At 35.2% G+C, this 72,089-nt stretch overlaps 2 protein-coding genes across 2 annotated transcripts; one reads left to right on the top strand and one right to left on the bottom strand.

Moving 5' to 3' along the window:
* Positions 1–47,845: 47,845 nt before the first annotated feature.
* LOC111197190 (urokinase plasminogen activator surface receptor-like) lies at positions 47,846–50,320 on the top strand. Its single transcript, XM_049462945.1, has 4 exons — positions 47,846–47,894; positions 48,366–48,509; positions 49,694–49,804; positions 50,021–50,320. The coding sequence occupies exons 1-4, from the start codon at positions 47,846–47,848 to the stop codon at positions 50,251–50,253; spliced, it is 537 nt and encodes a 178-aa protein (XP_049318902.1). The 3' UTR covers positions 50,254–50,320.
* An 8,308-nt stretch (positions 50,321–58,628) lies between these two features.
* LOC103028583 (testis-specific serine/threonine-protein kinase 6) lies at positions 58,629–62,704 on the bottom strand. Its single transcript, XM_022686630.2, has 6 exons — positions 62,579–62,704; positions 60,942–61,726; positions 60,645–60,819; positions 59,984–60,249; positions 59,784–59,843; positions 58,629–59,466 (listed from the first exon to the last, which is right to left on the bottom strand). Exons 2-4 carry the CDS (start codon positions 61,718–61,720, stop codon positions 60,214–60,216), a joined length of 990 nt encoding a protein of 329 aa, XP_022542351.2. The 5' UTR covers positions 61,721–61,726; positions 62,579–62,704; the 3' UTR covers positions 58,629–59,466; positions 59,784–59,843; positions 59,984–60,213.
* Positions 62,705–72,089: the final 9,385 nt, after the last annotated feature.

The following is a 72,089-nucleotide window of genomic DNA, read 5'->3' as shown; positions in this document are numbered from 1 at the left end:
GTATATAATATAATGAAATCATGTAGTACATATTCAATTGAAATTGAATAATAAACTTTGATTGCTGAAAATGAACAGAATTTGGATAACTTTCATTTAGTTGCTCAATAGTACCATTTTGACTACCCCAAAGAGAAGCACTTACTCCTTGTATTAAATAATCCATGCTTCACTTTGTGATGGTCACCATAGATATTCAAACAATTTTGTACTGATAAAATTTATTATGCAACTTAACACTGTTCAAAAACTTACACCAAATTGATAGAACCTTTTTAACACTGTGTTTGCAATAAATGCTAAAGTTGTAACAGACGGACTTGGTCCTCACTGTTGATGGTGTACTTCAAGTGATGCCCCAACTTGTTAGCACTTACATTTCAATTTAGGTAAGATGGCTACAGTTAGAGTGACACTCAGAGATATGAGAAATAGAAATGTGCGCAGGTTTATCAGCAAAATGTATTTCGCTGTTAGAGTCACTTCAAACTACCCCAACAAATAGCACTTACTAATTACTATGGAAAGGTCAGTGCAGTTGTTAGAGTACCAATTGTGACATTGATTCCAGTAGACACTGTTTTTTAATCTAAATGTCATTTAAAATATTAAGATTACATTTTCTTTGTATTTACCTTCTTGATGTTCTGCAGATTCTAGAAAAGGTGATCGTCCTGCAGCAGATCTTGTTTGTTGCTCACCTGGTCTAAAGTCTTACTATTTATGTATTCTGAAATCGTTCCACATATTGAGATCATTCACAGCTCCTCCCTGTAAAATCACTCTCTGGCTTAACAATAGACCATCCTGATTTCTGTAAAGATGGATACTTCACACTTAGGACCGCGGGGCAGGTGCGGCAAAAATGTGTATGTGGCGGGCTGGCACGCGATTAAAAGAAGCGATTTTTTGCGGAGCAGTAACGGGACAAAAACACGCGTGAGCGGGCAGGAGTTGGTTTAAAAAAGCAGTCCCGTGCAGACCTTTATTATACATGATAAAATCTTGCAAGCACTTCGAAACGGATTTATATGATAAAATGTAAGGGATAATGTGGCAACAGTAGGGGCTAAATCAGTTACAAAACGCCCAGCCTACAAGAATGATGTCTGAATGATTGTCCTGTAATCTAAAATAATTTAACTTGGTTTAAGAATATAAAATAATTTCTAAACAAACGAACTATTTTATATTGAGCTTATAGCCCAAGTGCAAAAATACAAAATCAGTAATACGGCTGTGCACTGCAAAATCATTAAACCGAAATAGCCGTAAAGCAGCGGCGTTTTTGCCTTGTGAACGCAGCGGATAAGCTGTGGAGTGGGCCAGCAGAAATTCCTTGTTGAAAACCTAAAAAAAATCTGAGGTAAAAAGACAAAAAAATCCGCGGTGAAAACTCTAATCGCTCAGCACGCAGTGCAGTCGAGCACGCAGCACAACATAAGGAGACATAATGCACTCCAAATATTCAGGACTGAAGTGAAATAATTGATACTGTACAGATATAATCTGTATCTAGTAGACATTTAACGAGAAATAAGAACAGTGTGAATTAAAAAAAACAGACGCATATCACAGACCATTGCCTTGAGCCCGTCCCGGTCGAGGAAATGGGTGGGAAGTTTTCTTTTTCGAGGCCGGGGGTTCGTGGACAATTTTGCTGTGCATTACTTCGTTTTTAATCTGTCTTTTTTAAACGAATATTCGAATATTTGATTTCAGTCAATGCCGAATATCCGGAGCTCCAAAAACGCTATTCGGGCCAGTCCTAGACATCACATTAGACCGTCCTGATTTCTGTATAGATGGGTACTTCACACTTGTTAAATCATTTGAAAATTCATATGCAAATATCAGTTCATAACTACTAATTGTAAAACAAAAATGATTTGTTTAAGAGTTTATTTGTTAATAGGATGGTAAAAACTTTTTAAATTTTTCCAAAATGAGTCCAGAAAGCATTCTTATTCTACTACAAAATATTAGCCAATTTTGACAGAATTTTTTGTACATATTAAAGGAAGAAGTTACTGATGTTGGAGACTAATTTCGTCACATTATATCAGGTTCTGTGTAGAAATATAAGACAAACACCCCTGGTTGCTTGTGCCACTTAAAACTACCCCAACAAATAGCACTTACCAACTTTTACTAAAAGGTCAGCACTATTGTTAAAGTAGCAATTGTGACATTTCTTTTCAACGCTTTCTTTGATACAACGATCCATAAGAAATAATAAATATTCAGGATTCTTTTAATATATAAGAGTGCTTTGCACCAAAAAACCCTATGTTAAGAAACTATTTTATATGCTTACTTCTATTGGTATATAATATAATATAATGAAATCATGTAGTTCATACATACATTTAAATTGAATAATAAACTTTGATTGCTGAAAATTAACAGAATATGGATAACTTTAATTTAATTGCTCAATAGTACCATTTTGACTACCCCAAAGAGAAGCACTTACTCCTTGTATTAAATAATCAATGCTTCACTTTGTGATGGTCACCATAGATATTCAAACAATTTTGTACTGATAAGATTTACCATGCAAGTTAACACTGTTCAAAAACTTACACCAAACTGATAGAACCTTTTTAACACTGTGTTCGTAATAAATGCTAACATTGTACCAGATGGACTTGGTCCTCACTGTTGATGGTGTACTTCAAGTGATGCCCCAACTTGTTAGCACTTACATTTCAATTTAGGTAAGATGGCTACAGTTAGAGTGACACTCAGAGATATGAGAGATAGAAATGTGCGCAGGTTTATCAGCAAAATGTATTTTGCTGTTAGAGTCACTTCAAACTACCCCAACAAATAGCACTTACTAATTACTATGGAAAGGTCAGTGCCGTTGTTAGAGTACCAATTGTGACATTGATTCCAGTAGACACTGTTTTTTAATCTAAATGTCATTTAAAATATTAAGATTACATTTTCTTTGTATTTACCTTCTTGATGTCCTGCAGATTCTAGAAAAGGTGATCGTCCTGCAGCAGATCTTGTTTGTTGCTCACCTTGTCTAAAGTCTTACTATTTATGTATTCTGAAATCTTTCCATAAATTGAGGTCATTCACAGCTCCTCCCTGTATAATCACTCTCTGACATCACAATACACCATCCTGATTTCTGTGAAGATGGATACTTCACACTTGAAAATGCATTTGAAAATTCATATGCAAATATCAGTTCATAAATGCTAATTGTAAAACAAAAAGGATTTGTTTAAGAATTTATTTGTTAATAGGTTGGTAAAAAATTTTTAACTTTTCCAGAATGAGTCTAGCTAGCATTCTCATTCTACTACAAAATATTAGCCAATTTTTACAGATTTTTTTGTACATATGAAAGGAAGAAGTTACTGATGTTGGAGACTAATTTAGTAACATTACATCAGGTTCTGTGTAGAAATATAAGACAAACACCCCTGGTTGCTTGTGCCACTTAAAACTACCCCAACAAATAGCACTTACCAACTTTTACTAAAAGGTCAGCACTATTGTTAAAGTAGCAATTATGGCATTTCTTTTTAACACTTTCTTCGATACAACAATCCATGAGAACTAAGAAATCTTCAGGGTTCTTTCAATATATAAGAGTGATTTACACCAAGAAACCCTAGGTTCAGAAACGTTTTTTGTATATGCTTACTTCTATTGGTATATAATATAATGAAATCATGTAGTTCATATTCAATTGAAATTGAATAATAAACTTTGATTGCTGAAAATTAACAGAATATGGATAACTTTAATTTAATTGCTCAATAGTACCATTTTGACTACCCCAAAGAGAAGCACTTACTCCTTGTATTAAATAATCAATGCTTCACTTTGTGATGGTCACCATAGATATTCAAACAATTTTGTACTGATAAAATTTACCATGCAAGTTAACACTGTTCAAAAACTTACACCAAACTGATAGAACCTTTTTAACACTGTGTTTGTAATAAATGCTAACATTGTACCTGATGGACTTGGTCCTCACTGTTGATGGTGTACTTCAAGTGATGCCCCAACTTGTTAGCACTTACATTTCAATTTAGGTAAGATGGCTACAGTTAGAGTGACACTCAGAGATATGAGAGATAGAAATGTGCGCAGGTTTATCAGCAAAATGTATTTCGCTGTTAGAGTCACTTCAAACTACCCCAACAAATAGCACTTATTAATTACTATGGAAAGGTCAGTGCCGTTGTTAGAGTACCAATTGTGACATTGATTCCAGTAGACACTGTTTTTTAATCTAAATGTCATTTAAAATATTAAGATTACATTTTCTTTGTATTTACCTTCTTGATGTCCTGCAGATTCTAGAAAAGGTGATCGTCCTGCAGCAGATCTTGTTTGTTGCTCACCTTGTCTAAAGTCTTACTATTTATGTATTCTGAAATCTTTCCATAAATTGAGGTCATTCACAGCTCCTCCCTGTATAATCACTCTCTGACATCACAATAGACCATCCTGATTTCTGTGAAGATGGATACTTCACACTTGAAAATGCATTTGAAAATTCATATGCAAATATCAGTTCATAAATGCTAATTGTAAAACAAAAAGGATTTGTTTAAGAATTTATTTGTTAATAGGTTGGTAAAAACTTTTTTAACTTTTCCAGAATGAGTCTAGCTAGCATTCTCATTCTACTACAAAATATTAGCCAATTTTTACAGATTTTTTTGTACATATGAAAGGAAGAAGTTACTGGTGTTGGAGACTAATTTAGTAACATTACATCAGGTTCTGTATAGAAATATAAGACAAACACCCCTGGTTGCTTGTGCCACTTAAAACTACCCCAACAAATAGCACTTACCAACTTTTACTAAAAGGTCAGCACTATTGTTAAAGTAGCAATTATGGCATTTCTTTTTAACACTTTCTTCGATACAACAATCCATGAGAACTAAGAAATCTTCAGGGTTCTTTCAATATATAAGAGTGATTTACACCAAGAAACCCTAGGTTCAGAAACGTTTTTTGTATATGCTTACTTCTATTGGTATATAATATAATGAAATCATGTAGTTCATATTCAATTGAAATTGAATAATAAACTTTGATTGCTGAAAATGAACAGAATTTGGATAACTTTCATTTAGTTGCTCAATAGTACCATTTTGACTACCCCAAAGAGAAGCACTTACTCCTTGTATTAAATAATCCATGCTTCACTTTGTGATGGTCACCATAGATATTCAAACAATTTTGTACTGATAAAATTTATTATGCAACTTAACACTGTTCAAAAACTTACACCAAATTGATAGAACCTTTTTAACACTGTGTTTGCAATAAATGCTAAAGTTGTAACAGACGGACTTGGTCCTCACTGTTGATGGTGTACTTCAAGTGATGCCCCAACTTGTTTGCACTTACATTTCAATTTAGGTAAGATGGCTACAGTTAGAGTGACACTCAGAGATATGAGAGATAGAAATGTGCGCAGGTTTATCAGCAAAATGTATTTCGCTGTTAGAGTCACTTCAAACTACCCCAACAAATAGCACTTACTAATTACTATGGAAAGGTCAGTGCAGTTGTTAGAGTACCAATTGTGACATTGATTCCAGTAGACACTGTTTTTTAATCTAAATGTCATTTAAAATATTAAGATTACATTTTCTTTGTATTTACCTTCTTGATGTTCTGCAGATTCTAGAAAAGGTGATCGTCCTGCAGCAGATCTTGTTTGTTGCTCACCTGGTCTAAAGTCTTACTATTTATGTATTCTGAAATCGTTCCACATATTGAGATCATTCACAGCTCCTCCCTGTAAAATCACTCTCTGGCTTAACAATAGACCATCCTGATTTCTGTAAAGATGGATACTTCACACTTAGGACCGCGGGGCAGGTGCGGCAAAAATGTGTATGTGGCGGGCTGGCACGCGATTAAAAGAAGCGATTTTTTGCGGAGCAGTAACGGGACAAAAACACGCGTGAGCGGGCAGGAGTTGGTTTAAAAAAGCAGTCCCGTGCAGACCTTTATTATACATGATAAAATCTTGCAAGCACTTCGAAACGGATTTATATGATAAAATGTAAGGGATAATGTGGCAACAGTAGGGGCTAAATCAGTTACAAAACGCCCAGCCTACAAGAATGATGTCTGAATGATTGTCCTGTAATCTAAAATAATTTAACTTGGTTTAAGAATATAAAATAATTTCTAAACAAACGAACTATTTTATATTGAGCTTATAGCCCAAGTGCAAAAATACAAAATCAGTAATACGGCTGTGCACTGCAAAATCATTAAACCGAAATAGCCGTAAAGCAGCGGCGTTTTTGCCTTGTGAACGCAGCGGATAAGCTGTGGAGTGGGCCAGCAGAAATTCCTTGTTGAAAACCTAAAAAAAATCTGAGGTAAAAAGACAAAAAAATCCGCGGTGAAAACTCTAATCGCTCAGCACGCAGTGCAGTCGAGCACGCAGCACAACATAAGGAGACATAATGCACTCCAAATATTCAGGACTGAAGTGAAATAATTGATACTGTACAGATATAATCTGTATCTAGTAGACATTTAACGAGAAATAAGAACAGTGTGAATTAAAAAAAAACAGACGCATATCACAGACCATTGCCTTGAGCCCGTCCCGGTCGAGGAAATGGGTGGGAAGTTTTCTTTTTCGAGGCCGGGGGTTCGTGGACAATTTTGCTGTGCATTACTTCGTTTTTAATCTGTCTTTTTTAAACGAATATTCGAATATTTGATTTCAGTCAATGCCGAATATCCGGAGCTCCAAAAACGCTATTCGGGCCAGTCCTAGACATCACATTAGACCGTCCTGATTTCTGTATAGATGGGTACTTCACAATTGTTAAATCATTTGAAAATTCATATGCAAATATCAGTTCATAACTACTAATTGTAAAACAAAAATGATTTGTTTAAGAGTTTATTTGTTAATAGGATGGTAAAAACTTTTTAAACTTTTCCAAAATGAGTCCAGAAAGCATTCTTATTCTACTACAAAATATTAGCCAATTTTGACAGAATTTTTTGTACATATTAAAGGAAGAAGTTACTGATGTTGGAGACTAATTTCGTCACATTATATCAGGTTCTGTTTAGAAATATAAGACAAACACCCCTGGTTGCTTGTGCCAGTTAAAACTACCCCAACAAATAGCACTTACCAACTTTTACTAAAAGGTCAGCACTATTGTTAAAGTAGCAATTGTGACATTTCTTTTCAACGCTTTCTTTGATACAACGATCCATAAGAAATAATAAATATTCAGGATTCTTTTAATATATAAGAGTGCTTTGCACCAAAAAACCCTATGTTAAGAAACTATTTTATATGCTTACTTCTATTGGTATATAATATAATATAATGAAATCATGTAGTTCATACATACATTTAAATTGAATAATAAACTTTGATTGCTGAAAATTAACAGAATATGGATAACTTTAATTTAATTGCTCAATAGTACCATTTTGACTACCCCAAAGAGAAGCACTTACTCCTTGTATTAAATAATCAATGCTTCACTTTGTGATGGTCACCATAGATATTCAAACAATTTTGTACTGATAAAATTTACCATGCAAGTTAACACTGTTCAAAAACTTACACCAAACTGATAGAACCTTTTTAACACTGTGTTTGTAATAAATGCTAACATTGTACCAGATGGACTTGGTCCTCACTGTTGATGGTGTACTTCAAGTGATGCCCCAACTTGTTAGCACTTACATTTCAATTTAGGTAAGATGGCTACAGTTAGAGTGACACTCAGAGATATGAGAGATAGAAATGTGCGCAGGTTTATCAGCAAAATGTATTTCGCTGTTAGAGTCACTTCAAACTACCCCAACAAATAGCACTTACTAATTACTATGGAAAGGTCAGTGCCGTTGTTAGAGTACCAATTGTGACATTGATTCCAGTAGACACTGTTTTTTAATCTAAATGTCATTTAAAATATTAAGATTACATTTTCTTTGTATTTACCTTCTTGATGTCCTGCAGATTCTAGAAAAGGTGATCGTCCTGCAGCAGATCTTGTTTGTTGCTCACCTTGTCTAAAGTCTTACTATTTATGTATTCTGAAATCTTTCCATAAATTGAGGTCATTCACAGCTCCTCCCTGTATAATCACTCTCTGACATCACAATAGACCATCCTGATTTCTGTGAAGATGGATACTTCACACTTGAAAATGCATTTGAAAATTCATATGCAAATATCAGTTCATAAATGCTAATTGTAAAACAAAAAGGATTTGTTTAAGAATTTATTTGTTAATAGGTTGGTAAAAACTTTTTTAACTTTTCCAGAATGAGTCTAGCTAGCATTCTCATTCTACTACAAAATATTAGCCAATTTTTACAGATTTTTTTGTACATATGAAAGGAAGAAGTTACTGATGTTGGAGACTAATTTAGTAACATTACATCAGGTTCTGTGTAGAAATATAAGACAAACACCCCTGGTTGCTTGTGCCACTTAAAACTACCCCAACAAATAGCACTTACCAACTTTTACTAAAAGGTCAGCACTATTGTTAAAGTAGCAATTGTGACATTTCTTTTCAACGCTTTCTTTGATACAACGATCCATAAGAAATAATAAATATTCAGGATTCTTTTAATATATAAGAGTGCTTTGCACCAAAAAACCCTATGTTAAGAAACTATTTTATATGCTTACTTCTATTGGTATATAATATAATATAATGAAATCATGTAGTTCATACATACATTTAAATTGAATAATAAACTTTGATTGCTGAAAATTAACAGAATATGGATAACTTTAATTTAATTGCTCAATAGTACCATTTTGACTACCCCAAAGAGAAGCACTTACTCCTTGTATTAAATAATCAATGCTTCACTTTGTGATGGTCACCATAGATATTCAAACAATTTTGTACTGATAAAATTTACCATGCAAGTTAACACTGTTCAAAAACTTACACCAAACTGATAGAACCTTTTTAACACTGTGTTTGTAATAAATGCTAACATTGTACCAGATGGACTTGGTCCTCACTGTTGATGGTGTACTTCAAGTGATGCCCCAACTTGTTAGCACTTACATTTCAATTTAGGTAAGATGGCTACAGTTAGAGTGACACTCAGAGATATGAGAGATAGAAATGTGCGCAGGTTTATCAGCAAAATGTATTTCGCTGTTAGAGTCACTTCAAACTACCCCAACAAATAGCACTTACTAATTACTATGGAAAGGTCAGTGCCGTTGTTAGAGTACCAATTGTGACATTGATTCCAGTAGACACTGTTTTTTAATCTAAATGTCATTTAAAATATTAAGATTACATTTTCTTTGTATTTACCTTCTTGATGTCCTGCAGATTCTAGAAAAGGTGATCGTCCTGCAGCAGATCTTGTTTGTTGCTCACCTTGTCTAAAGACTTACTATTTATGTATTCTGAAATCTTTCCATAAATTGAGGTCATTCACAGCTCCTCCCTGTATAATCACTCTCTGACATCACAATAGACCATCCTGATTTCTGTAAAGATGGATACTTCACACTTGAAAATGCATTTGAAAATTCATATGCAAATATCAGTTCATAAATGCTAATTGTAAAACAAAAAGGATTTGTTTAAGAATTTATTTGTTAATAGGTTGGTAAAAACTTTTTTAACTTTTCCAGAATGAGTCTAGCTAGCATTCTCATTCTACTACAAAATATTAGCCAATTTTTACAGATTTTTTTGTACATATGAAAGGAAGAAGTTACTGGTGTTGGAGACTAATTTAGTAACATTACATCAGGTTCTGTATAGAAATATAAGACAAACACCCCTGGTTGCTTGTGCCACTTAAAACTACCCCAACAAATAGCACTTACCAACTTTTACTAAAAGGTCAGCACTATTGTTAAAGTAGCAATTATGGCATTTCTTTTTAACACTTTCTTCGATACAACAATCCATGAGAACTAAGAAATCTTCAGGGTTCTTTCAATATATAAGAGTGATTTACACCAAGAAACCCTAGGTTCAGAAACGTTTTTTGTATATGCTTGGTATATAATATAATGAAATCATGTAGTTCATATTCAATTGAAATTGAATAATAAACTTTGATTGCTGAAAATGAACAGAATTTGGATAACTTTCATTTAGTTGCTCAATAGTACCATTTTGACTACCCCAAAGAGAAGCACTTACTCCTTGTATTAAATAATCCATGCTTCACTTTGTGATGGTCACCATAGATATTCAAACAATTTTGTACTGATAAAATTTATTATGCAACTTAACACTGTTCAAAAACTTACACCAAATTGATAGAACCTTTTTAACACTGTGTTTGCAATAAATGCTAAAGTTGTAACAGACGGACTTGCTCCTCACTGTTGATGGTGTACTTCAAGTGATGCCCCAACTTGTTAGCACTTACATTTCAATTTAGGTAAGATGGCTACAGTTAGAGTGACACTCAGAGATATGAGAAATAGAAATGTGCGCAGGTTTATCAGCAAAATGTATTTCGCTGTTAGAGTCACTTCAAACTACCCCAACAAATAGCACTTACTAATTACAATGGAAAGGTCAGTGCCGTTGTTAGAGTACCAATTGTGCCATTGATTTCAGTAGACACTGTTTTTTAATCTAAATGTCATTTGAAATATTAAGATTACATTTTCTTTGTATTAACCTTCTTGATGTCCTGCAGATTCTAGAAAAGGTGATCGTCCTGCAGCAGATCTTGTTTGTTGCTCACCTGGTCTAAAGTCTTACTATTTATGTATTCTGAAATCGTTCCACATATTGAGATCATTCACAGCTCCTCCCTGTTAAATCACTCTCTGACTTAACAATAGACCATCCTGATTTCTGTAAAGATGGATACTTCACACTTAGGACCGCGGGGCAGGTGCGGCAAAAATGTGTATGTGGCGGGCTGGCACGCGATTAAAAGAAGCGATTTTTTGCGGAGCAGTAACGGGACAAAAACACGCGTGAGCGGGCAGGAGTTGGTTTAAAAAAGCAGTCCCGTGCAGACCTTTATTATACATGATAAAATCTTGCAAGCACTTCGAAACGGATTTATATGATAAAATGTAAGGGATAATGTGGCAACAGTAGGGGCTAAATCAGTTACAAAACGCCCAGCCTACAAGAATGATGTCTGAATGATTGTCCTGTAATCTAAAATAATTTAACTTGGTTTAAGAATATAAAAAAATTTCTAAACAAACGAACTATTTTATATTGAGCTTATAGCCCAAGTGCAAAAATACAAAATCAGTAATACGGCTGTGCACTGCAAAATCATTAAACCGAAATAGCCGTAAAGCAGCGGCGTTTTTGCCTTGTGAACGCAGCGGATAAGCTGTGGAGTGGGCCAGCAGAAATTCCTTGTTGAAAACCTAAAAAAAATCTGAGGTAAAAAGACAAAAAAATCCGCGGTGAAAACTCTAATCGCTCAGCACGCAGTGCAGTCGAGCACGCAGCACAACATAAGGAGACATAATGCACTCCAAATATTCAGGACTGAAGTGAAATAATTGATACTGTACAGATATAATCTGTATCTAGTAGACATTTAACGAGAAATAAGAACAGTGTGAATTAAAAAAAACAGACGCATATCACAGACCATTGCCTTGAGCCCGTCCCGGTCGAGGAAATGGGTGGGAAGTTTTCTTTTTCGAGGCCGGGGGTTCGTGGACAATTTTGCTGTGCATTACTTCGTTTTTAATCTGTCTTTTTTAAACGAATATTCGAATATTTGATTTCAGTCAATGCCGAATATCCGGAGCTCCAAAAACGCTATTCGGGCCAGTCCTAGACATCACATTAGACCGTCCTGATTTCTGTATAGATGGGTACTTCACACTTGTTAAATCATTTGAAAATTCATATGCAAATATCAGTTCATAACTACTAATTGTAAAACAAAAATGATTTGTTTAAGAGTTTATTTGTTAATAGGATGGTAAAAACTTTTTAAACTTTTCCAAAATGAGTACAGAAAGCATTCTTATTCTACTACAAAATATTAGCCAATTTTGACAGAATTTTTTGTACATATTAAAGGAAGAAGTTACTGATGTTGGAGACTAATTTCGTCACATTATATCAGGTTCTGTTTAGAAATATAAGACAAACACCCCTGGTTGCTTGTGCCAGTTAAAACTACCCCAACAAATAGCACTTACCAACTTTTACTAAAAGGTCAGCACTATTGTTAAAGTAGCAATTGTGACATTTCTTTTCAATGCTTTCTTTGATACAACGATCCATAAGAAATAATAAATATTCAGGATTCTTTTAATATATAAGAGTGCTTTGCACCAAAAAACCCTATGTTAAGAAACTATTTTATATGCTTACTTCTATTGGTATATAATATAATATAATGAAATCATGTAGTTCATACATACATTTAAATTGAATAATAAACTTTGATTGCTGAAAATTAACAGAATATGGATAACTTTAATTTAATTGCTCAATAGTACCATTTTGACTACCCCAAAGAGAAGCACTTACTCCTTGTATTAAATAATCAATGCTTCACTTTGTGATGGTCACCATAGATATTCAAACAATTTTGTACTGATAAAATTTACCATGCAAGTTAACACTGTTCAAAAACTTACACCAAACTGATAGAACCTTTTTAACACTGTGTTTGTAATAAATGCTAACATTGTACCAGATGGACTTGGTCCTCACTGTTGATGGTGTACTTCAAGTGATGCCCCAACTTGTTAGCACTTACATTTCAATTTAGGTAAGATGGCTACAGTTAGAGTGACACTCAGAGATATGAGAGATAGAAATGTGCGCAGGTTTATCAGCAAAATGTATTTCGCTGTTAGAGTCACTTCAAACTACCCCAACAAATAGCACTTACTAATTACTATGGAAAGGTCAGTGCCGTTGTTAGAGTACCAATTGTGACATTGATTCCAGTAGACACTGTTTTTAATCTAAATGTCATTTAAAATATTAAGATTACATTTTCTTTGTATTTACCTTCTTGATGTCCTGCAGATTCTAGAAAAGGTGATCGTCCTGCAGCAGATCTTGTTTGTTGCTCACCTTGTCTAAAGTCTTACTATTTATGTATTCTGAAATCTTTCCATAAATTGAGGTCATTCACAGCTCCTCCCTGTATAATCACTCTCTGACATAACAATAGACCATCCTGATTTCTGTGAAGATGGATACTTCACACTTGAAAATGCATTTGAAAATTCATATGCAAATATCAGTTCATAACTGCTAATTGTAAAACAAAAAGGATTTGTTTAAGAATTTATTTGTTAATAGGTTGGTAAAAACTTTTTTAACTTTTCCAGAATGAGTCTAGCTAGCATTCTCATTCTACTACAAAATATTAGCCAATTTTTACAGATTTTTTTGTACGTATGAAAGGAAGAAGTTACTGATGTTGGAGACTAATTTAGTAACATTACATCAGGTTCTGTGTAGAAATATAAGACAAACACCCCTGGTTGCTTGTGCCACTTAAAACTACCCCAACAAATAGCACTTACTAACTTTTACTAAAAGGTCAGCACTATTGTTAAAGTAGCAATTATGGCATTTCTTTTTAACACTTTCTTCGATACAACAATCCATGAGAACTAAGAAATCTTCAGGATTCTTTCAATATATAAGAGTGATTTACACCAAGAAACCCTAGGTTCAGAAACGGTTTTTGTATATTCTTACTTCTATTGGTATATAATATAATGAAATCATGTAGTTCATATTCAATTGAAATTGAATAATAAACTTTGATTGCTGAAAATGAACAGAATTTGGATAACTTTCATTTAGTTGCTCAATAGTACCATTTTGACTACCCCAAAGAGAAGCACTTACTCCTTGTATTAAATAATCAATGCTTCACTTTGTGATGGTCACCATAGATATTCAAACAATTTTGTACTGATAAAATTTATTATGCAACTTAACACTGTTCAAAAACTTACACCAAATTGATAGAACCTTTTTAACACTGTGTTTGCAATAAATGCTAAAGTTGTAACAGACGGACTTGGTCCTCACTGTTGATGGTGTACTTCAAGTGATGCCCCAACTTGTTAGCACTTACATTTCAATTTAGGTAAGATGGCTACAGTTAGAGTGACACTCAGAGATAGAAGAGATAGAAATGTGCGCAGGTTTATCAGCAAAATGTATTTCGCTGTTAGAGTCACTTCAAACTACCCCAACAAATAGCACTTACTAATTACAATGGAAAGGTCAGTGCCGTTGTTAGAGTACCAATTGTGACATTGATTTCAGTAGACACTGTTTTTTAATCTAAATGTCATTTGAAATATTAAGATTACATTTTCTTTGTATTAACCTTCTTGATGTCCTGCAGATTCTAGAAAAGGTGATCGTCCTGCAGCAGATCTTGTTTGTTGCTCACCTGGTCTAAAGTCTTACTATTTATGTATTCTGAAATCGTTCCACATATTGAGATCATTCACAGCTCCTCCCTGTAAAATCACTCTCTGACTTAACAATAGACCGTCCTGATTTCTGTAAAGATGGATACTTCACACTTAGGACCGCGGGGCAGGTGCGGCAAAAATGTGTATGTGGCGGGCTGGCACGCGATTAAAAGAAGCGATTTTTTGCGGAGCGGTAACGGGACAAAAACACGCGTGAGCGGGCAGGAGTTGGTTTAAAAAAGCAGTCCCTTGCAGACCTTTATTATACATGATAAAATCTTGCAAGCACTTCGAAACGGATTTATATGATAAAATGTAAGGGATAATGTGGCAACAGTAGGGGCTAAATCAGTTACAAAACGCCCAGCCTACAAGAATGATGTCTGAATGATTGTCCTGTAATCTAAAATAATTTAACTTGGTTTAAGAATATAAAATAATTTCTAAACAAACGAACTATTTTATATTGAGCTTATAGCCCAAGTGCAAAAATACAAAATCAGTAATACGGCTGTGCACTGCAAAATCATTAAACCGAAATAGCCGTAAAGCAGCGGCGCTTTTGCCTTGTGAACGCAGCGGATGAGCTGTGGAGTGGGCCAGCAGAAATTCCTTGTTGAAAACCTAAAAAAAATCTGGGGTAAAAAGACAAAAAAATCCGCGGTGAAAACGTCTAATCGGTCAGCACGCAGTGCAGTCGAGCACGCAGCACAACATAAGGAGACATAATGCACTCCAAATATTCAGGACTGAAGTGAAATAATTGATACTGTACAGATATAATCTGTATCTAGTAGACATTTAACGAGAAATAAGAACAGTGTGAATTAAAAAAAACAGACGCATATCACAGACCATTGCCTTGAGCCCGTCCCGGTCGAGGAAATGGGTGGGAAGTTTTCTTTTTCGAGGCCGGGGGTTCGTGGACAATTTTGCTGTGCATTACTTCGTTTTTAATCTGTCTTTTTTTAAACGAATATTCGAATATTTGATTTCAGTCAATGCCGAATATCCGGAGCTCCAAAAACGCTATTCGGGCCAGTCCTAGACATCACAATAGACCGTCCTGATTTCTGTATAGATGGGTACTTCACACTTGTTAAATCATTTGAAAATTCATATGCAAATATCAGTTCATAACTACTAATTGTAAAACAAAAATGATTTGTTTAAGAGTTTATTTGTTAATAGGATGGTAAAAACTTTTTAAACTTTTCCAAAATGAGTTCAGAAAGCATTCTTATTCTACTACAAAATATTAGCCAATTTTGACAGAATTTTTTGTACATATTAAAGGAAGAAGTTACTGATGTTGGAGACTAATTTCGTCACATTATATCAGGTTCTGTTTAGAAATATAAGACAAACACCCCTGGTTGCTTGTGCCAGTTAAAACTACCCCAACAAATAGCACTTACCAACTTTTACTAAAAGGTCAGCACTATTGTTAAAGTAGCAATTGTGACATTTCTTTTCAACGCTTTCTTTGATACAACGATCCATAAGAAATAATAAATATTCAGGATTCTTTTAATATATAAGAGTGCTTTGCACCAAAAAACCCTATGTTAAGAAACTATTTTATATGCTTACTTCTATTGGTATATAATATAATATATTGAAATCATGTAGTTCATACATACATTTAAATTGAATAATAAACTTTGATTGCTGAAAATTAACAGAATATGGATAACTTTAATTTAATTGCTCAATAGTACCATTTTGACTACCCCAAAGAGAAGCACTTACTCCTTGTATTAAATAATCAATGCTTCACTTTGTGATGGTCACCATAGATATTCAAACAATTTTGTACTGATAAAATTTACCATGCAAGTTAACACTGTTCAAAAATTTACACCAAACTGATAGAACCTTTTTAACACTGTGTTTGTAATAAATGCTAACATTGTACCAGATGGACTTGGTCCTCACTGTTGATGGTGTACTTCAAGTGATGCCCCAACTTGTTAGCACTTACATTTCAATTTAGGTAAGATGGCTACAGTTAGAGTGACACTCAGAGATATGAGAGATAGAAATGTGCGCAGGTTTATCAGCAAAATGTATTTCGCTGTTAGAGTCACTTCAAACTACCCCAACAAATAGCACTTACTAATTACTATGGAAAGGTCAGTGCCGTTGTTAGAGTACCAATTGTGACATTGATTCCAGTAGACACTGTTTTTTAATCTAAATGTCATTTAAAATATTAAGATTACATTTTCTTTGTATTTACCTTCTTGATGTCCTGCAGATTCTAGAAAAGGTGATCGTCCTGCAGCAGATCTTGTTTGTTGCTCACCTTGTCTAAAGTCTTACTATTTATGTATTCTGAAATCTTTCCATAAATTGAGGTCATTCACAGCTCCTCCCTGTATAATCACTCTCTGACATCACAATAGACCATCCTGATTTCTGTGAAGATGGATACTTCACACTTGAAAATGCATTTGAAAATTCATATGCAAATATCAGTTCATAACTGCTAATTGTAAAACAAAAAGGATTTGTTTAAGAATTTATTTGTTAATAGGTTGGTAAAAACTTTTTTAACTTTTCCAGAATGAGTCTAGCTAGCATTCTCATTCTACTACAAAATATTAGCCAATTTTTACAGATTTTTTTGTACGTATGAAAGGAAGAAGTTACTGATGTTGGAGACTAATTTAGTAACATTACATCAGGTTCTGTGTAGAAATATAAGACAAACACCCCTGGTTGCTTGTGCCACTTAAAACTACCCCAACAAATAGCACTTAAAACTTTTACTAAAAGGTCAGCACTATTGTTAAAGTAGCAATTATGGCATTTCTTTTTAACACTTTCTTCGATACAACAATCCATGAGAACTAAGAAATCTTCAGGATTCTTTCAATATATAAGAGTGATTTACACCAAGAAACCCTAGGTTCAGAAACGGTTTTTGTATATGCTTACTTCTATTGGTATATAATATAATGAAATCATGTAGTTCATATTCAATTGAAATTGAATAATAAACTTTGATTGCTGAAAATGAACAGAATTTGGATAACTTTCATTTAGTTGCTCAATAGTACCATTTTGACTACCCCAAAGAGAAGCACTTACTCCTTGTATTAAATAATCAATGCTTCACTTTGTGATGGTCACCATAGATATTCAAACAATTTTGTACTGATAAAATTTATTATGCAACTTAACACTGTTCAAAAACTTACACCAAATTGATAGAACCTTTTTAACACTGTGTTTGCAATAAATGCTAAAGTTGTAACAGACGGACTTGGTCCTCACTGTTGATGGTGTACTTCAAGTGATGCCCCAACTTGTTAGCACTTACATTTCAATTTAGGTAAGATGGCTACAGTTAGAGTGACACTCAGAGATAGAAGAGATAGAAATGTGCGCAGGTTTATCAGCAAAATGTATTTCGCTGTTAGAGTCACTTCAAACTACCCCAACAAATAGCACTTACTAATTACAATGGAAAGGTCAGTGCCGTTGTTAGAGTACCAATTGTGACATTGATTTCAGTAGACACTGTTTTTTAATCTAAATGTCATTTGAAATATTAAGATTACATTTTCTTTGTATTTACCTTCTTGATGTCCTGCAGATTCTAGAAAAGGTGATCGTCCTGCAGCAGATCTTGTTTGTTGCTCACCTGGTCTAAAGTCTTACTATTTATGTATTCTGAAATCGTTCCACATATTGAGATCATTCACAGCTCCTCCCTGTAAAATCACTCTCTGACTTAACAATAGACCATCCTGATTTCTGTAAAGATGGATACTTCACACTTAGGACCGCGGGGCAGGTGCGGCAAAAATGTGTATGTGGCGGGCTGGCACGCGATTAAAAGAAGCGATTTTTTGCGGAGCGGTAACGGGACAAAAACACGCGTGATCGGGCAGGAGTTGGTTTAAAAAAGCAGTCCCGTGCAGACCTTTATTATACATGATAAAATCTTGCAAGCACTTCGAAACGGATTTATATGATAAAAGGTAAGGGATAATGTGGCAACAGTAGGGGCTAAATCAGTTACAAAACGCCCAGCCTACAAGAATGATGTCTGAATGATTGTCCTGTAATCTAAAATAATTTAACTTGGTTTAAGAATATAAAATAATTTCTAAACAAACGAACTATTTTATATTGAGCTTATAGCCCAAGTGCAAAAATACAAAATCAGTAATACGGCTGTGCACTGCAAAATCATTAAACCGAAATAGCCGTAAAGCAGCGGCGCTTTTGCCTTGTGAACGCAGCGGATAAGCTGTGGAGTGGGCCAGCAGAAATTCCTTGTTGAAAACCTAAAAAAAATCTGAGGTAAAAAGACAAAAAAATCCGCGGTGAAAACGTCTAATCGCTCAGCACGCAGTGCAGTCGAGCACGCAGCACAACATAAGGAGACATAATGCACTCCAAATATTCAGGACTGAAGTGAAATAATTGATACTGTACAGATATAATCTGTATCTAGTAGACATTTAACGAGAAATAAGAACATGTGAATTAAAAAAAACAGACGCATATCACAGACCAATGCCTTGAGCCCGTCCCGGTCGAGGAAATGGGTGGGAAGTTTTCTTTTTCGAGGCCGGGGGTTCGTGGACAATTTTGCTGTGCATTACTTCGTTTTTAATCTGTCTTTTTTTAAACGAATATTCGAATATTTGATTTCAGTCAATATCCGGAGCTCCAAAAACGCTATTCGGGCCAGTCCTAGACATCACAATAGACCGTCCTGATTTCTGTATAGATGGGTACTTCACACTTGTTAAATCATTTGAAAATTCATATGCAAATATCAGTTCATAACTACTAATTGTAAAACAAAAATGATTTGTTTAAGAGTTTATTTGTTAATAGGATGGTAAAAACTTTTTAAACTTTTCCAAAATGAGTCCAGAAAGCATTCTTATTCTACTACAAAATATTAGCCAATTTTGACAGATTTTTTTGTACATATTAAAGGAAGAAGTTACTGATGTTGGAGACTAATTTCGTCACATTATATCAGGTTCTGTTTAGAAATATAAGACAAACACCCCTGGTTGCTTGTGCCAGTTAAAACTACCCCAACAAACAGCACTTACCAACTTTTACTAAAAGGTCAGCACTATTGTTAAAGTAGCAATTGTGACATTTCTTTTCAACGCTTTCTTTGATACAACATCCATAAGAAATAATAAATATTCAGGATTCTTTTCATATATAAGAGTGCTTTGCACCAAAAAACCCTATGTTAAGAAACTATTTTATATGCTTACTTCTATTGGTATATAATATAATATAATGAAATCATGTAGTTCATACATACATTTAAATTGAATAATAAACTTTGATTGCTGAAAATTAACAGAATATGGATAACTTTAATTTAATTGCTCAATAGTACCATTTTGACTACCCCAAAGAGAAGCACTTACTCCTTGTATTAAATAATCAATGCTTCACTTTGTGATGGTCACCATAGATATTCAAACAATTTTGTACTGATAAAATTTACCATGCAAGTTAACACTGTTCAAAAACTTACACCAAACTGATAGAACCTTTTTAACACTGTGTTTGTAATAAATGCTAACATTGTACCAGATGGACTTGGTCCTCACTGTTGATGGTGTACTTCAAGTGATGCCCCAACTTGTTAGCACTTACATTTCAATTTAGGTAAGATGGCTACAGTTAGAGTGACACTCAGAGTTATGAGAGATAGAAATGTGCGCAGGTTTATCAGCAAAATGTATTTCGCTGTTAGAGTCACTTCAAACTACCCCAACAAATAGCACTTACTAATTACTATGGAAAGGTCAGTGCCGTTGTTAGAGTACCAATTGTGACATTGATTCCAGTAGACACTGTTTTTTAATCTAAATGTCATTTAAAATATTAAGATTACATTTTCTTTGTATTTACCTTCTTGATGTCCTGCAGATTCTAGAAAAGGTGATCGTCCTGCAGCAGATCTTGTTTGTTGCTCACCTTGTCTAAAGTCTTACTATTTATGTATTCTGAAATCTTTCCATAAATTGAGGTCATTCACAGCTCCTCCCTGTATAATCACTCTCTGACATCACAATAGACCATCCTGATTTCTGTGAAGATGGATACTTCACACTTGAAAATGCATTTGAAAATTCATATGCAAATATCAGTTCATAAATGCTAATTGTAAAACAAAAAGGATTTGTTTAAGAATTTATTTGTTAATAGGTTGGTAAAAACTTTTTTAACTTTTCCAGAATGAGTCTAGCTAGCATTCTCATTCTACTACAAAATATTAGCCAATTTTTACAGATTTTTTTGTACATATGAAAGGAAGAAGTTACTGATGTTGGAGACTAATTTAGTAACATTACATCAGGTTCTGTGTAGAAATATAAGAAAAACACCCCTGGTTGCTTGTGCCACTTAAAACTACCCCAACAAATAGCACTTACCAACTTTTACTAAAAGGTCAGCACTATTGTTAAAGTAGCAATTGTGACATTTCTTTTCAACGCTTTCTTTGATACAACGATCCATAAGAAATAATAAATATTCAGGATTCTTTTAATATATAAGAGTGCTTTGCACCAAAAAACCCTATGTTAAGAAACTATTTTATATGCTTACTTCTTTTGGTATATAATATAATATAATGAAATCATGTAGTTCATACATACATTTAAATTGAATAATAAACTTTGATTGCTGAAAATTAACAGAAGATGGATAACTTTAATTTAATTGCTCAATAGTACCATTTTGACTACCCCAAAGAGAAGCACTTACTCCTTGTATTAAATAATCAATGCTTCACTTTGTGATGGTCACCATAGATATTCAAACAATTTTGTTCTGATAAAATTTACCATGCAAGTTAACACTGTTCAAAAACTTACACCAAACTGATAGAACCTTTTTAACACTGTGTTTGTAATAAATGCTAACATTGTACCAGATGGACTTGGTCCTCACTGTTGATGGTGTACTTCAAGTGATGCCCCAACTTGTTAGCACTTACATTTCAATTTAGGTAAGATGGCTACAGTTAGAGTGACACTCAGAGTTATGAGAGATAGAAATGTGCGCAGGTTTATCAGCAAAATGTATTTCGCTGTTAGAGTCACTTCAAACTACCCCAACAAATAGCACTTACTAATTACTATGGAAAGGTCAGTGCCGTTGTTAGAGTACCAATTGTGACATTGATTCCAGTAGACACTGTTTTTTAATCTAAATGTCATTTAAAATATTAAGATTACATTTTCTTTGTATTTACCTTCTTGATGTCCTGCAGATTCTAGAAAAGGTGATCGTCCTGCAGCAGATCTTGTTTGTTGCTCACCTTGTCTAAAGTCTTACTATTTATGTATTCTGAAATCTTTCCATAAATTGAGGTCATTCACAGCTCCTCCCTGTATAATCACTCTCTGACATCACAATAGACCATCCTGATTTCTGTGAAGATGGATACTTCACACTTGAAAATGCATTTGAAAATTCATATGCAAATATCAGTTCATAAATGCTAATTGTAAAACAAAAAGGATTTGTTTAAGAATTTATTTGTTAATAGGTTGGTAAAAACTTTTTTAACTTTTCCAGAATGAGTCTAGCTAGCATTCTCATTCTACTACAAAATATTAGCCAATTTTTACAGATTTTTTTGTACATATGAAAGGAAGAAGTTACTGATGTTGGAGACTAATTTAGTAACATTACATCAGGTTCTGTGTAGAAATATAAGAAAAACACCCCTGGTTGCTTGTGCCACTTAAAACTACCCCAACAAATAGCACTTACCAACTTTTACTAAAAGGTCAGCACTATTGTTAAAGTAGCAATTGTGACATTTCTTTTCAACGCTTTCTTTGATACAACGATCCATAAGAAATAATAAATATTCAGGATTCTTTTAATATATAAGAGTGCTTTGCACCAAAAAACCCTATGTTAAGAAACTATTTTATATGCTTACTTCTTTTGGTATATAATATAATATAATGAAATCATGTAGTTCATACATACATTTAAATTGAATAATAAACTTTGATTGCTGAAAATTAACAGAAGATGGATAACTTTAATTTAATTGCTCAATAGTACCATTTTGACTACCCCAAAGAGAAGCACTTACTCCTTGTATTAAATAATCAATGCTTCACTTTGTGATGGTCACCATAGATATTCAAACAATTTTGTTCTGATAAAATTTACCATGCAAGTTAACACTGTTCAAAAACTTACACCAAACTGATAGAACCTTTTTAACACTGTGTTTGTAATAAATGCTAACATTGTACCAGACGGACTTGGTCCTCACTGTTGATGGTGTACTTCAAGTGATGCCCCAACTTGTTAGCACTTACATTTCAATTTAGGTAAGATGGCTACAGTTAGAGTGACACTCAGAGATATGAGAGATAGAAATGTGCGCAGGTTTATCAGCAAAATGTATTTCGCTGTTAGAGTCACTTCAAACTACCCCAACAAATAGCACTTACTAATTACTATGGAAAGGTCAGTGCCGTTGTTAGAGTACCAATTGTGACATTGATTCCAGTAGACACTGTTTTTTAATCTAAATGTCGTTTAAAATATTAAGATTACATTTTCTTTGTATTTACCTTCTTGATGTCCTGCAGATTCTAGAAAAGGTGATCGTCCTGCAGCAGATCTTGTTTGTTGCTCACCTTGTCTAAAGTCTTACTATTTATGTATTCTGAAATCTTTCCATAAATTGAGGTCATTCACAGCTCCTCCCTGTATAATCACTCTCTGACATCACAATAGACCATCCTGATTTCTGTGAAGATGGATACTTCACACTTGAAAATGCATTTGAAAATTCATATGCAAATATCAGTTAATAAATGCTAATTGTAAAACAAAAAGGATTTGTTTAAGAATTTATTTGTTAATAGGTTGGTAAAAACTTTTTTAACTTTTCCAGAATGAGTCTAGCTAGCATTCTCATTCTACTACAAAATATTAGCCAATTTTTACAGATTTTTTTGTACATATGAAAGGAAGAAGTTACTGGTGTTGGAGACTAATTTAGTAACATTACATCAGGTTCTGTATAGAAATATAAGACAAACACCCCTGGTTGCTTGTGCCACTTAAAACTACCCCAACAAATAGCACTTACCAACTTTTACTAAAAGGTCAGCACTATTGTTAAAGTAGCAATTATGGCATTTCTTTTTAACACTTTCTTCGATACAACAATCCATGAGAACTAAGAAATCTTCAGGGTTCTTTCAATATATAAGAGTGATTTACACCAAGAAACCCTAGGTTCAGAAACGTTTTTTGTATATGCTTACTTCTATTGGTATATAATATAATGAAATCATGTAGTTCATATTCAATTGAAATTGAATAATAAACTTTGATTGCTGAAAAAAAAACAGAATTTGGATAACTTTCATTTAGTTGCTCAATAGTACCATTTTGACTACCCCAAAGAGAAGCACTTACTCCTTGTATTAAATAATCCATGCTTCACTTTGTGATGGTCACCATAGATATTCAAACAATTTTGTACTGATAAAATTTATTATGCAACTTAACACTGTTCAAAAACTTACACCAAATTGATAGAACCTTTTTAACACTGTGTTTGCAATAAATGCTAAAGTTGTAACAGACGGACTTGGTCCTCACTGTTGATGGTGTACTTCAAGTGATGCCCCAACTTGTTAGCACTTACATTTCAATTTAGGTAAGATGGCTACAGTTAGAGTGACACTCAGAGATATGAGAAATAGAAATGTGCGCAGGTTTATCAGCAAAATGTATTTCGCTGTTAGAGTCACTTCAAACTACCCCAACAAATAGCACTTACTAATTACTATGGAAAGGTCAGTGCAGTTGTTAGAGTACCAATTGTGACATTGATTCCAGTAGACACTGTTTTTTAATCTAAATGTCATTTAAAATATTAAGATTACATTTTCTTTGTATTTACCTTCTTGATGTTCTGCAGATTCTAGAAAAGGTGATCGTCCTGCAGCAGATCTTGTTTGTTGCTCACCTGGTCTAAAGTCTTACTATTTATGTATTCTGAAATCGTTCCACATATTGAGATCATTCACAGCTCCTCCCTGTAAAATCACTCTCTGGCTTAACAATAGACCATCCTGATTTCTGTAAAGATGGATACTTCACACTTAGGACCGCGGGGCAGGTGCGGCAAAAATGTGTATGTGGCGGGCTGGCACGCGATTAAAAGAAGCGATTTTTTGCGGAGCAGTAACGGGACAAAAACACGCGTGAGCGGGCAGGAGTTGGTTTAAAAAAGCAGTCCCGTGCAGACCTTTATTATACATGATAAAATCTTGCAAGCACTTCGAAACGGATTTATATGATAAAATGTAAGGGATAATGTGGCAACAGTAGGGGCTAAATCAGTTACAAAACGCCCAGCCTACAAGAATGATGTCTGAATGATTGTCCTGTAATCTAAAATAATTTAACTTGGTTTAAGAATATAAAATAATTTCTAAACAAACGAACTATTTTATATTGAGCTTATAGCCCAAGTGCAAAAATACAAAATCAGTAATACGGCTGTGCACTGCAAAATCATTAAACCGAAATAGCCGTAAAGCAGCGGCGTTTTTGCCTTGTGAACGCAGCTGATAAGCTGTGGAGTGGGCCAGCAGAAATTCCTTGTTGAAAACCTAAAAAAAATCTGAGGTAAAAAGACAAAAAAATCCGCGGTGAAAACTCTAATCGCTCAGCACGCAGTGCAGTCGAGCACGCAGCACAACATAAGGAGACATAATGCACTCCAAATATTCAGGACTGAAGTGAAATAATTGATACTGTACAGATATAATCTGTATCTAGTAGACATTTAACGAGAAATAAGAACAGTGTGAATTAAAAAAAACAGACGCATATCACAGACCATTGCCTTGAGCCCGTCCCGGTCGAGGAAATGGGTGGGAAGTTTTCTTTTTCGAGGCCGGGGGTTCGTGGACAATTTTGCTGTGTATTACTTCGTTTTTAGTCTGTCTTTTTTAAACGAATATTCGAATATTTGATTTCAGTCAATGCCGAATATCCGGAGCTCCAAAAACGCTATTCGGGCCAGTCCTAGACATCACATTAGACCGTCCTGATTTCTGTATAGATGGGTACTTCACACTTGTTAAATCATTTGAAAATTCATATGCAAATATCAGTTCATAACTACTAATTGTAAAACAAAAATGATTTGTTTAAGAGTTTATTTGTTAATAGGATGGTAAAAACTTTTTAAACTTTTCCAAAATGAGTCCAGAAAGCATTCTTATTCTACTACAAAATATTAGCCAATTTTGACAGAATTTTTTGTACATATTAAAGGAAGAAGTTACTGATGTTGGAGACTAATTTCGTCACATTATATCAGGTTCTGTTTAGAAATATAAGACAAACACCCCTGGTTGCTTGTGCCAGTTAAAACTACCCCAACAAATAGCACTTACCAACTTTTACTAAAAGGTCAGCACTATTGTTAAAGTAGCAATTGTGACATTTCTTTTCAACGCTTTCTTTGATACAACGATCCATAAGAAATAATAAATATTCAGGATTCTTTTAATATATAAGAGTGCTTTGCACCAAAAAACCCTATGTTAAGAAACTATTTTATATGCTTACTTCTATTGGTATATAATATAATATAATGAAATCATGTAGTTCATACATACATTTAAATTGAATAATAAACTTTGATTGCTGAAAATTAACAGAATATGGATAACTTTAATTTAATTGCTCAATAGTACCATTTTGACTACCCCAAAGAGAAGCACTTACTCCTTGTATTAAATAATCAATGCTTCACTTTGTGATGGTCACCATAGATATTCAAACAATTTTGTACTGATAAAATTTACCATGCAAGTTAACACTGTTCAAAAACTTACACCAAACTGATAGAACCTTTTTAACACTGTGTTTGTAATAAATGCTAACATTGTACCAGATGGCCTTGGTCCTCACTGTTGATGGTGTACTTCAAGTGATGCCCCAACTTGTTAGCACTTACATTTCAATTTAGGTAAGATGGCTACAGTTAGAGTGACACTCAGAGATATGAGAGATAGAAATGTGCGCAGGTTTATCAGCAAAATGTATTTCGCTGTTAGAGTCACTTCAAACTACCCCAACAAATAGCACTTACTAATTACTATGGAAAGGTCAGTGCCGTTGTTAGAGTACCAATTGTGACATTGATTCCAGTAGACACTGTTTTTTAATCTAAATGTCATTTAAAATATTAAGATTACATTTTCTTTGTATTTACCTTCTTGATGTCCTGCAGATTCTAGAAAAGGTGATCGTCCTGCAGCAGATCTTGTTTGTTGCTCACCTTGTCTAAAGTCTTACTATTTATGTATTCTGAAATCTTTCCATAAATTGAGGTCATTCACAGCTCCTCCCTGTATAATCACTCTCTGACATAACAATAGACCATCCTGATTTCTGTGAAGATGGATACTTCACACTTGAAAATGCATTTGAAAATTCATATGCAAATATCAGTTCATAACTGCTAATTGTAAAACAAAAAGGATTTGTTTAAGAATTTATTTGTTAATAGGTTGGTAAAAACTTTTTTAACTTTTCCAGAATGAGTCTAGCTAGCATTCTCATTCGACTACTAAATATTAGCCAATTTTTACAGATTTTTTTGTACGTATGAAAGGAAGAAGTTACTTATGTTGGAGACTAATTTAGTAACATTACATCAGGTTCTGTGTAGAAATATAAGACAAACACCCCTGGTTGCTTGTGCCACTTAAAACTACCCCAACAAATAGCACTTACCAACTTTTACTAAAAGGTCAGCACTATTGTTAAAGTAGCAATGATGGCATTTCTTTTTAACACTTTCTTCGATACAACAATCCATGAGAACTAAGAAATCTTCAGGATTCTTTCAATATATAAGAGTGATTTACACCAAGAAACCCTAGGTTCAGAAACGGTTTTTGTATATGCTTACTTCTATTGGTATATAATATAATGAAATCATGTAGTTCATATTCAATTGAAATTTAATAATAAACTTTGATTGCTGAAAATCAACAGAATTTGGATAACTTTCATTTAGTTGCTCAATAGTACCATTTTGACTACCCCAAAGAGAAGCACTTACTCCTTGTATTAAATAATCCATGCTTCACTTTGTGATGGTCACCATAGATATTCAAACAATTTTGTACTGATAAAATTTATTATGCAACTTAACACTGTTCAAAAACTTACACCAAATTGATAGAACCTTTTTAACACTGTGTTTGCAATAAATGCTAAAGTTGTAACAGACGGACTTGGTCCTCACTGTTGATGGTGTACTTCAAGTGATGCCCCAACTTGTTAGCACTTACATTTCAATTTAGGTAAGATGGCTACAGTTAGAGTGACACTCAGAGATAGAAGAGATAGAAATGTGCGCAGGTTTATCAGCAAAATGTATTTCGCTGTTAGAGTCACTTCAAACTACCCCAACAAATAGCACTTACTAATTACAATGGAAAGGTCAGTGCCGTTGTTAGAGTACCAATTGTGACATTGATTTCAGTAGACACTGTTTTTTAATCTAAATGTCATTTGAAATATTAAGATTACATTTTCTTTGTATTAACCTTCTTGATGTCCTGCAGATTCTAGAAAAGGTGATCGTCCTGCAGCAGATCTTGTTTGTTGCTCACCTGGTCTAAAGTCTTACTATTTATGTATTCTGAAATCGTTCCACATATTGAGATCATTCACAGCTCCTCCCTGTAAAATCACTCTCTGACTTAACAATAGACCATCCTGATTTCTGTAAAGATGGATACTTCACACTTAGGACCGCGGGGCAGGTGCGGCAAAAATGTGTATGTGGCGGGCTGGCACGCGATTAAAAGAAGCGATTTTTTGCGGAGCGGTAACGGGACAAAAACACGCGTGAGCGGGCAGGAGTTGGTTTAAAAAAGCAGTCCCTTGCAGACCTTTATTATACATGATAAAATCTTGCAAGCACTTCGAAACGGATTTATATGATAAAATGTAAGGGATAATGTGGCAACAGTAGGGGCTAAATCAGTTACAAAACGCCCAGCCTACAAGAATGATGTCTGAATGATTGTCCTGTAATCTAAAATAATTTAACTTGGTTTAAGAATATAAAATAATTTCTAAACAAACGAACTATTTTATATTGAGCTTATAGCCCAAGTGCAAAAATACAAAATCAGTAATACGGCTGTGCACTGCAAAATCATTAAACCGAAATAGCCGTAAAGCAGCGGCGCTTTTGCCTTGTGAACGCAGCGGATAAGCTGTGGAGTGGGCCAGCAGAAATTCCTTGTTGAAAACCTAAAAAAAATCTGGGGTAAAAAGACAAAAAAATCCGCGGTGAAAACGTCTAATCGGTCAGCACGCAGTGCAGTCGAGCACGCAGCACAACATAAGGAGACATAATGCACTCCAAATATTCAGGACTGAAGTGAAATAATTGATACTGTACAGATATAATCTGTATCTAGTAGACATTTAACGAGAAATAAGAACAGTGTGAATTAAAAAAAACAGACGCATATCACAGACCATTGCCTTGAGCCCGTCCCGGTCGAGGAAATGGGTGGGAAGTTTTCTTTTTCGAGGCCGGGGGTTCGTGGACAATTTTGCTGTGCATTACTTCGTTTTTAATCTGTCTTTTTTTAAACGAATATTCGAATATTTGATTTCAGTCAATGCCGAATATCCGGAGCTCCAAAAACGCTATTCGGGCCAGTCCTAGACATCACAATAGACCGTCCTGATTTCTGTATAGATGGGTACTTCACACTTGTTAAATCATTTGAAAATTCATATGCAAATATCAGTTCATAACTACTAATTGTAAAACAAAAATGATTTGTTTAAGAGTTTATTTGTTAATAGGATGGTAAAAACTTTTTAAACTTTTCCAAAATGAGTTCAGAAAGCATTCTTATTCTACTACAAAATATTAGCCAATTTTGACAGAATTTTTTGTACATATTAAAGGAAGAAGTTACTGATGTTGGAGACTAATTTCGTCACATTATATCAGGTTCTGTTTAGAAATATAAGACAAACACCCCTGGTTGCTTGTGCCAGTTAAAACTACCCCAACAAATAGCACTTACCAACTTTTACTAAAAGGTCAGCACTATTGTTAAAGTAGCAATTGTGACATTTCTTTTCAACGCTTTCTTTGATACAACGATCCATAAGAAATAATAAATATTCAGGATTCTTTTAATATATAAGAGTGCTTTGCACCAAAAAACCCTATGTTAAGAAACTATTTTATATGCTTACTTCTATTGGTATATAATATAATATATTGAAATCATGTAGTTCATACATACATTTAAATTGAATAATAAACTTTGATTGCTGAAAATTAACAGAATATGGATAACTTTAATTTAATTGCTCAATAGTACCATTTTGACTACCCCAAAGAGAAGCACTTACTCCTTGTATTAAATAATCAATGCTTCACTTTGTGATGGTCACCATAGATATTCAAACAATTTTGTACTGATAAAATTTACCATGCAAGTTAACACTGTTCAAAAACTTACACCAAACTGATAGAACCTTTTTAACACTGTGTTTGTAATAAATGCTAACATTGTACCAGATGGACTTGGTCCTCACTGTTGATGGTGTACTTCAAGTGATGCCCCAACTTGTTAGCACTTACATTTCAATTTAGGTAAGATGGCTACAGTTAGAGTGACACTCAGAGATATGAGAGGTAGAAATGTGCGCAGGTTTATCAGCAAAATGTATTTCGCTGTTAGAGTCACTTCAAACTACCCCAACAAATAGCACTTACTAATTACTATGGAAAGGTCAGTGCCGTTGTTAGAGTACCAATTGTGACATTGATTCCAGTAGACACTGTTTTTTAATCTAAATGTCATTTAAAATATTAAGATTACATTTTCTTTGTATTTACCTTCTTGATGTCCTGCAGATTCTAGAAAAGGTGATCGTCCTGCAGCAGATCTTGTTTGTTGCTCACCTTGTCTAAAGTCTTACTATTTATGTATTCTGAAATCTTTCCATAAATTGAGGTCATTCACAGCTCCTCCCTGTATAATCACTCTCTGACATAACAATAGACCATCCTGATTTCTGTGAAGATGGATACTTCACACTTGAAAATGCATTTGAAAATTCATATGCAAATATCAGTTCATAACTGCTAATTGTAAAACAAAAAGGATTTGTTTAAGAATTTATTTGTTAATAGGTTGGTAAAAACTTTTTTAACTTTTCCAGAATGAGTCTAGCTAGCATTCTCATTCGACTACTAAATATTAGCCAATTTTTACAGATTTTTTTGTACGTATGAAAGGAAGAAGTTACTGATGTTGGAGACTAATTTAGTAACATTACATCAGGTTCTGTGTAGAAATATAAGACAAACACCCCTGGTTGCTTGTGCCACTTAAAACTACCCCAACAAATAGCACTTACCAACTTTTACTAAAAGGTCAGCACTATTGTTAAAGTAGCAATGATGGCATTTCTTTTTAACACTTTCTTCGATACAACAATCCATGAGAACTAAGAAATCTTCAGGATTCTTTCAATATATAAGAGTGATTTACACCAAGAAACCCTAGGTTCAGAAACGGTTTTTGTATATGCTTACTTCTATTGGTATATAATATAATGAAATCATGTAGTTCATATTCAATTGAAATTTAATAATAAACTTTGATTGCTGAAAATCAACAGAATTTGGATAACTTTCATTTAGTTGCTCAATAGTACCATTTTGACTACCCCAAAGAGAAGCACTTACTCCTTGTATTAAATAATCCATGCTTCACTTTGTGATGGTCACCATAGATATTCAAACAATTTTGTACTGATAAAATTTATTATGCAACTTAACACTGTTCAAAAACTTACACCAAATTGATAGAACCTTTTTAACACTGTGTTTGCAATAAATGCTAAAGTTGTAACAGACGGACTTGGTCCTCACTGTTGATGGTGTACTTCAAGTGATGCCCCAACTTGTTAGCACTTACATTTCAATTTAGGTAAGATGGCTACAGTTAGAGTGACACTCAGAGATAGAAGAGATAGAAATGTGCGCAGGTTTATCAGCAAAATGTATTTCGCTGTTAGAGTCACTTCAAACTACCCCAACAAATAGCACTTACTAGTTACTATGGAAAGGTCAGTGCCGTTGTTAGAGTACCAATTGTGACATTGATTCCAGTAGACACTGTTTTTTAATCTAAATGTCATTTAAAATATTAAGATTACATTTTCTTTGTATTTACCTTCTTGATGTCCTGCAGATTCTAGAAAAGGTGATCGTCCTGCAGCAGATCTTGTTTGTTGCTCACCTTGTCTAAAGTCTTACTATTTATGTATTCTGAAATCGTTCCACATATTGAGATCATTCACAGCTCCTCCCTGTATAATCACTCTCTGACTTAACAATAGACCATCCTGATTTCTGTAAAGATGGATACTTCACACTTAGGACCGCGGGGCAGGTGCGGCAAAAATGTGTATGTGGCGGGCTGGCACGCGATTAAAAGAAGCGATTTTTTGCGGAGCGGTAACGGGACAAAAACACGCGTGAGCGGGCAGGAGTTGGTTTAAAAAAGCAGTCCCGTGCAGACCTTTATTATGCACGATAAAATCTTGCAAGCACTTCGAAACGGATTTATATAATAAAATGTAAGGGTTAATGTGGCAACAGTAGGGGATAAATCAGTTACAAAACGCCCAGCCTACAAGAATGATGTCTGAATGATGGTCCTCTAATCTAAAATTATTTAACATGGTTTAAGAATATAAAATAATTTCTAAACAAACGAACTATTTTATATTGAGCTTATAGCCCAAGTGCAAAAATACAAAATTAGTAATACGGCTGTGCACTGCAAAATCATTAAACCGAAATAGCCGTAAAGCAGCGGCGCTTTTGCCTTGTGAACGCAGCGGATAAGCAGTGGAGTGGGGCAGCAGAAATTCCTTGTTGAAAACTTAAAAAAATCTGGGGTCTCATCGGTCAGCACGCAGCACAACATAAGGAGACATAATGCACTCCAAATATTCAGGACTGAAGTGAAATAATTGATACTGTACAGATATAATCTGTATCTAGTAGACATTTAATGAGAAATAAGAACAGTGTGAATAAAAAAAACAGACGCCTATCACAGACCATTGCCTTGAGCCCGTCCCGGTCGAGGAAATGGGTGGGAATTTTTCTTTTTCGAGGTGGGGGTCCGTGGAAAATTTTGCTGTGAATTAATTCGTTTTTAATCTGCCTTTTTTCTTCAACGAATATTCGAATATTCACTTCCAATCAGTGCCGAATATCCGGAGCTCAAAAAACGCTATTCGGGCCAGTCCTAGACATCACAATACACCGTCCTGATTTCTGTATAGATGGGTACTTCACACTTGTAAAAGCATTTGAAAATTCATAGTAGCAATTGTGACATTTCTTTTGAACGCTTTCTTCGATACAACGATCCATAAGAACTAATAAATCTTCAGGATTGTTTTAATATATAAGAGTGCTTCATACCAAGAAAAAGCGTGCACAGACATTTTGGGGGGCAAGGGAATAAGGGCACTTTTTAGCGCACGTGGAACACTTTATTATAAAAACAATTACACGCACATGTTGAATGAAATTTAACTTCTATTTGTAACATTTATAACCTGCTGACATTAATGCACTAGTGTTACAGTTAGATGTACAGTGTGCAGATTTTGCCGTGGTGGTGGAATCTCCACAGCACGTGGGGTAGAGACGCCCGTGGCTTCGGTTCCCACGCCATGAGACGCCTGCAGTGTGGGTAGAGCGCGCGCAGGTTTTTACGGAGCTTATCTACCAACAATATAGACAAATACACTCAATTCCAGTCATGAATAAAGGAAACAAACATTTTACTGATGCAGGATGACAGTGTGTTATTAAAACTAGATCAAAACAAAGGTATGATATGTGTTATGATGCAACTGTGTTTATTAATTTCTCAATAACATTCAACCTGCCTCCAAGGAAATGCACCCCTTCTTAAATCTGGTTACATAATTATTACATTTATGATAGATTTAATCTATATTTTAATCATTTGCAGCAAAATAATATACACATATATATCATATATATCAAGTTTAAATTTATAATATTTTTTTTATTTGAAGTTTGTAGTATGTTTCTGGGCAGGACACTGTGGTTTGACAATAAGCAGATTTTCAGGCCATTTTATCAGATATAGAAACAGAGTAATTTTAAGAAACATATTGGAATAAATTATCTAATTGATCCTTATATGAAATTATATGAAATGCCCATTAACTAAATATCTTAAAACATTGTATCAATAGTATTTTAGACCAGCTATTTTGATTTTATAGTGTTACATATTTAAAGCAGCTCTTATATGAGCCATATAGACAACTTTCACACATTGCATTAATTTTGTATTATCTTTATTTCCTTTTACTGTGTACATTTGGACCTAAGTCTTATAGCTGTATCCTTATACTTCTTTACGTTATATAAGTGTTGGAAATAAGAAATTATAAACAGTTCCACATTGCATCATAACTTTGTTTTGATCTGGTTTTAATAACACACATTCATCCTGCATCAGTAAAATGTTTGTTTCCTTTGTTCATGACTGGAATTGAATAATTGAGCGGGCTCTACCCACACGGCAGGCGTCTGGCGGCAGGGGGAACCGACGCACGGTCGTCTCTACCCCTCGCTGTGGAGATTCCACCACCACGGCAAAAACTGCACACTGTACATCTAACTGTAACACTAGTGCATTAATATCAGCAGGTTATAAATGTAGATAACTGATTATCTTCACCGCACCCCTGAAACAGATCAAGAAAGAAAAATGCTCCTTTCCCTCCGAGCTTCTTGTCTTATTGCGCATAAAAAACGTTCACTCGAATTACAGAAATCGTGAGCACGAATTGCAGAAATCGTTCACTCGAATTACAGAAATCGTGAGCATGAATTAAAGAAATCCAGAGCACGAACTGCAAATCGTTTACTCGAATTAAAGAAAACGTGAGCATGAACTGCTATATTGTTCACTCGATTTAATTTTTTTTTTATCTACGGCCCCTCCCGGACTCCGTAACTTACTTTGGTTAGCCTCCCACAAAACAACCTGAGCCATGTAAAACGTTGACTGCAAGCCAGCTGGCTGTCGGGGTTTTTTTGCTACCTAAACGTGGCACAGTAGGTGGCTGTCAGATTATTTAGGATCACTAAACGTCCTAAACTAGTCGACATCGGATTTTAGAGAAGCTGATTGTGATCATGTCTTGTAATACTGTGAAAGCTACATTTCAAGCTCAACTTCAGGGCAGTCGCTCGACTCCCACGGCATCTTCAAACTCCTCTTGGGTCTCTGCTAGTCGGCTGAAGTGCCGCCTGGTCGTGTGCTGCGCTTTTTTTTTTCTAGTGAAGGGTGCTGTGTGTCCCCCGCTACGCCCGCGCCCCTCCCTTTTGCCTTTCGAGGTTTCTGAATCTGAATGATTGACAATGAAAATTGTCAAAATCAAAATGACGAATTATAAAGAAAATATTGTTTAAATATGAAATCATATTTGCCTATATTATTTTTTCCCCTCCCTCGGAAGGGCAATATCAGCCAAGGACGGCAAAAGGGCAGTTGCCCAAGCACATTTGGCCAAAGCGTCTGCATGTCACTGTTCCAATGTCTTTTTCAATGGCAAGCAAGAGAAGGTCAAATAGCCTTTCTTCACCACACAGGCTTCTTTTACTTTTGATGATTTTCAGCTTGGAAAATGATCTTTCAACTAAAGCAGTCGTCACTGGTAATGTTGCATATATTTTGATCATTTTCACAAAGGCAGGAAAGATCAGCTGGCCATTGTTTTCCTTCAGAATTGAAAATATTTCTCATAGGTTCTTTGAAGTAAAGCTGGAATGGAAGACCTTTTGTTCTGTCTTAATCTGCTCCTCATCTTCTCCATAGAACTCACAGAGAATGTGCACAGCTTCCATGGCTTCTGTGTTTGGTGTGCCTACCCAGTAAGCATGTACAATTAAGGGCTGGAATGACTCAATGATTCTTGATGTAGGGCTTCCAGTGTCCTCAGTCATAATATCCAGGAAGGTGAAGTCCGCTAATCCTGAAATATGCCTCCACTGACTCAAACTGAGCACCTACTTGAGACACTGTTGGGTTGTGTTGGAAACGCACTGGCACTTTCCGTTTCCTCTCTTGACCAGGCACCACAGTAAGTACTGGAATGTTGAAACTCTCTTCCTTTTCTGTTGCACATCCAAATATTTCCCCAAATTTCTCCTTAGACCTCATGGAGTTCAATGTGTGAAGAACACCATCAACTAACTACCTTGTGGGCCGTGGAATGGTCCAGTCCTTCTTTCTGTAGAGAATCTGATGCCATAGCAGTGACTTCGAATACTGGGGTGGTGATCTCTATGCACAGAATAAACATGAAGTTGATGGCATTTCTTTACATCTGCGCATCACCTCGGGCCAGGTTAGGTGGGTCTGGGTCACTTTCAGTGATGTCATCAAGGAGCATCAAAATAGCTTTCAGATTTCTCTGATGTGCCTTCAGGGCTTTTTTCCTGCAAGCTCATCTGGTATCTGACAGCTGCTGGAGCGCCATAACACGCTGCCCAGGATACAGGGACTCCTGAAATTTTACCAGGACAGCATGGTGCTTTGAGGAGCCTGTGCATAAGGTATACAATTTCACCACCAGGTTGAAGAATGTCACAAAATATTTACTGGACTTTGCTGCTTCCAACAGTACCAAATTGAGTCAGTGGGCTTTGCAGTGCACATAGAGCGCCTTCTCATTGTGTGCACGAATCCTAGCTTGGATACCTTTGTACATGCCACTCATGTTGGCTGCTCCATCATAGCCTTGGCCATACATGTTGTTCAGCTCTAGGCCATTCTTCTGGAGAAGCGAGAACACTGTTTTCCCCAGCTCCTGGCCTGTAGTGGAGTCTAAGTAGCAGACTTCAATAAATCGCTCCTTGATCTGCATAACATTACAGCCTCTTTTATTTCGTGGTTTATCTGCTTTCTGATGTAAGTGGCTAGTGCTGCAATGATATCATTTTGGCATCTGTTGGAAAGCAGTGATACCTGGGGCCTAGTCTTGGTGGGTTTAGCTTTAAAAACCTTTTTCCAAATGCATTTTCAGGACACTGTTATACCAGGAAAACACATTCACCAATTCAAAGAAATTGCCACTGGACTCACTCTCATCATGACCTCGGAATGCTTGTCCCTGACGTGCAAGATACACTGTGAGGTCAATCATCCTGGTCTCCCTGCATCTGTTCTCTCTCATCCTGGTCTCCCTGCATCTGTTCTCCATTATCCTGGTCTTTTTCTGTGTCTGCCTTGGACTGTCCCTCATCTCCTGCCCTGGTACATGCTGATGGTATAGAGCTTCTTCCCTGCTGTGACTGGCTATAAAATAATAATAATAATAATAATAATAATAAATAATAATAATAATAATAATAATAGATTTAACAAATATGCCACATTAGTTTAAATAATGGGCTATTAGGGCAACATGACTAAGTCTTGTAACATGGAAATGACTTATGGTACAAAATAATAGCTATCTTAATACCTGCTGATTTAGTACAAACCACTTAAAAATAAAAGATGAACAGCTTTTAAGATTTTTCAAAATCATTAATTCAAAGGAGCAGATCAATAGCATATAAAGTGCTAAACAGTTACGTGATTCTGACCTTTCATCATTTGTCTTTGCTTTCATCCAGGAGAGCAGAGAGCTGCTTCCCTGGGCTGCCTGCTGTAGCTCCTTTACTTTCTCTCTTTTCAGCCTCTCATTTCTTGGCATTGTGCTGCAATTAGTAAATCAATATAGGCCTACACTTAAGAGAGTAAAAAGACCAAAAAGTACAAGAAGGAGTTATAGGCTACTGAGTGTTGTCATTACATGACTGTAGATGGCATTTTTCACAGGTAATGGGAAACTTCCCGTTTCTTCTTTTACAAATGAATGTGTTAATTTATGTTGCCTAACAAAACATATACAACAAAAAACGTTCAGCTTAACACATACATTTGCAAACTCTACCTAAATTTTTTGTATGTGGTCAGGGGGCATTGCCCCAAATTGTGTCTTTGCCCCCAAGCACAATGCAAGCAATACAAATTTTAAAATGATCTCTGAACCAATCACAAAAACGCATTTTACTTTACCTCATACACTTAACCTCATGCAATTTAAGACAGTATCAATAGCTTTGCTGTCATCATTCATGTACAAATCAAGCCCTGAATATATTTCTGGCTTCAACATGAATATCAACATGCCACTTAATTTTACTGCCCCCCCAGCCAGAGGCGTGCAGACAAAGACATTAGGTCACCACCAACCAACTCTGTCCTTTATCAACCAAAGTGCCCTTTTGAAACTTCTTTTTTTTATATATATTATTATTATAGTTTGAAATGATCTTTTGGCTGGACTGGTAATCTGGCGTACCGGGCATTTTCCCGGTTGGCCGACAGTCCTCAGGGGCTGATGTTGTTTATATTTGTTTTAATTTTTTTTTTTTTTCATTTTTTTCTAAGAGACAGTAACACCGGCCCACAATTTAGAGGGGGCGGCCCATCCAATCAGGATATAGGACGAAAGCGGCCCCACCTTCTCTCTGCGTGTGTGGTCCACTGAACTCCCACTACATTCAGTGTCTCAGTGTGGAACGTGTATGTTAGAGGAGAGGCAGTAAGGAGAAACAGTAGGGGCAGAAAGCGGGTCCAGAGAAGTTACGCACGGAGAAATTGAAGAGTCTCACAGGTAGCTGCTACAAAATGTGTAAAAATCACAGACATGTTCGCTGCTCTAGCCTCCGCGTCCTCAGCAGTTGCAGTCAGAGAGAGCAGGCTTGTGACAGAAACCGATGGACAGACTGAGCGGAAAAGTGTAGTACTTTGAGGTGATGGAGGTAACATTAGCAACGTAAGGATAACACAGGGACTTTGAGGTGATGGAGGTAACGTTAGTAAAGTTAGGATAACACGGACTTTGAAGTGATGGAGGTAACGTTATAACACAGGAATTTTGAGGTGATGGGGTAACGTTAGTAACATTAGGATAACACGGAGACTTTGAGGTGATGGAGGTAACGTTAGTAACGTTAGGATAACACAGGGACTTTGAGGTGATAGAGGTAAGGTTAGTAATGTTAGGACAACACAGGGACTTTGAGGTGATAGGATAACACAGGGAATTTGAGGTGATGGAGGTAACGTTAGTAAGGTTAGGATAACACAGGGACATTGAGGTGATGGAGGTAACACGGTATTTTTATTATTATTTATTTATATATATTTTTTCATGACTGGGCTTTTATATAGGTCTGTGACTTACTGTCCTGTTTGGAGTACATATAATATAAAACACTAAAGCTTTAAAGTAAGGCTTTGAGTAGTATTGGGTTTACTTTGCCCCACAAAATATGAGGTAATTAGATTTTATTAGCAGAAAAACAGCTAAATAATGTAAACAACAGACCTTAAAAAGAGATACACCAGCAACTTTAACACAGTGTTACAAAACTAAACATTTTAATAAATAATTTAAGCCATTAGAACCAACATTAAAATCAGCCACAATTCCCTTCTTTCTCGCAGCTGGGGACAGGGAGGTAGAGTGACAGTATTTGAACTCCCAGCAAGTTTTTTTGGTGGTGCTGTTCTACAGTTCAAAATTGCGCAACGGTGTACCGTTATAGAATCGCAATGGTATACCGCCCAGCACTACACTAAACTTCTTATATTTAATATGTTGATGACACATTATGCTTCTCTGTAACTCCACATACATACATTACAAGTCGGTTGTGCTCCCTTAATTATGAGGGGCCGGTCTCAATCAAAAATGCCAGGGCCTATATTTTGTCCAAGGCCAGCCCTGTGGGGTATTGGGTATTAGGTATGATTGTCATTTTTGTAAGACGACTAAAGACTGAAAAGATAAAGGTCTGGGAATAAGGCGAAAGTGCTATTTTACCATTAATTATTAATATTAATATTTTTTTTTATTACATGCTGTTTTCACAGGGTCATTACGGGAACAAAATCCACAGTAATATTTGTTCTTCTTCAGAATTTTGACCGTCTTATGTATCGTGTATTAGGTGTGATAGTTAAAACTGAAGAGATAATGGCCTGAGAATGGCCAAAAAAAGAGAGCAATAACGTTTTAAATCATACCATCTAATTTTATTTACATCATATTCCATTCAGAGTTAAACTCTGTCCCTGGCATTGTGTTCTCCTCTTTATTCAGAGCGTTTGCACAGCGCTTTGCTTACATGCTGTTTTTAACTGTTAAAACGCGCCATCTACAGGCGGCCGCATGTATGTTCAGCCAGAATTTAAGGTGGAACGGAAATCTGAATAAGACACTGGCGGATAAGAAGCTAACTTCAGCGTTGTGAGTAGAAGTGTGAAATATTTTTCAGAGACGTCCCCCTGAGAAATCTAATCTCGTCCAGACAGTGTTTATGTTAGACCTTTTTAGAGAAATTCAGCAACTTAAAACCTCCTTCCTCCTTAAACTTTGGAAACTCCTTCTGAATCAATGAACTACATAGCAACAATGTAATTTTGCCATACTTATTGTTTGACTTATACTACAGAATAATTAATTTAGACCCTTCAACAATATCTAGTTATTTAGTATATTTAGTATTTATCTTAGTAATTTATAGTAACTTACATTTAGCATAATTAACGGTTTCCTATGGCTGCAGTAAACAAAGTATTTGTGGACAATTGTGATTTTAAAAAATCTGATTTATTTCCACTGACATAACTAAGTTTTGATTTGCATGGGACAAAAATGGTACATACTTACTGATTATGTATTATGCAACTCCAAAAACTGCAATTGTACATTCATTCATAAAGCATGAAATGAAGAAAACAGCATTAAAAAGCAAACAGAGAAAAAAACATTACTGGACAAAATTGTAACCTGAGATATTAGAAGACAAATGCTAGATCCAAGTATATTCAGATGAACAAACTGAGTGGTCTCTCTGGGGAATGCAAGGGTGGGACTCGGCTTCTGTCTGCTTATCCATCTGTCCCCAAAATAAATAAAAAACAAAACTTGTTAATTTCGCTGCTCCTTCAAAACCTGTCAAAGAAGCATACACCTGAAGTCCAATCTTGGATTTCATCTGAAAATTAAATTGTGTCACTATGTCTCAAGTGTGTGATTTTTAACACAAATGTGTATGGAAATTTTGCTTCTCACAGATACCAGCCATTTTGAACTGACTTTCAGACAATCTTTTCTCAGGAAATCCTTTGAAGATTTCCACCAGAAATTTTACACTTACATGTAGAGGCCTATTGTAAGATAATAAATGGCAACATATGCATTTTCATTGTTGATTTTCTTAAAACCCCTTGAAGTAAGGCTGGGAGATTAAAAAAGTTAGCTTAACGTTACACTACAGCCCTCATAACCAGGTAAAGTTAGCTTAAAGTTACACTACACCTCTCATAACCAGGTAAAATTAGCTTCAATTTACACTACAGCCCTCAAAACCAGGTAAAGTTAGCTTAAAGTTACACTACAGCCCTCATAACCAGGTAAAATTAGCTTCAGTTTACACTACAGCCCTCAAAACCAGGTAAAGTTAGCTTAAAGTTACACTACAGCCCTCATAACCAGGTAAAGTTAGCTTAAAGTTACACTACAGCCCTCATAACCAGGTAAAATTAGCTTCAATTTACACTACAGCCCTCATAACCAGGTAAAGTTAGCTTAAAGTTACACTACAGCCCTCATAACCAGGTAAAGTTAGCTTAAAGTTACACTACAGCCCTCATAACCAGGTAAAATTAGCTTCAATTTACACTACAGCCCTCATAACCAGGTAAAGTTAGCTTAAATTTACACTACAGCCCTCATAACCAGATAAAATTAGCTTAACGTTACACTACAGCCCTCATGACCAGGTAAAATTAGCTTCAAATTACACTACAGCCCTCATAACCAGGTAAAATTAGCTTCAATTTACACTACAGCCCTCATAACCAGGTAAAGTTAGCTTAAATTTACACTACAGCCCTCATAACCAGATAAAATTAGCTTAACGTTACACTACAGCCCTCATAACCAGGTAAAATTAGCTTCAATTTACACTACAGCCCTCAAAACCAGGTAAAGTTAGCTTAAAGTTACACTACAGCCCTCATAACCAGGTAAAGTTAGCTTAAAGTTACACTACAGCCCTCATAACCAGGTAAAATTAGCTTCAATTTACACTACAGCCCTCATAACCAGGTAAAGTTAGCTTAAATTTACACTACAGCCCTCATAACCAGATAAAATTAGCTTAACGTTACACTACAGCCCTCATGACCAGGTAAAATTAGCTTCAAATTACACTACAGCCCTCATAACCAGGTAAAATTAGCTTCAGTTTACACTACAGCCCTCAAAACCAGGTAAAGTTAGCTTAAAGTTACACTACAGCCCTCATAACCAGGTAAAGTTAGCTTAAAGTTACACTACAGCCCTCATAACCAGGTAAAATTAGCTTCAATTTACACTACAGCCCTCATAACCAGGTAAAGTTAGCTTAAATTTACACTACAGCCCTCATAACCAGATTAAATTAGCTTAACGTTACACAACAGCCCTCATGACCAGGTAAAATTAGCTTCAAATTACACTACAGCCCTCATAACCAGGTAAAATTAGCTTCAATTTACACTACAGCCCTCATAACCAGGTAAAGTTAGCTTAAATTTACACTACAGCCCTCATAACCAGATAAAATTAGCTTAACGTTACACTACAGCCCTCATGACCAGGTAAAATTAGCTTAAATTTACACTACAGCCCTCATAACCAGATAAAATTAGCTTAAAGTTACACTACAGCCCTCATAACCAGGTAAAGTTAGTTTAAAGTGATTTACAAAATGGTTAAAGTGAAAATTTAAGGTAAACATAAATATATTAAGTAATAAACATTAGAAACTGGGCTAACATGCTTGTTAGCAGCTACCAAAATAGGCAGAAGCTCCAAAACCTGCTAGCATGCATGCTAAGCGCTCTGCATTTTTGACTAAAAAGTAGTCACAGACTTACCTAGTGCCCTTACTACAACAGAACTAATAAAACACCAACGTGCTGTGGAATTACTTACTTTTATCCTGCTTTTGAAGCTACTTCTTTCACCGCACCATCCACCATCATGGAACACTGTCCACCATGATGGAAAAGTTGTGCTGTGCTGCATCATGGGATTTTAAGTAAATACAACAAGATTTGTGTTTGTTGTGCAGGTGTGCCTAAAAAGAGTTGTTGGGATTACATAAATAAATTTTATTAAGGAAAAAATACACAATGTCTTGTATTTTGAACAAATGTGGAATAATTAAAAACTAGATATATTCATGTAAATGTATAAACATATTTTTTGTTGTTAATAATCACAGATTTAATTATGTTACATTTACTAACGCTCAGATTGATTTTTTTCAGTGTATTTAGCACTCTCGCAGCTGCATTCTAAACTCGCTGGAGTTTATTAAGTAATTTATGGGAATTTCCAGCCAACAACGCGTTGCAGTAGTCCAGCCTATATTTCATAAATGGAAGAATGCAGTTTTAACTATGCTACATACACTGTAGAAAACAACCCATAGAATCTACTCAATAAATGTGGGTAAATTTCACCCCATATATTGAGTAAGAATTACCTAAATGTATCAGTTTTGACACACTAAAAGAAATAAGGTAAAACCTACCTATTTCTCAATACTGTTTACTTTTTTCTACCTCATATTTATTAGTTACATATTATATATCATTTTTTAATCTGTCTAGCTAATCGCTACTTATATAGATAAGGTTAAATTTACCTAAATAAATTTGTAAGATAATTAAGAGGACAACTTTTTTTTATTTAGTTGTGCATCTAAAAGTTAGAACACCTGGGGTATTTGAGATTGCTAAGACAAATATATTAATTTAAGAACATCAAACGCACATATGAATCACTTTTGCCATTTTGAACTCATGTGCCTATTTGCAATGTAGCCATCCATTTCATTAAAACCATGAACAGCATCAACACATTTCTTGAACAACTGAATCACAAAAGGTTAGAATACTTATGTATAGGATATTTGAGATATGTGAAATACTTATAAAAACACATAAAATGTAAATAACATGAGGCATAAAACGTGTTTAATGTTTTTAAAACATGCAAGTTATAGAAGAGGAAAAGTGCATAAAAGTTTATTTTTTGTGACTCAATGTGGGTAAAACAGTTCATTTCAATAGCTTACTTCTGAGGCTGTGGACCTGCATGGGTAGTTTTGCTCAATCAAGCTCAAAAACAATTTTCTGGAAAACTTCGTAAGTGTACTTGAGCTACTTTGGATACTGAACGTTGAGGGCACAGATCGAGCCAACAGCATACATGCCTTGGTCTTGTTTCCACACCCTTTCAGCACTTGGATGCCCTCTATGACAATAGATACATCTACTGGGTCATCTTCAGCGATAGCATTATGGATCACGGGCACCTTCATGGTTTGATCTGTGTGGTCTTCATGTCCGTCCTTCATGGTACATATGCAATTTGCAAAATGCAAAAAAAAAAAAAAGAAATATATGCAATTTATTATCATATTACAATATAGCATTTACAATCTAATTACAAACCTAGAACATCAGTACAAACAAAAATGTGTCACTCAAACTCATAACAGATCTGCTTTTAGACCACCTATGTACAAGGGTGAACCATTCAGATTTCAATAATCATACCTTATCTGTATAATTTAACGCACCTAATGTAATGCAACCCAAGTGTGTTTTAAACAATATTATTAAGGACAAACCAATATTTAAAAGGCATGCAATGTGTACAGTAATACACTGAAGGTTGGGTAAACCAACTGCCTGAAACAGTTCTGTGATGAGCATCAAGAATAAAAATTATATTAGAGCAACCCTGTGTATATCTTAAAGGAGAACTCCGGTGTAAATTGACTTTGGCTGTAGTAAAACATGATAAAAAATATTTTCCTTTGATTAATAGCCCACCTCAGTTCTCTCGCAGCTTTCTGAGATCCAGCAATTTTGTACTATTTGTTCAAGCAAAAAAACAGAATGGAATTGCTTTTTACATTGTTATCCAGGCTCAAGGTAGCCCCACTCCTCATTGGAAGAATCCAGAGGGCTCTCTGGATTCTACCAATGAGGAGTAGAGCTACTTTGAGTCTGGATAATGATGTAAAAAGCGATTTATCTGCATGGGCAAGAGTATGCCCCGTTTCACCCATTGTAAAGTCTGCCTGGACAAACAGTACAAAATTGCTGGATCTCGGAAAGCTGTGGGAGAACGGAGGTGGGCTATTCATCAAAGGTAAGTACTTTCAATTTTACACCAGAGTTTTCCTTTAGGTTGATCACTAACATACCTGACAGTCTTGGAAGAGGTCTTCTTGGTGTTCCCCAGGGTACTCAATGAGGCAACAGACAACTGAATCCCTTTTTTCCTCAATACTTTGAGACTGAAAAGAAATGAATTTGCACCTTTTTGCACTTTTGTTAAAAAAAAGTAAATCAAGGACAATTCAGAAAGACAAACAAAACCATACACAGCTAGCTAGGTAACCTAGATTAGCGAAAGTTAGCAAAATAACTAATTCATCCAGTCCCCAACCTCTTCACACACTGAATTAGCTTGCTAACCGGAGGTTTTAGCTAACTAGGTAACCTAGATTAGCGAGAGTTTGTAAAGTAACTAATTCATCCAGTCCCCAACCTCTTCACACACTGGATTAGCTCTCTAACCAGAGGTTTTAGCTAACTAGGTAACCTAGATTAGCGAGAGTTTGTAAAGTAACTAATTCATCCAGTCCCCAACCTCTTCACACACTGGATTAGCTCTCTAACCGGAGGTTTTAGCTAACTAGGTAACCTAGATTAGCGAGAGTTAGCAAAGTAACTTAGTTAGCTAAATTAGTTAGCTAATTAGCATTAGCAATATGCAAGCCATATCAAATACAACATGTAGTAAGCTAACTACTATCTACCTAGCTTATTTAAAGTTACCAACATTTTTACCATGAACCTGCACACTGATACCGGCTTTGTAAACTGCTGGCTAGCACTACATTTTATTATTATGGCTGAGTAGCACCAACTAAGCTAGCTAGCTAGGAAACCTAGCTGGGGTTAGCTAACTTTGCTTGCACAGAGGGGTTTGCACTGACTACATGTGTTAATAAGTAGCCTGGTATGAGAGCCTGCCTGTGCCAGAAGGTCCTTATTATACATAAGCACACAGACTACAAATCTTGATCCAAAACTTTAATTACTTGCATCAACTTTTGCGCTCATACACAGAAACAGGTTAACTAGGAATCTAACCTTCAAAACAGCAGCTCAGCAACAGACGAGCAGCAGCAATCAAAACCCTCGACAACAAGTGCGTGGGGGACCAATAGTTTTTTAATTTATTTCTCTTGCTGACTAATACATTTGGGTATCTTTTAAACAATGTGAATGGATTATATATACCACCCAAAGTTTTATCAGGTATAATTAAGTGACCGTCTATTTCAACAGTATTAACATTTATGTTTTTATCAGTACTATGACCTAATGACCTCAGTTATATCAGAATTAAGTAAGAGAAAGTTGTGTGTCATCCAATTTTTTATATCTTTAATACAGTATGTTATTTGATTTAGATAGAGGTCCTCGTTGGGTTTAGCAGATATGTAAAGTTTTGTGTCATCAGCATAGCAGTGAAAGTTAATACCATGTCTACAGGTGATTTTACCCAGCGGTGACATGTAAAGAATAAAGAGTAGTGGACCCAGTATTGATCCTTGTGGGACACCATATTTGACTCTAGACTGATAAGAGCATTTGTTATTTAAATAAACTTGTCTTGTACCTACAATAATATTATAATAAAAAAAAAACATTAATGAGCTGCTCAATTAATTTATCTGATTTAATTTTGAACATGGTATCTGTTATGGGTTAAATAAATAAGATACATAAAATGCAAATAAAGATGTCTGAAATCAGTTAAATCTGTTTTATATTTCACATTCAAACATTAATAATGTTACATAACAGGTTAATAAATGTTTTAATTTGAGTAAGTGTAGAATTAATAATGACAGTACGTACATTTTAGTCGAGTAAATTGACTGTAGATTAAGTCAACTGTATTCTTAAGCTAACTAGTCCACTTAAACATTTCAGATGACTAAATTAAGTCTAAAACTAAATTACAACTTAGTCAAAAGACTATAAAACTAAATCAAAATTTGCGTTCAAAATAAACATTGTTGGAAAGAAAATATATTAAACATAGAAGACATCTGATACAAACTAAATTTAATATGAAACTGGAAAAAGGGGATAAATAACATTTACTTCACATCAAAGATAATGAAATGTGAAATGTTGTTAAGGTGCAATAGTGTGTGCAGCTACATTCCGTTTCATATTTGATCTTGCCCCTTAACTACTCCCCCTCTACACACACCAGCAGTCTGTTTGCATTTTCACATGGATAACTTTGTGCCGAAGGGGATAGTCATTAGGGAGTGCTAGCTTTGTTTCAGAAGCCCATGATCTTGTCACCAGTTCACAGCGTCCTGTGATCCAAATATAATAAAACTGACAGACTCACATTATGCAAAAAAAGTTAAAAGCTGTAAAAAAATAAGATACAAGGTTTATGTGTGACCTCACCTTTCCGTTAATCTACACACCTTTTATAAATCCTCACCTGGTTGTAAATGTTGGGCTGTGTATGTAAATGTAAATCTGGAAACCTGATGTGCTGTAAAATGTTGTGAACAGAATGTAGAAACTGAACCTTTAAGTTTCATTTTATCTCAGAACCACAGAATGTGGTGAAATGAAAGTGAATTTAAACTTCACAAGTCTGTGAACTCCTTTTTTCTATCTGTTCCTCCCCCCACTTCAGTACTTCCCCCAGGTCTGTCCTCCATCACCACCCTCACTTTATAACAGTATATTCTGAAGGGAGAGTAGATAAATCTGCTCTATACAAGCTAAGGGGTCAAATCACTGTAAAACGAGGAGAGTAAACTGTTACCAAATACGTTTGGTAGTTGAAAGGAAGTTGATGAGGGCAGACATTTTTAAAACGTATTTATAAAAGATCACATGAACACAGTTATTATGGGAGGCTAGGTGAAGTCTCTGAGAAGCCCCACACCCTTATATCAGATTTATAACAGTGCCAAACTTGCTTTTACCACATTCTTCCTCCAACTTCTCCAAACTCTCAAACTCACCAACAATGCGGCTGCAGGTCACACTGATGCTCATCTGCCTGCTCTTTCCTGAAGGTATGGAAGACTAAACTGTATATTCAGCTGAACACTCTGGAAGGTTTTTGAGTGAATGTATTGCAGTGCATTAAATACTAATTCAGATTTGCTTCTCTAAATAAGTGTACTTCTAAATGTGCTTTTTTTAAATAGATTTTCAGAACACTATATTTTATCCAGATTATGTAGATGTCTTATACATTTAATGCAATTAGTACACCATGCTTGTATCCTAAATTATCAAATGTTTGTTATCATTTGGGGATGAAGAAATGATGTAGGGTTCTTATTTTCCTTCAGTGCAGGGACTGAAGTGTTATCAGTGTACACCAGCGCCGTCCGAACCCTGCACCCAAACAGTGGTTGACTGTCCAGATCAGTGTGCCAGCTCAACCACCAGCTCTTACATTGGTAAGACTGACTCCAGTACAAAATGAATTTAGTGTTTTTTGTCTTTATATTGCACTAAATAATGTGCTGTGTTTACAGCTGGACTTAAAGGGGATTTGCAGATGAAGAAATGTGCAACTTCACCAGAGTGTTTCAGTGGAAACATGAACCTGGGTGCTGTGAAAATAAGCGTCAACACAAAGTGCTGCAGTACTGATCTCTGCAACAGCCAATCAGTGCCAGGTACTGCCAGAGTTTATACTTAAGTTAGTAATTACACTACCCTACATTTACAATATCAATATAGTATCTATGTATCTGCCTGGAGAAACATGAGAACAGAGCTCTTTGCAATATGAGGAACTAAAACTCTGTTTAAACCTATTAATACTGTAGCTTAAAGGATAACATTAATGCACACTGAACTGAATGTATTTGTTAACTAGAGAACCAAAGGAATTGTGATAAACAAATAAACAGCTGCTTAAATACTTTAATGCCTCTAATTGCTTCAATAATAATATATTGTAAATTGATATTAAACTTGTGTCTAACTTGCGCAATAGAACTTTTGAGAAATATCTCTTTTGAATACTTACATTTTGAGTATTGTTAATGGAACTATTTAAAAAAATTGTAATATTTTGTAAAGGAAGTTGTGTTAAAGTTGTTGACGTATCTCTTTTTAAGGTCTATTGTTTACATTCTTCATATATTGTGCAATTTTGTGGCACAAAGTAAACCCAATACTAATCAAAGCCTTCATTTAAAGCCCTAATGTTTGATGTTATATTATTAAAATATATTATAATATAGTTGATATTACACATTATCATATGTACTCCTTAACTTACAGTACAGTAAGTTACAAACTTATATTTAAGCCCAGCCGTACAAAAAAATATGAATGAATAATAATAATAATAACAAAAAAACAACAACAGCATTTTGCAAAATACAGTGATATGTATTTTAGTCATACCGCCCAGAACTAATTAAGGTGTGTTTCTTGTTTTCAGTTTGTACTGAATCACAAAATTAACTTGAACTTGAACAAAATTAGATTGATTTATATAGTAGAAACTATACTTGGGTGTAAGAGACAATATTACTTTTTTTATATATATATAAAAAAGCAACAATGTGGGAAAATAGTTTATGCTTTTTTTTACTTTCTTTGAATGTATGTTCTTTGTTTTTGTGTAAAGTTTTTTGATTGATATTAAAGCAAAATATTAGATTTTAACTATACCAGGAAGAGATTTTGAGGAAAAACTAATATATGTGTAACAAATTAGAGGTTTTTTTTTTTTTAGGTTGGTCCAAAGTATCTTTTTTTAATAAATATAGTCAATAGTAGTAACTTCAGTTTCAGGACGTGGATTTGTCTGTTTTGAGTTGTAACATCTTTATTGTTCTGTTTAAAGCTTGGTCCAGAGGCTCACCTAACGGGAGGAAGTGCTACGTGTGTGTTAATAACGAGTGTACAGGAAGTGTGGACTGCGAGGGAGATGAGGATCACTGCATCACCATCAAAAGTGAGAAAGAAATTGAGAAATGAGAAACTGTTCTTTTACTAAATTTCAGTACACTATTCACTAGCTCACATAGACACTGTCCAGTCATATCATAAAACATCTCAAGCTAAATATTTGTTTCATTTATATATCTATTCAAATGCGATAATACAAATAAGTATTATGGAATTACTATATAATTATTTGGGACTCTCTCTCTCTTTCTCTCTCTTACAGGTAGTGCTGGAAATGTTAAGGTAACACAGAAAGGCTGTGCCAGCAGAAGTGTGTGTGCTGCAGGTCAGGCGAGCATGTCCACAGCTGGTGTCTCTGGAAGTTTGAACTGCTGTCAGGGGAATCTGTGTAACGGAGCTGAAAGAGTTAATCTGAGCCTCTTCCTCCTCATACTGGGACCCCTGCTCTCCTTCATCCCCTTCTCCTCTGTCCCTTTTTCTGTCTTTTTCTGGTGAGCGGATTTGTGTATTAAAGGTGATGAAATGGATTTTGTAATTAAAATCATTTTAATAAAAAGTGAGGAGATGATCAGTGTGCAGTCTTTTTGCATTCTTCATTAGGAATGTTCCTCAGTTTTTTTTCCTATTGGAGAGACTGGACTTTGGAAATGCTTGTGGTTTGGCAGTGTTATTTTATTACCGTATTTTTCACACTATAAGGCGCACTTAAAATCCATTAATTTTCCCCAAAATCATCACTGCGCCTTATGTATAAATTTTCCAGTCAGGATGTAAGGAGCAGTAAAAACAACTCTGTGCAGCGTTATAAAGGAGATTCAGTTAAGTTTTTCTCCATTAGCCGCAAAGCGCTAGCTCTTTCGCTGTTCAGAGGTGAGTATTATTGGCCTGTAGCCTGCTGCTAACCCGGGCTAGCATTAGCTGCTAAGCAAAGTGCTTACCTCTTTTGCCATTCAGAGGTAAGTAGACTGGAGTGTAGTGTGCATGTTTACCATGTTAAAACAAGCTACGTGTGACAAACCGCTAGCTAATATCGTCCTGGCTTACCGGAACACTTAGTGTAGCACTGCCAGGAGGCATTTATTAGCGCTAGTGCTTAGCCACTAATGCTAATGCTGTGGCACCCATCCTTTTTCAGAAAAAAACCTCTATAGATTAACATCCAGCGCTTGTTAGACTTTAAAATAATTTTTTTAAATCAAGATTACAGTATTGTTTACTTAGCTTAGCTTTACATAACTTAGAACACATGGCGACACCCTTGTTACTCACTAGTGTTGCTTAATGTGCCTTATAATCTGGTGCACCTTATGTATGAAAATAGATCAGAAAATACACAATCAATGATAGTGTGCCTTATAATTGTTGAGTGACAACTATCTTTGTTCCGCGTGTTCGTTTTGATAGGAAAAAACGGAAAACGTAGAGAACTGCAAACAAAACAGAGTTTATTTTAAAACAGGATCCTGGGGAGAAAACCATACAAAAATTAAGACATCCTACAGCTATCTCTGGGTGTTTTCTCCTACCTCCCAAATCTGACTCCCCACTATTACACCGAAAATGACGTACATCTCGTTGCTACGGTGTTACTAAGGATTGTAGGTGGTGTTTTACTGTAAGCTTCACCATTTATGGGATTTCTTAAGTTTTGCAACTGTCTCTTTTGTTTTTACCAAATACGGGTTCTCGTTAAGTAGTGTCTTAATGTAACTGGGTTCACTCAAACTTTTGTCAGCTAATTGCCTGCTGAAGCAGAAAAAGTAAAAAAGTATACCTGTTCCTCGGCCAGAAAACATCTCGTTAGGCTCACCAACCACAGGCAAGCAGACAGTGTGTTCCGGTGATTAATTGTTTTGCTTTGGTGCATTATATGCTGACTATAATATCAGGAAATGTGACAAGTATAACAATCAATAAATGCATAAAGGATATATGATTACATTCAATAAATGCATAAAGTATATATGATTATATTCAATGGATATATGATTCACATATAAATGGTACACTTTTGATTATAATGTTTGCTTGTAATAATCAGAGGTGCGGAATCAAGGCATAAAATGAACGTGAGTAAAAAGTATAAGGAAAAAGGTTTAAATCTGCAACATAATCCAGTGCGAAAAATATGTTACTTTAGGTCAGGGGTACTTCAATATACACTGCGTTCCAAATTATTATGCAAATGTTTGCGGGACTTCAGAGGCACCAGCAGCTTCAAATACAGTCATATGAAAAAGTTTGGGCACCCCTATTAATCTTAATAATTTTTTGTTCTAAATATTTGGGTGTTTGCAACAGCCATTTCAGTTTGATATATCGAATAACTGATGGACACAGTAATATTTCAGGATTGAAATGAGGTTTATTGTACTAACAGAAAATGTGCAATATGCATTAAACCAAAATTTGACCGGTGCAAAAGTATGGGCACCCTTATCAATTTATTGATTTGAAAACTCCTAACTACTTTTTACTGACTTACTGAAGCACAAAATTGGTTTGGTAACCTCATTGAGCTTTGAACTCCATAACCAGGTATATCCAATCATGAGAAAAGGTATTTAAGGTGGCCAATTGCAAGTTGTTCTCCTATTTGAATCTCCTCTGAAGAGTGGCATCATGGGATCACCAAAACAACTCTCAAATGATCTAAAAACTAAGAGTGATGCGAAAGAAGCCATTTCTGCAAGCACGCCACAAACAGAGTCTGTTTGTGGCGTGCTTGCAGAAATGGCTTCTTTCGCATCACTCTCCCATACAGCTTCTCCTTCTGCAAAGTGCGCTGTATTGTTGACCGATGCACAGTGACACCATCTGCAGCAAGATGATGCTGCAGCTCTTTGGAGGTGGTCTGTGGATTGTCCTTGACTGTTCTCACCATTCTTCTTCTCTGCCTTTCTGATATTTTTCTTGGCCTGCCACTTCTGAGCTTAACAAGAACTGTCCCTGTGCTCTTCCATTTCCTTACTATGTTCCTCACAGTGGAAACTGACAGGTTAAATCTCTGAGACAACTTTTTGTATCCTTCCCCTGAACAACTATGTTGAACAATCTTTGTTTTTAGATCATTTGAGAGTTGTTTTGATGAGCTCATGATGCCACTCTTCAGAGGAGATTCAAATAGGAGAACAACTTGCAATTGGCCTCCTTAAATACCTTTTCTCATGACTGGATAAACCTGGCTATGAAGTTCAAAGCTCAATGAGGTTACCAAACCAATTCTGTGCTTCAGTAAGTCAGTAAAAAGTAGTTAGAAGCATTCAAATCAATAAAATGATAAGGGTGCCCATACTTTTGCACCGGTCAAATTTTGGTTTAATGCAACGCACTGTGCACTTTCTGTATTTATTTATTATTGGGTAAACGTGTTACTATATTGTTTATATTTTCATACATCCACTGTAAATTTTGTGTATCTGTACATAGAACTGTTATTATTTTATTTTATTTTTGTTCAGGCACCGTAAGGATTGCTGCTAAATTTCGTTGTACACTGTGCAATGACAATAAAAGTAGCTTATCTTATCTTATCTTATATTGCACATTTTCTGCACATTTTCACCTCATTTCAATCCTGAAATGTTACTGTGTCCATCAGTTATTAGATATATCAAACTAAAATGGCTGTTGCAAACACCCAAATATTTAGAACTAAAAATGATTAAGATTAATAGGAGTGCCCAAACTTTTTCATATGACTGTACCTGTTTGCTGGTTTGTAATGTTTTTTTTTTTTTTTGCAGCTGCTCTCTTAATCCAATAAACATGCCTGGCAGAATCCTTTCTTGTTTTGCCTTTATCTGTTGTTTTTGTGAAATATCTAATGTTTTCATACCTTGTCCAAGGCATTGCACTATTTGACACTTTTCGGAAGCAGAGAGATCCTTTTTCTTTCCCATGTTGCTTGAAACCTGTGGCCTGCTTAATAATGTGGTGGAACATCCTTCTTAAGTAGTTTTCCTTTAATTGGGCTCACCTGGCAAACTAATTATCATAGGTGTCTGAGATTGATTGCAGTGATCCAAAGAGCATTGAGACATAATACCATCAATATCAAGTTTAATTGAGAAACAAAAAAAATATCTTTACGACACTTAAATCCAATTTGCATAATAATTTGGAACGCAGTGTAATTTTTACAGGTCCACTTATCCACTGGGCCATTAATGAGCAATATAAAACACATGCATTCCACATAACTTACAGTAAATTATTTAAAGTAATGTATAACATCATATTGAGACACTTTACTTGTGTTGCAGCTATTTAGACATTAATGTGTGCTGAGTTATTTTCTATAAAATCTAAATCTCAGTAAATCTGTACTGCTATTGTAAGGGCTCACCCTGAAAGGGAATAAGACCCAGGTCTTACGAGTTCACAACACAACACTAACACTACTAACTGTGTTAGCTAGTAAAGGTAGTTAATAGGTAGTAGGAGTAGACAAGACTGAGAGTGGTTTCATCAAACTGAAATGAAACTGGAGTAACGTGGGATTTGAATCTCAGCTGCCCATCCAGCAAAGCAGGTGTGATTTAAAATTACCAGGCCAGTTCTAAATGGGTGGGTCCTGAAAATGATGCCAGAGTGAAGTTGGCTTGGAGTGAAGTAAGCTTCATGCAACAAAAAAATAACGGACTTTTTTGAAACAGAAAGTGCGAAGTTAAGTCACAGTTAAGTAATCTGAGATCTCGAAACAGGAAAGAACAGCGGCCACTTGGCTGCTCACACAGCTGCTATTCTTCAACCGACAAAACATAAACAATGAACAATAATACTTTATAATCATAGGCACACAACAAAAAGAAAATATATATATACATTAGGGTGACCAAACGTCCGTATTTCCCAGGACATTCCCGTATTTTACGTCCTGTCCTGGGCGTCCCGGGTTTTTTTTTTCAAAAAGTGAGGAAATGTCCTGGTTTTTAAATTTGGACCATTGGACCATTAAATTTACAGGCACTAGGGCACTGCGCACGGTGCTGCGTGTGACATAAACCCTGAGTTGCGTCAGTGAGAGCAGCCCTCTTCTTAATCAGAATGTAGACAGTGTGACTGTCAGTCAGTGCTGCCAACTTAGCGACTTTGTCGCTATATTTAGCCAATTTTCAGCCCCTTTAGCGACTTTTTTTGTAAAAAAAAAAAAAAAAAAAAACGACTACCGACAAATCTAACGAGTTTTTGTGGTGTTATTGGAGACTTTTGGCGACTCTGAGATGAACACGCGCTCTCTTCAGTCGCACTGCAGCGGCTGCTGCCATGAGCCCCGCCCACAACACTCACAGTGCAGTCTCTCAGTCAGAGCTTGCGCACCGTTCCACCAACACCGTGCCCACAGCCACCGCTGACTGACCCTGCCCCATATTTACAGATCAGGATGCAAATATAACTGTCTTCAGTGTGACACGAAAAAAAATATTGAATTTACCTCACACAGTCTGTCAGTCTCTCACCTCATTCACCACGTAGCCTGTCACCCACCTCCTCCACAGTGTCTGCCTCTTTATAAAAAGCTAAATATCTATTGAAACATTGAACAGTTTGTCTATGATAGCTTTAAAAATAAAGAAAACGTAAAAAAATTATAAAATAAAACAAAGAAAAACCATAAAAAACTTAAATGAACACTTCTGGCTAACTGCTGCTCTTATAATAACATTTAAGAACACGGCAAAAAAACTCATTTATGTAATTCACGTAAAAATGAAGTTAAGCTATTTAAAAAGCAACAGATGTTGTTCATTTGTAACATTTCTAACATATTTAGGATGTTTTTTACACACTTTTTTCACTCCCACAACCTTAATCCTTTACAGCTTCAAAAACATGTATTATGCAAATTAGGTGTTGACGTCATTTAGCGATTCCTCCCTCCCCCCCCCCCACCCCCTCCCTTTGTGTGTGCAAAGCACACACACAGGAAAAGGAACAATGAACAGTGTTGTCTAATGAAAAAAATCTAAGATTTGCAGAAACGTGTAACAAGTATAACAGTTTACGGGTGTAACAAGTCAGATTATGACCTGCTTCAAAAGTTATGCAAAGCCTAAAACCAGCTTTTTGTTCCTAAGAAATCCTAGCCCATTTTTCATGGACAGTGTTCTGGGTATTCTTGAGTTGATTAATATATTCAGGTGACTCTGATGACTACTCCAGAAGCTTCCAGACCTTTACTTGAAACCAGGATTCAGTGGACTTTTATTCTTATTATTTTTTGAATCCTTAAATAATATTTAAACCCTCTGGCCCTCTGTATTGAGAGGAATATTACTAAATAGTGCTGTTGTAGCACAGACCAGACTGAGGGAGATGCTGTGCTGTACTGAAGTGGAAACTAAAAAAAAATGCTGCTACTAAAGAGTTCTGAGCTTTTTAATTGGTTTGCTACTCTAAAATTTTAAAAACATAGTCTGCGTGCACGTAACAGTATTAGACGTTATCCTGATGTAAAAGTTTGTCATCTGACGTCATGACCAACATTCATCCTGACATTAACATCTGTTGACGTTGGTGGCCAGCTGGGTAGCAGCCAGAAGAAGCAAATCAGCCCCTTGAGTTGCCATGTCATCTTTAACTTTATGCCTTAGCTAGTGACTGCTGCAGAAACTATGTAAATGACAATTTCATTACTTAAGCACTTGTAAGATTATTGATCTATTGTTCAGATTAATGAAGTATCTGGCTTGATACATAATAAAGAAGAAAAGAGATCCAGTGCAAAAATTGTAGTTTCGTCAGATTTATTCAAAGAATCTTCTGAGCAAAACTTCTGAACAAAGTTTTGGGTACATCAAAAATTGAGTAAAAGATGATTGAAAAATGAATTGAGAGAGACTTGTTTACTGACATTGCATTTGGCTTGTAAGCGCTGCATCGTTGCTAGGTTACCTGTATGCGGCGGAGTTATACATGGAGAGCTTCGGTTACAGTGCATTACCGGCTGATAATGTCTTAAATAATGCCTCTCAGCCAATTACATTACAGTCTGGGAACTAAGCGTGGTATAATTGTTCATAAGACCTGGTTAAATTATCTTTATGGGACTGTAAAACCTGTTATTTGTATTATTTTTTAACAGGCTTTACATAATTTATTTTTAAATGTTATTATACGTTATTATTATGATTACATCTGTATTGTTATGATGATTTTTCATAAACCACATTTTTTAAATTAAGTAAAAAAGCAAAAAAAGACGATTTAAGTATTAGAATTCTGCTTTATTTGGATGATTTTGTTGTAAGGAACAGTGTCATGCTCATAATTGAACACAAGGGGGCAGACTAAATCACTATTATAATATTATTACAGTACAATGCACGCAATAACGATGTGATTCTGTGATACTCGACATATATCACAAGACAATTCTCTATGATACTTCACGCCATCTGTGGGGATACTAAAGAGGATAAAATACTCCTAAATGATCAAATGCCAGGAATTATTATAGATTTATTGATGTCACAGAGATTCACAGAATTTCACAACCAATATTCTTCACCCAAGGTTTACCCTATTCATTTGATTATAGCGCCACCATGTGGAGTAATATTAAATTAGGCGCTTTATTCTCAAAAGTACCTCCAAAATTTCACTCTGGTAAAATCAAAGACAATAAAGCCAGTTATTTAAAACAGTGTTCGGCCAAATTCTGCTATCCTGTCAAACAATGCTTCCCTAGTGTATATGTTTTTAACTGTAAAAATACAAATTATTAGAACATGCTGTATGCAGTAGAAGTGTCGTATGATATTCTAGAGAAATCAATGAGTGTGAAATTGTTATATATTGATATAACTGTACAAGAAATACAAAAATATTCACTCACTTGGCGAAATGGTTAAATAATGTTGTGTTTGTATTTATTATTTTTCAATATATATATATATATATATATATATATATATATATATATATATATATATATATATATATATATATATATATATATATTTGAAAAGCAAGACAAATACATTTAGACATTTATGCAGTGTGGAAAAAGTGGCAAAGATAATAATTTGATAAAAACTAATAATGATTTTACTTTACACCGCTTATTTAGATATAAATATTAGTTCTTGTTTATTTTGCTGGAATAAAATATGGCTACAAAAAATTTTATTCACTTGCTTGGATCTACAGTTAATCAGCAAAAATATATCTTATCACTTCGAAACTATATATGTAGTCTATTTCTATTAAATACACTATATTGTACTTAAAAAAAAAAGTGTGATCAAAGTTTACTTTCAAACATTTGATGAAAGCATAATATGAATGTACTTTTAATATATTTTAAGTAAGTGCATAAATCTGTTAGTATATTTACAGCATACTTAGACATTTCTCAATATGTTTTAAGTACAATTAATTTTTTTTAGTGTATTTATTTATATATTTTAAATAAGCGCATTTATTTTCTTTATAATGATAACATTGCAGTTTCACTATTCAGAAGTCTTGCCTCCCCCTGTAGACCAGTAGGTGGCGGTAAAGCACCTGTACTTTATTAACCCTCAGAACCTCGAGGGTAGAAGAAGATGTGGAGCTTCTAATCTAAAATTTACTGATTCTAAAACCTGTAAATCATCTGAATTATGTTTTCTGCCAGTGTGTGTGTGACTGACAGCTGCTTTATGTTAGCTAGCTGACAGTGAATGATAGGTGTCTTGTTTATGAATATATTGCTAGTGTTAGCTGTGGTAAATATATATATATATATATATATATATATATATATATATATATATATATATATATATATATATATATATATAAACACACAATACAGTTCTGAATGTTCCGAAAATTATATTTTTTATTTTAAGTTTTTTTTTTTTTTGCAATAAAACAAATTCAACTTCTCAGGCTGGTGAAACTACTTAATAAATCTTTATTTTTTAGTCATTTTATTAAATAAAATTCTCTCTGTCAGCTGTTTTGATAGTAATAGCATAACATAACATCTTATCTGCTTAATCCAATTCAGGCTTGTGGTGGGAACAGGGAAAGACAGGAGCCCAGGCAAGTTCAACCACTTTCTGCTGGGAGATCCACAGACGCTCTTGGGCAAACTGGGAAATATAATCCCTCTAGAAGGACCCGTGTCTTTCTTGTGGTAGTGCCTAATACACTTTCCACCAAAGCTGACTGAGAGTAAACCCTCCTCAGCTTCCCCTATCCATCCATCCATCCATGAGCGTTGAAGTCTCCCAGAACAATGAAGTTCTGCTGGAGATACATCTATCTATCTATATATCTCTCTGTTTGTCTGTCTGTTTATCCATGAGCGTTAAAGTCCTCCAGCAGAACAATGGAGTCATTGCTTGGGATCCTATCTAGAATGGATCCCACTTTTCAGAATAAATGTTGTCTTAAAGCAGCTTTACTAAAATCCGGGTCCGAGCCTCTTTTGAGCAAGCGAGTGGCGACAGTGGCAAGGAAAAACTCCCTAATATCTACAGGAAGAAACCTTAGGAGGAACCCGGCTCAAAAGAGGAACCCATCCTCCTCTGGTCGACACCGGATAACAGCACTAGAACAGAATCAGAAATCAGACAGAGAGAAGGTTTCCTTGGAGGATGAAGAGATCAGTGGGAGAAGAAGAAGGCTGGTGGCCATATTGGTTCTCTGGAAGCACCCTGGATGCTGAGTGGTATCTTCCGCATAGAGGCTGATTATCTTTGTTTCAGTCATCTAAAATGGAAAGTCAGACAGTAGACAATTGTTACAATTATTACAGTCTAATCATTATTATTTAGCAGTTCGTTAGTTATAAAGTAACTACATGTATTACACTGCAACCTATTCCAATCACTAGTTAGTTAAGTTAAAGATAAAGGTGAAGGTGAAGTTCTGTGAACAAGGCTAAACATCCTCTCTATCCCTACTAACTAGCTATAAGGACTATTCCCTTTTTCCTTCAGGGTCTCTGAGACTGACATCATGAAAATTATTCTAAGATCTATAATAGTTTAAGTAATTGGGGAAACATCACATGATTCGAATCGTACTTTGAATAACCTGAAGGGGAGCTGAAGCTTTGGTCTCCTGGCTTCCTGCGTCACTGTAGACTTTGGGAGAACATATTGTGGTTCAGTTGAAGGTGTCGACATTATATATCATAAAGCTCTATCACTGCTTCCTGCATCACTGTGGGCTGTGGTAGCACAGGTTCTGCTTCCACCATGTAGCCCATGAAGCAGGATATTACCTTCAGGATCAAATGCAGCCTCTATGTTGTCATTTCCAGGAATCGTGCTAGACATGGTGAATTACGGGTGATTGGGATATTAAGTAAAATGGGACAAATTAGCTATTTAAGGTTTATTTCCTCGCATGAAAAAAGTGGAAAAATGTTTTTGGCGAGCTGTTAAATTATAAAATATGAATTTCATAAAATATTTTCATTATGGTTAAAAAAACACCCTTATTTCACCCTATCTACACGTCGTAATTTTTTTTCTTCTTCCTCGGGATCTGTTTGTGGGGAAAAAAATGACATAGATTGAGCTATTGAACAATTTCTAAGGAACCACTTCTAATACCTGACTCACACTATAGGATGCAGATTTCAAATACAAGGTGTTGATACAGTTAATACAGTTAAAAATCAGTTTTACACAAGAAAATCACTCATGTTTCATATTTGCGATTCATGATCAGGGTGGTCCGACTGCTCTCTCTAGCAGAAGATTACATACAAAAGACAATGGATTATAGACTCCACACACTACAAGATCATATGGGAAGACTAATTGGTCTGATTATCCTGTAGTGTCAGTCAGGTTACAGGTATAGCTAACATTTTAGGTGACTTATTTATTTTACATGATCTGGGGCTTCTACGATCCATCAACGGTGGACTCACGTACCTTAAACTGAACCTTAAACTTGTGCCTCTTGGTTTCCTCCTTTATGGCAGGATGAGGAAGGACATTTTCTGTTGAACAGAAACAAGTAGGAGCTTCTGCAGAGGAAGATCTTTTAAAGAACCTCTTCATCCTCTGTAGTAGTGCGCGTGGAATTGGTCTCTCCACGTTCTCGGAGCTGTCAGACAACATAAAAAATACAAATAAATACAAATAAATTAAAACAAAGCCAAATCTTATATTTCTAAAAATTTAAATCGGGAAATATTATGTTAAACTCGAGTATGATGGTTTACTTACAGTTCTCGCTTCATCTGCAGCCAAGGGTGCTGGGCCACCTTTTTGGCAGAAGGCCGCATTAAGTAATTGTAGCGCAGCATGTAGGAAATTAAGTCGCGACAGGGTTCTTCTAGTCTTTCCGGAAAGTAAATGGGTTTGCGCTGGCAACCCGGGAAATCGAACCAATTTTGGAATGGTAGCCTTCCTACAACCATCCAGTAGAGAATCACGCCCAAGCTCCACACATCGGCCTTCTTTGGATCGTATGGCCGTTTCAAAAGAACCTCAGGTGCAGCGTAGGCGGGAGTGCAGCAGAATTCCCTAGTTAGGTCAGGGAAGCCTCTAGAAAACCGTCCAAATCCAAAGTCGATAAGTTTTACTTGGTTATCGGCCGTCAGCAGAACGTTTTCGCATTTGAGATCTCGATGTGCAATGTTCTGCTTGTGCAGGTAGACCACGGCACTGACGAGCTGCGAGAACCACGTTCTGGCCTGGTCTGTGGGGATGACGGACTGGAACTTTTTCGCTTTTTCGAGGTCTGACGGTGCTGCCTCCATCACGATGCAAACCAGTCTGCCGGCCATCTCAAAAATGTCAAGCACACTTATAATGTGAGGGTGCTTTACTCTTTTTAGAATGGACACTTCTTTCTGGACGTGTTTGTCTATCTGCATGATTTTAAGGGCCACAGTCTTTTGGTATTTTTTAGATTTGGCCAATTTAACTGTGCTGAAATCTCCTCCGTCAAGGTCCCTCAGCACCTCATAGCCCAAATCTCTCAGGGCTTCGTCCGTTTCCATTCTTTCCTGTAGATGGAAGGTGGAAGTTAGTAAATTACATGGGTTAACTGTTCATTTTGCATCATGTTTATCAGTGTTTCTATTTCGTGTCCAAGTGAAATCTTTTGTAATAATAATCATGTATCAAATATGATTAGTAAAGACATGTACAATATATTACATACTGAATATAACGTTTCAGTTATATAGCTGCTGTTTGTGGTGTTGTGGAGGACTGGGTCCACTCTATTAGTATTTGTGCTTTAATCAATGTTTAATTAATTTCGGTATCACAGTATCGTTCTTCTTAAGTCATCTCCGTCTCCTTTTTATTATTATTATACCTGTTTTTTTTTGTCTAAATATTGACTCTGCTCCAACTGCTCCAACAATACAGGCTAGTATAGAGTACAGCTTTTGGATAAGTGTAGATATTTTTGTACAGAAAGTCTCTAGTGGTCACAGTTTTCAAACTACGAAGACCAAATTTGGCATAGTGATAGAACTAATAGCGTAGTTTTATAATTTATGCATTTCTATATGGTTTTCGTACAGTTATCAAATTGATTTTTCCCATAGAAATGAATGGAGGCCCCCAAAACTGCATCCTACATTGCTCTCCAGTAATATTTGTTTACTGAAAACACACACACATACATATTACAAAGTTTATGGCCTTTTTTCTTTTGGCTGACGCTCTTTTACAGCGACATACCAGGTTATTCCTATTACAGTGGTGGGCCATTAATGTAATGTTAGGAGTCTTGCCCAAGGACCCTTAATGGTGTAGTAGCACAGAGCAGGAATTGAACCCCAGTCTCCCACATGTTAGCTCACATTATTAGCAGTTGTGATCAGTTATGAGTTAATGGTTCTTACCTTGTCCTGTGTGGAGAGAGAAACAGCTGTAAAACCTGTGTTTGTAGTACTAATGGAAGAATGCAGAATCCTAAATGAGAGCCAAGCAGGGAAAACACGGAATGTTATAGGAGCAGCTGTGATGTCACATTCCGAATGACATCACAGTGAAGAAGAAGATTCTAAAACAGTGATGTCACTTCTTTCACTTACTGTATATACTGTATGACTATATATAAACACACAGTGCTTTGAACAAGTATTTTTACTCCTTTAGTTACTTAAAACGTATTAAGAAATGTCTAAGTATGCTGTAAATATACAAACATGTTTATGATGAAAGCATAATATAAATGTACTTTTAATATATTTTAGGTAAGCACCTAAAATATATTAAAAGTACATTTATATTATGCTTTCATCAAATATTTAAAAATAAACTTTGATCATATTTATTAAAAAAGTACAATATAATGTATTAAAAAAAAATAGACGACTATGAAGTACACTTTTAGTTTAATGTAATTCAATATACTTCTAAAATACTTCTTTCCCAATATACTGTTACAGTACAAGTACAATGTATCATGTAACTTAAAAAAAAAAGTAAAATAAATTACTACATTGGTAAAATGTTTTAAAATATACTTAGATATAACATTAATATAACAGTTAAAATGTATTTCAATGCTCTGTAATTATAATTTGTAAAATATGAATATAACTAAATTCTAGGATACAGTGTAAATAACACTTTTAAATGTTTATAGAACTCAAACTCTGGGCTATATACTACCAAATATTACTTATTTCTAATTTTCCATCCCATATATTCAAATTCTTACAGTATTATTACTTGAAACATACACACTGAATAATAATACAAGTGTTCTTCAAGTATGTATAAAGAACATTTGCAATATGTATGATAATTTTATTTAATTTATAAGAGAAAGAGTCTGGATTTCCAAAATGTTTTTGTGGTGTATGTTTGTTCATAATACCTGGTTAAATTATATTAATGAGCTGTAAAACTCATTATTTTCCATTTTCAGTCTCTGCAGTGAAATGTTCATTTTTTCTCAAGCAACTTTTGTATTTGTATTGTTTTTTAACATGCTTTACATATTTTTTTATTTTAAATATGTTATTTAAATAATAAAACACTCAAGGTTCGTGCTAATATTACACATTATAGCACAAACCTCGAGTGTATTATTGTGATTATACCACAGTTCCATTATCGCTGTTTATTAAAAGATTTTGAGTAAAAGAGGACGATAAAATAGGATCTGTTTGGTTATAATATATATATATATATATATAACCTCCGCCACTTAAAATAGTCCCATAGCTGCTCTGCTGTAGCTGCACTGTAAGCTCTGTATTATCAGACATTTCCGTCAAAATTGTGGAAATCTAAGCTTACTGTAAATAAACTGAAGAGCTTTACTCACTCAAATAAACATTTTTAGGAGATAAATCTGTGTAGATTAAAGTTCAGCGCTTGTTTGACTGAAATAAAATGTTATATTATATATTATTAAAGTTTTATTTACTTCAGCGTCCCCCAACGGTGAGACATGCAGAATTACAAATGTCCACCTTACATTCAGCTTAAAATACACTATATCAACTGTAAAATATAAACACTTAAGCTTTTATTTTAATAGTAGCAACTCTTAACCTTATATTGGTGGCTGATAATGTGTGTAATAATGCGTATTTTTGAATTGCTCGGCTTATTTATTTGTGGGACTTTGCGTCTTTGGCGTTTCTGCACTGTGCCTGTGGGATCTAGCGCCCTCCAGTGTTTACTGACATCGCATTTGGTTTGTAAGAGCTGCATCGTTGCTAGGTTACCTGTATGCGGCAAAGTAATACATGAAGAGCTTCGGTTACAGTGTATTACCAGCTGATAATGTCACTTAAATAATGCCTCTCAGCCAATCACATTACAGTGTGGGAACTACCCGTGGTATAATTGTTCATATGACCTGGTTAAATTATCTTTATGGGACTGTAAAACCTGTTATTTGTATTATCTTTTAACATGCTTTACATGATTTATTTTTAAAAATTAAATAAAAAAGCAAAAAAAAAAAGAGACGATTTAAATATTAGAATTCTGCTTTATTTGGATGATTTTGTTGCAAGGAACAGTGTCATGCTCATGTTTGAACACAAGGGGGCAGACTATCTCTGTGTGCCTGGTACTCCTAATGCCTAATATCATTCTATGCAGTTTGTATTTTTGCAGTATTTTTGCCCAGAATAAATAATAATAATAATAATAATAATAATAATAATAATAATAATAATAATAATAATAATTAAGTTAATTAGTAAAAACAAGTCTGTAATGTAAAATCTGCTTAGAAATTTAAATAATAAATGCCTATGTTACCCCTGAAGTAACTAAACTGGCCGACTGTATTTTATATAAATTGTGAACATGTAAAAGCTTGACTAATTGGACTGAAGTTTTATTATTATAGAATTATACCGAAATAGTTATAAGTACTATTGATACTGAATTATTGTTATTATATATTTTTTTTAGATTCTTGTCTGTAAAAAAAGAGAATTGCTTATAAAAAGCTCGTAACTTTGAACGTAAATGGCGACACACAAAACTAGATTTTTTCCAGCTAGCATGGCAGCATAGTCTCACAGACTAGAAAAAAAGCCCTAATTAAAACAAAATCCCAGTATATTTCATCGCTTATTGAGAAAAATAGAGACAATCCTAGATTCCTTTTCACTACGGTGGCTAAACTCACCGGCAGTCAAAAACAAACTAGCTCCGTTATCCCTGTCGACATTAATAGTAATGATTTCATGGAGTTCTTTGATGATAAAATTAATAGCATTAGACAAAAAATTCAGTATCACCCCCAAAATTTACTTATAGATATCGATGAATGCTGCTCCAGCTCTGAGACACACCTAGAGTGTTTCAGCCCGGTTACAGAAAAAGATTTACTTAGTGTAATTAACTCATCAAAATCAACATCATGTATATTAGATCCAGTACCCACACAATTATTTAAACAGGCACTGCCAAAGGTGGGAAAATCATTACTAGAAATAGTAAATTCATCCCATTCTCTTAAATTGGCGGTCATTAAGCCCATTATCAAAAAGCCAAATCTGGACCCCCGCGAGCTTGCTAATTATATACCAATTTCTAATCTTTCCTTTACAGCCAAAATCCTAGAAAAAATTGTGTTTAACCAGCTGCGCTTGTATCTACAAAGTAATAGTATGCATGAGGTTTTTCAATCTGGATTTAGACAAAACCATAGTACTGAAACAGCTTTACTTAGAGTAACTAATGATTTACTTTCAGCTCTTGATAGGGGCAGTAATGCCATCCTTGTACTGCTAGATCTAAGTGCTGCCTTTGACACCATAGATCACGCTATTCTACTTGATAGGTTAGAAAATCTTATAGGAATTAAAGGATCAGCCCTCACCTGGTTCAGATCTTATCTGAGAGATCGATTCCAGTGTGTTTACTTAAATAACGAATGCTCTTATCAGTCTAGAGTAAAATATGGTGTCCCTCAAGGATCAATACTGGGTCCATTACTCTTTACTCTTTATATTCTACCACTGGGTAAAATTATCCGTAGACATGGTATTAACTTTCACTGCTATGCTGATGACACGCAACTTTACATATCTGCTAAACCCAACGAGGAGCTCTGTACAAATCAAATAACAGACTGTATTAAAGACATTAAAAATTGGATGACACACAACTTTCTCTTACTTAATTCTGATAAAACTGATGTCCTTCTATTAGGTCCTAATATTGATAAAAACATAAATGTTAATACTGTAGACATAGACGGTCACTTAATTATATCTGGTAAAACTGTGAGAAACCTTGGGCTCATCTTTGACCCAATTCTTTCGTTTGATGCTCACATATGTAGCATAGTCAAAATTGCATTCTTCCACTTAAGAAATATAGCTAAAATCCGCAGTATACTCTCTCTGGAAGATGCTGAGAAGCTGGTACATGCATTCATAACCTCCAGGCTGGACTACTGCAACGCGTTGTTGGCTGGAAGTCCACATAAATTACTCCATAAACTCCAGCTAGTTCAGAATGCAGCCGCAAGAGTGCTTACCAGAGCTAGAAAGTTCAATCACATTACACCTATTCTTTCATCCCTACACTGGCTACCTGTTAGATTTCGTATAGATTATAAAATACTTCTCCTGACGTATAAATCCCTCAATGGTCTGGCCCCGCATTATCTACAGGAACTCCTTACTCCTTACAATCCGCCGCGTTCACTCCGCTCCCAAGACGCTGGACCTGTTTTTCCTGTAAAGCGGCTTTGTGACAACCTTTGTTGTAAAAAGCGCTATATAAATAAAATTGAATTGAATTGAATTGAATTGAATTATAAAAATGATTTTTTAAGGGTGTGCCATATCACATTAAGCCCAGTAATGCAAAAAAAAAAAAAAAAAACACAATAAAAAAACTTGTTAAAGCTTTATATAGATAAGTAGTTATAGATAGTAGTTTTGTTGTTATTCTTTTGCTATTTAATGTTTTACTAAATATTTGTTTGCAGTTTATATGCAATATTATATTTTATTATATTTTTATTTTGTTACATTTCATGCCAAATCAGGGTCTTGGTAAGTTAGTTTTTATTCTTTTTTTTATTTTTCAGAACATATAAACTGTTAAATTTATAAAAAATAAACTTTGATGCAGTAGTATATTCTTTAAATTAATTTAAAAACTGGTTTCAAGAATTTAAATAATTGATAATTTTACCTCATTAATGTTAAACACGTTATTAACATAGACATTTCCTTATAATAATAATAATAATAATAATAATAATAATAATAATAATAATAATAATTTAATCCCCTATAGGTTGTGTACAGATTTTGTCCTATGCTGCTTTTATCCAGAGCGACTTACAAAGTTATTCCTGTTACAGAGTTACACAGACCTGGAACTGAACCCCAGACTCCCACATTGTAGCTCACTGGCAGGTGGTGGTGTTATCCACTATACCTTTATAACACATTTATCCACTATACCTTTATAACACGTGTTATTCTCTATGTCTCTTATTAGCATGGCTCTTAAAATTATTGATAATGGAATTCACATGAGGGAATAAAATGAGATGTGCATATTTTCAGATCATTTTTCTGCATTATGTAAGAATGAAATACCAGCCAAAGATAGAGCCAGTTTTTTTTTATTATTGTATAACATGTATTTTGATAAAGAGTCTAATTTAATGTACTGATCTCATTATAAAAAAATATATATAAATCTGTGTCTCGAGAAAGGAAGGGAAGAAATGTACACAGAAGTGCAGTGTTGATGTTTCTGTGTTTTTAACCTTTGAGAAGTGACAGTCGTAGCTGAACATGCCAGGGTTGTGGAGCTGGCAGGCGGTGTGGTATGGCACTGTGGAGCGCGCAGCTCTGCCAGTCTCTTGGCCTTCAGCCAGGGTGGACTAAGGTGAGCTGAAACCCAAGGTGTAAGTAATTTCATCGTTATTGGAAACTAATGCGTCTGGCTTGAGCAACGGCACAAAACAAACAGAAGGAGAATAGTAGAGTATAGCTGTGAATCTCAAGATCAACATTTCTTAGGGAAAGAGTGACTATGAACAAATCTCCCTCGGGTTACTTTTTATTAGCCTGACTGATTCAATGGCATTTGATCGCCATGTGTTTCCAACCCTGAACCTGTGCTTAGCAGACATACCAAGTCTCCCTGAAGCTGCGGGAGTCTCCCGCATTTCGGTAGCGGCTCCCTGATGCCCGCGAGTCACATATAATCTCCCGGAATTCAGAACGAGTGCCACAAACGTGCACACAGGCCACAGACTTTTTTCCTCTAATCGCGTGTGGGAAGGAGAGAGGGAAAACAGAGAGGGTTCTGATAGATACAGTTCTCTGCAAAGAGTCTGTGAGACAGCCAATCAGTTTTTAGTGTGGGCGGGTAGTGTTTTTTTTCCCCTCCCAGATGGGTTCAGTTAGTGAGAGAAAGCAGATCATGGCGAAGGGAATATTAATAATTATTGTAATATGATATGAAATGTTTTTGATGTTGTGCATTTTTTTGTGATATTGTAACGGTCAATTTTTGTCAAATAAAGGCTTTTTTTTTTCACAAAAAAAAAAAAAGGAAAGCAGAGGCAGGGCCTTCCAAAAAGAAAAACGTTAAAACTCATTTTACCTCTGAATACTCTAAATTTAATTTAAAAAAAGTAAAATGAATTAATATAAAAGTAAAGTTTCGTTATCCTTTGGTGTGTGTGCAAAATTTTTTCAGCTCCCTGAAATCAACTTCTGCAACTTGGGATGTCTGGCTTAGCATGAAATCACCACTCGGATCAGATGCTGACCATGATCTATATATAGTACATACTGTCACTGTTATGCTAAAAAATAGAAGTTTGTTCAAGAGAAACATTCTTTAAAAACTAAACTTCTTTAAAAACTAAAATTACGCAAGTATACTAAACATAAGTATACTTAAATATACTTGGCGTATACTGACGAATATACAAAAAATCTATAAGTATATTTATATATCTTTTACATTTCGAGCTAAATTACTGAAATAAAGGAACTTTTCATATATATTCTAATTTTTTAAACTGCACTAAAATAATTTGTTCATTTGAACATTTAAAGAAAGTGCAAATTGTATAGTAACTACAAATATATATATATATATATATATATATATATATATATATATATATATATATATTTAAAAAACTGAAATAACCAGTGATATGTACAGTAATAAAAATGTGTGATCATTTTATAACTATATTATTATACCTACCCTGGTGAAAAAAAATACACTTAATTGTACTTAAAATATATGCTGTAAATATACTAACACATTTATGTACTTATTTAAAATATATTAAAACTACATTAATATTACACTTTTCTCAAATGTTGGAAAGTAAACTTTGATCATACTTTTAAAAAATATATTTTTAGTGTATTTTAAATAAATATGCTACTTTGAAGTACACTTTTAGTTTAATGTAATTTAATATACTTCTAAAATACTTATTTCTAAATATACTTTTGCACATTTTTAGCAAAGTGTGTTAAAAACAACTGTTACAGTAGTGCACTTAAAGTACAATGTATCAAACGTTTTAGAAAGTATATTAAATTAATACGTTGGTAAAATGTTATAGAAAGCAAAGACTCATTAAGCAAAATCAATATTAAAACAGGCCAAACTGTTTATAAGGAAGAGCTATACACCTACTCATGCAAATATCGAATGAATCAATTATCTGGCAGCTATGAAAAGCCTAATATTGTGCAGATATAGGTAACAGTCTTCAGGTGATGTTCACATCAACCTACTCCTGACTTCATATAGTTCCACTTTCATTAGCTACACAGTCTCAGGAGGAGAAAACACATGGCAAGTCCATCACCATAACCAAATATCATAAAAATAAAAAAAAACCCAAAATAAAGTTTATTAATAAATGAGACATCAAGAAGATAGATCCGACCAGAACATCTGGAACTCCTGTGGGAGAAGCCGCCACAGAGAGAAACTGCTGTTCAGAGGCCAGCAGAGCTCTGGGGCCTCAAAGACTTGTGTGGACTTCCTACTAAAATGTTTCGTACGCTCAGACCTGAAAAATGCCGTACGCACAAAAAAATCCAGATTTATCAAAACGTGCGTAGGCAGAATTCCAAGTACTTTCTCTTAGTACATCGCAATCAACTTGAAATCAAGCGCAAGTGCACGAAAACATCACACCTGCCACGACTCCTCCCTCACTTACCCAGAGTATAATGTTCTAATAATAATAATTATTATTAATATCATATACGCGTAGCGTAAAAACTAATAATTACCCATGTTTTAAATTGTATTATTCTATGATGGATAATAAATGATTTCTTTTAAATGCTTTAAATGAGTTGCTTACCATGAAGCCACACGTCACACACTCAGCTTGTAATCTTATCCTCTTATGCTCTTGGAAATCTGAAACGGCTTATAAGCCAGTCATCATCATGGGTCAAACAAACATAATGGTCATGGAAAAAGCGCTCTCTATTAATTTGGCCATTAGCAATATTTTCAAATAAAGCCAACGTTGCCATCGCCAACAACTCCAGCGCAAACTTTTATGCATGTTTATATAATCTATGCTAAGTGGAAACACGTTGATTGATTATTTCTGTAAGCCAATGAAATTGTCTGATTAATTTACTTTATCTTACCCAATAATGGCTTACTACAATGTGTGCATAAAGGATATCGTAATAGTTGTAATTTCAATGCATCGACTCTAAGTGTCGCCAAATGACAAAAACACAACACATACGTTCAAAAAAACATGCATAGGCCCGAAAGGAATGTGTCAAGTCAAGTCAAGTCAAGTAGATTTATTGTCAATACTGCATATGTACAGGACATACAGAGAATTGAAATTACGTTACTCTCCAATTTTACAGCAAGTACAGATAATAGATATAATAAAGGAGAATGGGAGACACTATGAGTACAATACACCAGGGACACAATAGACAATGAGACAAAAACAAGGTGCAGTAGTGTGGGGAGAAATAGATATATAAATATAAGTTTAAAAAATAGATATATATAGATATATAATATAAAAGAGTGGGAGACACTATATGTACAAAACAACAAGACACAATAAACATACGAAAGACAATAGTGCAATATTGATGGTGATTGAGATGGAATGACAGTAACAATAGTAAATAACAGTAGTGCAAATACGGTATATGGTATATAGCTTAAGGCTGGTAAAGTGAATGGGTGCGTAAGTCCTTAAAGTTCACAGTTTAATTAAGTGGAATTAAAGTGCGTATTGACAGTGCAAGTATATCAGTAGTGCAGGTGTTGTGTAGTGCAAGTCCGTTTGGAAGGGACCAGTACTTTGTGCATTGTAGTGCAGAGTTTCAGTACTTTATTAGTGGGGGGGTCAGGATGCTGAGTGAGTGTGTGCTGGGGGCAGGATTGGGATGGGGGTAGAGCAGGAAGAGAGTTCAGCATCCTCACAGCCTGATGGATGGGGCTGTCTCGCAGTCTGCTGGTCCTCGCCCCGAGACTCCGCAGTCTCCTCCCTGATGGCAGCAGGATGAAGAAGCTGTGTAGTGGGTGAGAGGGATCTCCTGCCAGACGGAGGGCTTTCCGTGTGAGGCGGGAGCTGTACAAGTCCTGAAGGGAGGGGAGAGAGGTGCCAACAATCTTCTCAGCTGCTCTCACGATGCGCTGGAGGGTCCTGCGGCAGGATGCTGTGCAGGCCCCGTACCACACGGTGAAACAGCTGGTCAGTATGCTCTCGATGGCCCCTCTGTAGAAGGTGGTCATGATGGGGGTGGGGGCTCCAGCTCTTCTCAGCTTGCGGAGAAAGTAGAGACGCTGATTTGCCTTCCTGGCCAGTGACGCTGAGTTGGTGCTCCAGGAGAGGTCCTCTGTGACGTGCACACCCAGGAACTTGGT

Source organism: Astyanax mexicanus, chromosome 13 (assembly GCF_023375975.1).
Source record: "Astyanax mexicanus isolate ESR-SI-001 chromosome 13, AstMex3_surface, whole genome shotgun sequence".
Lineage (NCBI taxonomy): Eukaryota > Metazoa > Chordata > Actinopteri > Characiformes > Acestrorhamphidae > Astyanax > Astyanax mexicanus.
Note: the sequence above shows the minus strand (reverse complement) of the source record. Positions and strands in the feature narration are given on the sequence as shown.

Excerpts from the sequence above, each read along its gene's own strand:
- LOC111197190 (XM_049462945.1), top strand. The coding sequence starts at position 47,846 with ATGCGGCTGCAGGTCACACTGATGCTCATCTGCCTGCTCTTTCCTGAA. Across the intron at positions 47,895-48,365 it reads CTGCCTGCTCTTTCCTGAAG|CTGGACTTAAAGGGGATTTG; the intron begins GTATGGAAGACT and ends CTGTGTTTACAG. Across the intron at positions 49,805-50,020 it reads TCACTGCATCACCATCAAAA|GTAGTGCTGGAAATGTTAAG; the intron begins GTGAGAAAGAAA and ends TCTCTCTTACAG.
- LOC103028583 (XM_022686630.2), bottom strand. The coding sequence starts at position 61,720 with ATGGAAACGGACGAAGCCCTGAGAGATTTGGGCTATGAGGTGCTGAGG. Across the intron at positions 60,820-60,941 it reads CTGCAGATGAAGCGAGAACT|CTCCGAGAACGTGGAGAGAC; the intron begins GTAAGTAAACCA and ends GTTGTCTGACAG. Across the intron at positions 60,250-60,644 it reads AGTTTAAGGTTCAGTTTAAG|ATCCCGAGGAAGAAGAAAAA; the intron begins GTACGTGAGTCC and ends CCCCACAAACAG.